Raw genomic sequence first — 72089 nt, 5'->3', positions numbered from 1 at the left:
ATAGCTTAATTCTTTTGATCTTCATGACAACCCTGTGAGGTCACTGCTGTAAATAGCCCTATTGTACATCAGAGGAAACTGAGGCTTAGAGAAGTTAAGTATTTTGTCCACAGTCACCCAGCTAGGGAGTGATAACCTGAAATTTCAATCCAAGATTCATTCTGCTGGTCAGTCTCCCCAATGACTCTATATGTTTCAAGTACATTTTCTTTTATAGGAGTTATATGTGATCTTATTTGACTCTCCTTTGTCATTTTAGTCATCTGCTATTTCTTGCTCAGATTTTTGGCACTTTTAAAAAAATGTAAACATATTAAGTATACACACTTTATATGCCACAACTAATAAATCCCAAATCTGAAATTCTCATGAATCTGATTCTAAAACCTACTTGCTTCTGCGAGTTCTCATCCATGATACCTTGTTTTTTCCATGATTTTTGAGAACAGTCTTATTTTATTTAACTTTATGTGGTAAAGGGTCCTGGTGAAACTATATTCTTCCATAAAGACTCTTCTCTAGCCAGATGATAGTGGGCTATGGAATACCATCTAAAAGTAAAGTTTTAACTTGCAGATTTTTTTTTTTTATTGAACAGGTACTATGAATTTGGCTTGAAATCTTCAAGAGAGCCAACATTCAGTTAAAAATTCTCAGGGAATAATACATTTTCCCCTCTCCCTTTGTGGCCAGGTTTAAAGCAGACAAATTCCCTTGTGAACCTTCTTTGTGTATGTGTGAGTGTGTATGTGTGTTTTCATTCTTTTAGACCCTGTACGGTTCTTTTTAATTCGAGTAGACTCCTACAACATGGGTAGAGAGATCACCAGGAATTAACTCATATCTTCAAGACATCTGGTGGTTTAAATCTTACATACCTTTTGGATCCCTGCTTTAACTGTGTTTTTATCATGTTGAAATCACTTACAAAAATAAAGGAGCAGAATGTCTTGAATGCTTGTTAGTCTTGGGTTTGAATCCAGGTCTACTATCTTAATCATTACACAATCTTAGGTAATCTATCTACTTTCCTGAATTTGTTTTGTCATTTGTAAAACATAACTAAGTATGCTGCTGCTGCTGAATCACTTCAGTCGTGGCCAACTCTGTGACCTCATAGACGGCAGCCCACAAGGCTCCTCTGTCCCTGGGATTCTCCAGGTAAGAATACTGGAGTGGGTTGCCATTTCCTTCTCCAATGCATGCATGCACGCTAAGTCGCTTCATTTGTGTCCGACTCTGACCCTATGGATAGCAGCCCACTAGGCTCCTCTGTCCACAGGATTCTCTAGGCAAGAATACTTCCCTACATAACTGATTCTCGTGAAGATTCAAGATAACCTGCAAAGTGCCTAGAACCTTAGAGACCTTGTCTGGCTATTAAACGGTGGCAGCTATTACAAATTTTGTTAGTCAACTCTATTGAGATAAATGTCCTGAAATCTTTTAAAAACTCCGAATTGACCATTTCCAGGCAGGTCTTGGCTTCCCTGATGGTTCAGTGATAAAGAAAGAACCTGCCTGTCAATGCAGGAGAGGAGAATTCAATCCCTGGGTGGGAAGATCCCCATGAGAAGGAAATGGCAACCCACTCCATTATTCTTGCCTGGAGAATCCCATGGACAGAAGAGCCTGGCAGACTACAGTTCACGGGGCTGTAAAGTCAGACACGACTCATCAACTAAACAACAGAAACAACAGGCAGTTCTGCTGCTCACTTTACCTTGAATGATGGTAACAAATGAGAGACCTGATTTGAAGTCCATGCACTTTTGTACTAAGGGTGAGGGTGGTCGTAAAGGAAGTTTATCTTTTTCTCCATCTGTGTCTCAATTAGAAAGGATCTGGCAGCATAAATGGCACATCTCTAATGTATGAATGATTGCTTCCTGAAAGAAAATAATAAACAGAGTAGGAATCTCAACCAAGAGACCAAGTTCTGTTATTTACACAGGCTCTTGAAAAGTAACAAGAAGTCTGACTTTACCAGTATTTTGGCTGTGAAACAAGCATTTTCCATCTGCCAGGGTGATGGACTTAATGATTACATATACAACATCCAAAGGGTAATTTAATTCACAAGTTCCTGATACAGTTACACTAATATAATTTGAACTTGGCCTGATAGACACCAATAGACATGAATATAAGATTGCTTTGTCTCCTTTTGATTAATTTGGCCAGATGAAAAATTAATGATAACAATGTCCATTTTAAAATTCTTAGGTGTACTGGATTGTACACGTGGCAAAACATCATTACTTTCAGAGCATATTTTTCTTTTTTTGACGAATGGCTATGTGTCTATGACCACTTCGGATTTTTGTTGTTGTTTACTGCCTGCAGCAATCTTTTAAAAGTCTTCTTTCAAAGAAATTATGACAGCAGCATTAATTGGAGGCTGTTTTGTATCTTAGGAAATGTTTCCCTATAAAATTATGGAAAAGGGCCATGGTCTCCATTCTTTCTCATCTCTTGAGAGATGTTTATATTAAATTAACTTGATTTTGCTGGCAGCTTTATCCCCTTCCAGTGTTCATTCAGCCTTCCACAAATATTATTTAAACACTACAATGAATATCTTTATGGGTTGGGCTCCCCAGGAAATAGAATTTGCTGGCAGATCTATTGACAAATGCTTTTGGCTAAGACACCTGTTGGTGGGTAAGGAAAATAGAGTTGGTTATAAGGAGAAGTTGAATCTTGATGTGGTATCAACCAAGGTAGGTAGTAGGTCAGCTGGACCTACATAGTGTTTTGGAACTGAGGATTGCCTTCAGAGTTGTCCTGAATTGAGGTAAGGGGCCCAGGTCTTTGTACCATTGTACTGACCAGCTATTGGGCTGCAATTGTAGAGGCGATAAAATCTTGGGCAAGGAATTTTCTTCTACCAGGGTCAATGCCTGAGAGGGCACTCAGCTGTGAACCAAGAGCAGTCAAAACTCCCAGCAGCTCAGGGAAGTATATGTCTCCATCCTGAAGGCAGGGCATGGGCAATGCAGGCTTAGTGATAAAGAATCTGTCTGCTGGGTTTCCCTGCTGACTCAGTGGTAAAGAATCTGCCTACAATGCAGGAGACACAGGTTCGATCCCTGGTTTGGGAAGATCCCACATGCCCCAGAGCAACTAAACCTGTGTGCCACAAACTTTGAGCCTGTGTTCTAGAGCCTGGGAACTGCAACAATTGAGTCCATATTCACAACTACTGAAGCCCATGCACCCTAGAGCCCACGCTCTGCAAAAAGAGAAACCACCACAATGAGAAGCCTGTGCACTGCAATAAAGAGTAGCCCCTGCTCTCTGCAACTAGAGAAAAGGCCCTCACAGCAACACAGACCCATCATAGCCAAAAATAAATAAATTTTTAAAAAAGAATCTACCTGCCAATGAATGATATGTGGGTTTGATCCCTGGGTCAGGAGGATCCCCGGGAGAAAGAAATGCAACCCCCTCCAGTATTCTTGCCTGGAAAATCTCATGGACAGAGGAGCCTGGTGGGCTATGGTCCATGGAGTCACAAAAAGCCCCACATGACTGAACCTGCAACCTGTGGGTATACCAGTGAGCAAAATTAAATATAGTTCCCAGCTTCATGAATATTTAAACCTTGACCTTGACCTCCAGTGGTCACACCCATCCTGCGCTTGGTGGCCCTGCCCCACTTTGCCTTCATTTACTTGTTCCAGCTTCCTTTCACCCAAGGACTGTGAAGACAGTTATGACCATCTTTAGTATTGTTTTTGAGTCAGTCTTGGGCACCTTTTGCTCGGGGAAAGAGTTCAAGTAGCACAATGGTATGTTCCCAGTGATTTAGCTTTATCCATGATCTGAAGTCACAGTTGTAACATGAAGGCATATTTAGGACTCATCCAGGGAACACACACTCTCTACCTCCTTTCTTCCAGTGTCTTTATTTATTTATATTTTCAGTGATTCCCACAATCTAATTAATTTTTTTATGTGAACCAGTTTTAATATCTTTGAATTTGTTACAATATTGCTTCTGTTTTACCGTTTTTTGGCAGCAAGGCATGTGGGATCCCAGGTCCCTGACCAGGGATCAGACCCACAAACCCTGCGCTGGAAGGTGAAGTCATGACCTCTGGACCACCAGGGAAGGCCCTCCAGTGTCTTTTAGATATGGCTCTACACTAACTGGTCTCAAACTATTGTGAACATCAGAACCTCTGGAAGTTATCTTTAGTGATGCAGAGATATCCAGCCTCAGAGGTTCTGATTTAGCAGGGCTGGGTTGGGTACCTAGAGAAAGATTCTGAATTGGTTCCTCTGCATTTCAGGCTTGAGAAGTACTGATGTACTCCTTCTGCTTTGTGATTCTGGTCTTCTCCAGAAGGGTGAGGGTCTTCTCCCCTCACTCAGAATTCCATTCCTGACTTGAATATTTTCCTCCTCTGACCAAATTCTGCTCCATTCTGAAGACTGGGCTCAAGCGTCACCACTGCCTTTAAAAGGGCAAAGTAGCACCACAAGTGAGTATGATTTCTACAATCGTGCTTTTGTGCATGTTCAGTCATGCACGACTCTATGTAACCCCATGGACCACAGCCTACCAGACTCTTCTGTCCATGGAATTTTCCAGGCAGGAATAGTGGAGTGGGTTGCCATTTTCTACTACAGGGGATCTACAATCAGATAGGGGAAATAAAATCGCAACTTATTTTATTGACAGCATACAGGACTAAATTTTCTTACATAATCTCCCTGAGCTTCAGCTTCTTCATCTGTCGTATGAGAATAATAAGGCTATTATCTCATAGGGCTCTTAGGGTTGTGATGAGGATTAAATGATACAATACATGTGAAGTGTTGAATACACAGCCAGGCGCAAACAAGGTAAGCAGTCATCACCTCCGTGTGGGAGGCAGCACAGCCCAGAGGTGCCAAGTGCCGGCTCTTTGTCTCATGTGTTTGGAAGTGGGACCTTGGACAGTGTACTTCATGTCTCTGAGCCTTCGTTTCTCCTTTTTAAAATTGGAGTAATACTAATCTCCATCTCAACAGGATGTTATGAGGATTTGAGGCAATAACACATGTAAGTGCCTTCCTTGCTGGCACGTAGGAAGGATCTTGAGGCTTCCCAGTTAGTGCTAGTGGTAAAGAACCAGCCTGCCAATGCAGGTGACATAAGAGACACGGGTTCGATCCCTGGGTCAAGAAGATCCTCTGGAGGAGGGCATGGCAGCCCACTCCAGTATTCTTGTCTGGAGAATCCCATGGACAGAGGAGGCTGGCGGGCTACGGTCCATGGGGTCGCAGAGTCAGACACGACTAAAGAGACTTAGCAGGCATGCAGGAAGGATCTCAGTAAATGTCTGTTACCAGTATTCTATGAAGATATCCTGCCCTTTCATTCATGAGGTAGAATTTACTTTTCCTCTTTGGCATTTTCATAAAGCTGTTTGTGCCTCTATGAAAATACTCATGTTACTTAACAATTATCCCCAAGTTTCTCCTTTAGGTCTTGTTATATTTTATATGTATACATGTAAAACAACTGTCACATCATAGGTGCTCAATAAATGTTAATAAATCCCTGAATGAACCCAAAATAATTTGGTAAAATTATTATTATTATTATTATTAGATCAACAAGAGGTTATTTGAATTGGCCCTTAAAATGGCCAGAAAAGCTGGTCTATTTGTGATCTGATTCATTTTTGGGTAACTAACAGCACCCCAGACTCATCATGTGTTTAATCAGAAGCAGGAAGTGCATTGCTCTCCTGGAACAGCTTAATAAAGTCCTCAGTGTGTGATGTTAAAAGGGAAGATGAGACAATGAATAAATTAATGCTTGCCAACAGGAGTAAGCTCTGGAGAAAAAAGGAAGTTGTGTAATAATATAATGGCTCTGGGTAATTGCCTGCATGGACAGAAATTTTCTCCTTTAGCCATTGAGGGATCTCAATCTTTTATAATAATCAGGTACACTGTCTTCAGCTTTTGTGAGAATGAATTAGGCAGGGGACTCAGATTATTCCCATTCTACAGATGTGGATACTGAGGCATGGCATAGGCATAGACTTTCCCTATACCACATAGTGATAAAGTGGTGAAAATAATAAAAACAGTTAGTGTCTATCAAGAATCTACTATATCCCCTCACTGTTAGGACTATTATAAACATAACTGCTAATTTTCTCACCTATCCTGCCAGGTAGACATTAGCAAACTGAGGTTCAGAGGGGTTAAGTGACTTGCCTCAGGTCACACAGTGATTGACAGAATCTGGAACCAGTCTGTCTGATTCCAGAGTCCCTGCACAACATCAAGCTCAAGCATTCTGATCTCTGGCCTAGAAGACTGCACTGTGGGGTAGGGAAACGGAGCTGGCTTTTGCAAGACTGGTGATTAAGTTTCAAGATTTTAGAGAGCAGTGCACAGGACATGGTTAAAGGTGAATTTAGCTTCAGGTGAATGCTGCTGCAAACCAGGTGTTCCTCATTTAACGAACATGATTAAATTGCAGTGGAGAGTGGGCTGGACAGGAAGAGTTTTGGGGACCTGCTCTGGCTCAGGGGAATAAATAGTGCAGGGATCCAACCCTCAGCTAGAACGAGTGGCCTCTAGCAGGGAAGGAACTGTTATCTCTCCCCTGAGCGCCCTGCAGACAGGAGCAGGAGAGGGAGGCTGTAAGTTAGTGTGGTCTCAGTCTCAAGCAAAGCGTGGGCTTCACAGCCACACGGTCTAGGTTTAAATCTCTGTTCTGACATTCTCTAGGGCAGGGGCCCCCAACGTCTGGGATCTAATGCCTGATGACCTGAGGCGGAGCTGATGTGAAAATAATAGAAATTAAGTGCACAATAATTCTAGTGTGCTTCAATCGCCCCAAACCATCCCTACCCTCACTCCACCCCAGTCAGTGGAAAAATTGTCTTCTAGGAGACCAGGCTCTGGTGACAAAGAGCCTGGGGACCACTGCTCCAGGGTGTGCCTTGGGTCTGTTCCTTCATTTAGCTGAGCCTCTGCTTCCCAATTGGGAGATCAGAGATATTCTGATCATTTCATAGCAGTGTGAGCAAGATTATGAGAACTTATGATTAAGATGCCAATTGCAGAGGGGATAGTCTGACCTTCCAGCCCTGGGATGGCTAGGACTCAGAAAGCCAAGCTGCTTCACTGGGGCATGAAGTGACCCAGGGCAGCCCAGGCTGGCTTGTGATTACTGGCATCAACCAGACCTTGCCTTTATTGCTGTGCCGGAAGAAATAGGGCCGTGGTTCTGGTTCACTAACTGGTACGAAGCAGTTTCCACCAGGTTAGTGTAGAATAATGAGGCAGTGAGTATAGGAACCGCTCAAGCTGAGATTACCTCCCCAGGGAACCAGCACCAGGCAGCCCTGCTCTGCCCAGAAAGCAGCAACCTGCAGGTTTGGGTTTACTGAGTCTAGCAGGTATGGGAAGGGGTGGGAGAGAAATTGCTTCCTTCTCAAAGTCTCTTGCAGGCCTCTGACTTTTCTCTACATCACACACACCTTTGAACAGAGTGTGAAAACAACACCCAGCCCTGCCAAATCCCATCCTTGTCTTTTGCCTGATGAGCACCAGGCTCTCAGGGGCACACCTTTAGAAGAGTGAGGGCGTTCCAAGTCCAGACTCCATGGAGCCAACAAGGCACCAGGGCCTTGGCATTTATTATTCCTCGGGAGCCTTGAGCTCTCGGGTAATTTGCAATTAATATGGTGAACTCTTTCTCACTTGTTGGCAACCTTGACTGAGTGCCTGCTTGCTCCAGAGCACAGCTCACAGACCAGGGCTTTAAGTCCTGACTTGAAAGCACATAGCATGCAATGGGGGCCTGCACCATGGCTTACTCACTAGAGGGCTTGAAGTTCAATTGGTCCATCTGTAAAATGGGGATAGTGTTAAGGTAAGCTGTTGCAAATGGATGGATGCTTTGTCAGTCACTATCCCTAATACCTGGCACTTGTCAGATGCTCCATAAATGCCACTGAGACAGTGAATAGCAGAATAGTATTCTCAGTGTGATCACACTATAAGACAAAGGAGATAATAATGGAATGAAATGTACAGATTCCATGACTAGAAAGAAACATGGGTTGTAGAATACTGGAGAATGACCCTAAAGGCATGCATTTTAGACAGACAGTCACACTGTCAATGATGAAAGACAGTCAGAGCTAAGGGGGCCTCAGCTTTAGAACTGCATTTTAATGAGAAAGATTTTTAATTTAGTTATCATATGGCTCAGGGGTGTTGGTGATAATTTCATTCATTCCACAAATATTTTTACTGCCTACCATGTGCAAAGTTTTTAAAATAAAACAGCTGCCATATCCAGCCTAGAGTGGCACACATAATTTCTTGTGAACTGATTGGAATTATTGGGGTTGAAACTGAAAAAAAGGCAGTTTGCCCTGAGCATTTTCCACTGATTGTTTCAGCTTTCCCCTTGCTCTGGGTGTCCTCTCCTTGAACACATCTCAGTACAGGAGTCCTGAGTCATCTCTTGGGGTCTCCCTCTCTTCCTGACGTCAATCAGAATTTACCTGTCCTTGCTCATTGTCTTAGGTTTTTCCATGTCCAGCCTCAGCTAACTAATTGAACTGGGAGACCACATTTCACATCACATTAAAGATTACAATCCCATTAAAGCCTTTACCATTCCAGAAATTTTTATAGCATAAACAGTGACGTACTGGATACTCAACACATCGGCTCAAGGAATCAAATCTAATAGGATTTCAGACACTTCAATAGGAAGATGAGGTGCATACAGATATTTTTGCTTCTTAATCTTTTTGCCAAATGATGTAAAGAAGAAAGAAAAGAATTTGCAAAAAGAACAATGGGCAGGATCCTGACTTGGACTTTGGAAATATGTACGTGAATAAGACAGTCTGAACAAGTTTTAAGTAAGAGAAAGGATGTGGTTTGGAAAGTGCAAACATACCTAATACATCTTCCTCCACCTGGAGATTTTAACCATGTTATGACATTTTCTCTCCATTTTTCACTCTTTTGAAATCTCCTATGCTCGTCACCTCTCACCATCACCTGATTCATCTCCCATTTGACCTGTTGAATCAACCCTTAAAATGATGCAGTTCACAAAGCAGATATTTAAAAAGGAATCTGTGATTGTATTGACACAGTGCTTTTGCAGTCAACCCTTAAGCTTGTTTTCCTAGCATTTTAAAACCAAGGTCACATCAGGGTGGTGCTTTCACTTAGGCCAATAAGGCCTCACAAGTGAATATTCAGCTCAGTTCAGTTCAGTCACTGTCATGTCCGACTCCTTGAAACCCCATGGACTGCAGCACGCCGGGCTTCCCTGTCCATCACCAACTCCTGGAGCTTACTCAAACTCATGTCCATCGAGTCTGTGATGCCATCCAACCATCTAATCCTTTGTCATCCCATTCTCCTTCTGCCTTCAATCTTTCCCAGCATCAGGGTCTTTTCAAATGAGTCGGTTCTTCGCATCAGGCGGCCAAAGTATTGGAGTTTCAGCTTCAAGATCAGTCCTTCCAATGAATATTCAGGACTGATTTCCTTTAAGAGTGACTGGTTGGATCTCCTTACAGTCTTATCGAAATGTGATTATTTGTTTATCTTTACAGTCTGGAGTCAACTTTTTTTTCTTGTGGAAATACCTTTGGAATCATAATTCAAGTAGAAAGTTTGGTTCATTAGGAAAGTTTGATTTTATTTACAAATATACAGAAAGGAAACTAAGGCTTATAATTTAAAGTTGTTTGATTAAAGTTTGATAATACTATATGGGTAGGAAATATCATATTTTTACAATTATAATCTGATACTCTCTGGAATGTTGAATTTAAAATTAGTGTTGTTGAAGGCAGAAGCAGTGCCCCTGTGGTTTATCTTCTCTTGTTAGGAATTCATGTTGTTGTTTAGTTGCTAAGTCATGTCTGACTCTTTGTAACCCCATGGACTGTAGCCTGCCAGGTTCCTCTGTCCATGGGATTTCCCAGGCAAGAATTTTGGAGTGACTTACAATTTCATTCTCCAGGAGATCTTCCTGATCTGGGATTGAACCCGAGTCTCCTGCATTGGAGACTTTACCACTGAGCCACCTGGGAAGCCCGGTACGAATTCTTAGTCATAAAATATTAGGAAAGAATCCTTTAGAGCAGGGGCTCATGGTCTGTGGTTGGATTCAAGGTGTCCATAATACCCCTGAAAATGTATGTTAAAATCTAATGTATGCACTTTCTTCTAGAAAGAAGGGTTAGTGTTCTCATCAGATTCTCAGTCTCTGATCTTCAGAATGCTAAGAATCACTGTCTTGAAGATAAACTACCCCAACCCTCTCATTTTACTAGTTGAGAAACTGCTCACTCCCTCCCAAACTTATTCAGTTAAGCAACTTCCCTGACATTCTTCATAAGAGCAAGATAAATCCCAGGCATGGATAAAAGTCTGTGGACTTCCAGGACCATAAGAATTAGAATCATCCCCAGTAACATCCCTGGAGAAGGAAATGGCAACCCACTCCAGTATTCATGCCTGGAGAATTCCATGGACAGAGGGGCCTGGTGGGCTACAGTCCAGGAGGTCGCAAAAGAGTCAAATTAGCGACCTAACACACACTAACACCAGGATCCTCTGGACCTTTCAGGCAAACGATAAATACTAAATTTAGTTTTTTAAAAATATAATTTTCCACCATAATTGTAAATGGCTCATTAACACTAGTGAGGAGCTGGAACGTACCAGTGAAACTCTGCATCATGTACTACATTTACTGGCACCCAGTTTAGCTCTCATTTAGGACAGGGGCTGCATATGTACAGGAATAAACACCTTCTCCCTCCCTTTCACCTGCACTACATTCTTCTCACTTTTGGTAGCAAGTGTTCAGTCTCCTCTGAAGGAGCCCTGGAGGTGGGGGATGCTATCTGCTTTTGCTTCATGGAAAATTACTGCCGTATCTGGCCCTGATATCTGAAACCTCATACCACCATTCTCATCCAACAGGTCTGTCAGGCGTGTGGTGTTTGCACAACAGTCTTTAGATAATAACAGAGAAGATAAAATTTCCCAGATAAGGAGGAAGTGGTGTGAGTTGAAACCTGCAGAGGTTTAATTTCCAGCTCTCCTCTCCTCACCTCATCCCAGCCCCTCTCAGAGTTAGTGAGTGCAATGACAAGCACTTTGCATAGGCGCTGCAAGCTGTACAGAGCCCATAAATAGTAGTTGTCAGTGATCCCCCAATTAATATTTATTCTACTTACCCGATGTGGAAAATACTTTGTCTTTAGCTGAGTAAGAGTAAATAAAGTTGAATTGGAAAGGTTGAACTGTCAGGAGTTGAGTGACCTTGATTCCTTTTCCTGACAAACCTGGGAAAAGCCCCATTCATAGATCTCGACACTCTCCGCATAACTTGCTTAATAACATTAACTCTAGGAGTTAAGTCCTTTGATTCCAACATATAATTTTTTTTTCTCAATGATTTTTCTTGTAAAAGAGAATTTTCACTTGTGTGTTTGAATCACTTCTCACTCTTAGGCAATTTCCTGAGCACCCATGTCAGGGTGACAGTTAAATCTGACTTGTTTCTTGCTGTTTTGATTGTTGTCAGGGAGACACAGCACCTCTTCTCCCAGTGATCATGTTTGGCAGAAGGAGTTTTCTAGGTCATCGTTTCAGTTCCATTCAACAATGGACTTTTGAGCCTTTACTGTGTACCTCCACTGGTTGTGAGGAAATCATGGCCGAATCAAGCCATGTGCTTTGTCCTCAAGAAGCACACAACTTTGTGCAGAAGTCTCATGTAAGCTGTTGGTTTTAACACATGGCAGCTTGACAATTTCATGCTGAAAAGAAATACAGGCAATGTGTTATGGCAAGTCAGAGCAATAACAATCTTAGCTGTGTGATCAGAAAACTCTTCAGGGAAAAGGATGCATGTGAGTTGAGTTGAGGGTTTTTTTTTTTTTTTTTTTTTTGCCTAATATAGTAATGGGTATCTTTTATTGAGTGCACACTATGAAGCATTTTCTCATTTCATACTCACAACAATTCTATGAAGTGGATACTATTGATATTATCCCTCCACTGCAACTGGACAAACACAAGCGTAGAGTTCAAGTAACCAACTGCCAAAGGCAGTTCTTCTTGATAACTCCAGAATCCCTTCTCTCACCACCCCACCACACACCTGCTTATTTGAGGAACTTCTCTAACCAGCAGAAGATGAAAGCATTCCAGGCTGTACCTCCATGTTTACTGGGGGACCAGTGGAAATGGAGTCTTGGAGGGCAGAACTGTAGAACCTAGAAAAGAGTATGGGAATCATCCTCAACCCTTAATGGTTCCTCTAAGTTGGGCTCTGCCTGAGGACCTCATGGACACAATTAGCCTCTCATCCTTATAACACTCTTGAGGACTAGAGATTATTATCACAATTTTTAAAATTGAGGAGACTCAAAGAGTTAAGTTTGCTTACTTGAGGCATCAAGGATTATTGAAAGGCAGGGATTTGATCTCAAGTCCTGACAACTCCTCTCTAACCTCTTTAATCTATTATGGGAAGAGGAGGCTTCACAAACCTGGTCAAAGACTCCCATGCTTTTAACCATAAACATACTTTCACCTCCTTCCTCTCTTCCAGAACCCAAATGCAAGTACAAAAACAAATATCCTAGTTCCTTTCACCAAATTGCCTTCCTATTATCATTTGGATTATAAATTGGCAATGAGGAAGAAAGGGAGTAGATTAATTCTCACCATAGTCTCCCAAGATGAATACTGTTTACTTTATTTTGCAAATGAAAGAACTTGCACTCAGAGAATGAAGAAACTTAGTCATGTGGATGGAAATTCAATTAACTACCAAGAAGAAAGAGGAAGAATTTTATCTGAGCCAGGCTGAGGATTATAACCCAGAGAACAAATTCTCAGAAAGTTCTGAGAACTGTTCTGCTTGCTAAGAGTCAAAGGCACAGTCATATACATTTTTGAGACAAGGGACCATACATCAAAATGACATAGTTATCGTTTACATAAAGTTGATCATGGATATATAGTCCAGATAAATGGGTACTAGGTGAGCAGCAAGTCACCATGACTCCGTTCAGAGTCAGGAAAGACCTCTACTTTTTAAGAAGTTACACTGCTAGGGTCACAAGAAAGAAAAAAAATATATATTGGTCTTTCTGGTTGAGCAATCACTCCCCTCTTTGAGGAGCTCTGGTTAATATGTAAAAGCACACTAGAGAGGGAGGAGGAAGCCCAAGCAAACACAGAGACTTTTACGTTTAATTTTTTCTTGCCCTGCCTTAAAATATAAATTTATTTCATCAGTCAAAATCAGATAGCAATTATGAAAGGCAGAAGGGATGAATGTATCATTGGTTGATATTTATGGAGATGATCAAGATGTAAAATGCTTTGTATTCAGATATTTGGGCTTCCCTGGTGGCTCAGCAGTAAAGAATTTGCCTGTCAGTGCAGGAGACGCGGGTTCGATCCCTGATTCAGGAAGAGCCCCTGGAGAAGGAAATAGCAACCTACTCCAGTATTCTTGCCTGGGAAAATCCCATGGACAGAGGAGTCTGGCAGGGTTAAAGTCCACGGGGTTGCAAAGAGTCAGACGGAGTGACAGAGCATGCATGTAACAGACTATGAGAGGGCAGCTTCTAATCTTTCTCAATAATTTATTCTTTTCCAGAACCAATAATGTAATAGTGGCTTTGAGGTTTCAGAAACAGAAGCTTTGACAACAAAGAGTACCTTTTTTCCAGAATAAATTTCAGGTATAGAATTACTACATGTTAGAGATGGAAAGGGCTCCTCATTTATTGTAATCTCTTTGGTTAACAGTTGAGGAAACTGAGGCTCAGAGAGGTGTGATGACTTATCCAAGGTCCCAGTGAGCTTCAATACATGCTTTTGTTTTAATAAATGCACAAGTAAATTATATTCCTGGATGGGATGAAAGTATTGTCAAAACGAATACTGTTTTTTTCCCAAATCAGGTATAGCATTCATACAACTCCACTTCAAGGGGCAAGAGGATTATTTATAAACAATCCAACAAAATCACTCTAGAAATCAGTGAACTTAAGCGCTCAAGTCATTCAGGGGAATTGTCTATTCCATAGTACAGTCTGCACAGAAAGGTAGAATGGAAGATAGGAACCCTTTCCTCCGAACACAAGGTAGTCTCATATGCTATATCCCACTTTTAGGGCTTCCCTGGTGGCTCAGGCAGTAAAGAGTCTACCTGTGATGCAAAAGACCCAGCTTGATCCCTGGGTAGGGACGATCCCCTGGAGGAGGAAATGGCACACACATCCCACTTTTAACGAGTCTGAGTCCATTTTAAGAACACACTTTCCAAGGGAAGTGTTCTGGTCCTTACTACTATCCTGCAACCTGACAGCCAGCCAACAAGCTTATGCTCAGGTAAGCCTCATGAGGACGCCTTCACTGAAAGCAGCAGTAAAGCCATCCTAATCGTCCCTGACGCAAAGCCTTCCATTTCAACCCTTAAAAACAATTACTGTGTTAGCTGTTCTTCCAACTGCAATAATAATTAACACTTATATAATGTCTCTTATCCCAGGAGCTCTAAGGGATTGGCTAACATTACAGTGCTTACATTACAGTCCTTTCTGATTAGGCATGGGAAAATGTCAGTTCTTGTTGCTCAGGAAAATGACTACTCTTCCCTGCACCCCCCACACAGCCTAATTCATCATTCGCAGGTCAGGAGAGCAGAGCGCCTGCACCGGAAGGGCAGGCCGAGACCGGAAGAAAGGAGGGGCTTGTGTCAGGAGTGGGATGCTGTTGGGGAGGGTGTTGGTGCTTACACTGGGCTCTGACTCCCTCATGTGAGCAGTGCCCTGGGAGTTTCTATTGTTTGGGGAGCCTCACCCTCCATGCTGCTGTCCTTGGCTCACTGCAGGGTGCTTCAGTACTGCGGTTTCAAACTATGCCCTTCCTGTAAGCCACCGTGAGTCTGTTTCAGACGTGTATGTGTGTGTGGTTCCTAATTAACAGGGCAAGAGTTGCAGAGCATGGTGCTCAGTTCTCCATCGCTCAGTCGTGTCCGACTTTTTGTGACCCCATGGACTGTAGCCCACCAGGCTCCTCTGTCCATGGGATTTTCCAGGCAAAACTACTGGAGTGGGTGCCATTTCCTTCTCCAAGGGATCTTCCTGACCCAGGGACTAAACCCGAGTCTCCTGCTTCTCCTGCATTGGCGGGCAGACTCATCACAGCACCACTTGGGAATGGACTACATCCTTTTTATGCAATCTCACTTGTAGGGTATCCAAGTAGTTTGAGAACACAGATTACTCCTATGGGGAAACTAGCACTATACTCCTTCAGTATTTTTCCATCCATGTAGTAACTATCTAGTTTTAGAGCTAAACACAGGCTGCCTGACACAATAGGGAAAGATGAGATGATGAACTTTGAAGTCAGAATTCTGAATTCGAATCCCAGGTACTCTGCTTTCTGGTTTTGTGACCTTGGGCGATTACATGTTTTCTTTCTATAAAACTGTTTTCTCATCTCTGAAATGTGTATAATCCCATGGCAAAGGCTGTTGTGAGGATTAAAGATGATGATAAGAATAAAGAGTTTAGCTTGATGCCCGGCACATCACCATGAGAGTGGCAGCTTTTGTTACATCTGTGAAGTGGTTGCTATTGACAAAATTGCTCATAGACTTAAGCCAAGTACCCTTTGCCTTTGTAGAAAAGAATAGAGAATTTTTTCCCTCTGTTATGGTAATCAGGTGTTTTTTTTTTTTTTTTTTTTTTAAGAAAGATTTATGAACTGACATCTGGCAAAAACAGGATTGCTTTCGGGCCCTTTTTTCCTAGTGACTCTTCCCCCACATTCTGTTTCTTTTTCTCTTTTTCTTTTCTTCTTTCTGATCACTCTAAAGTAAGATATTTACATAGTTTTTTTTTTTCATTTATTTTTATTAGTTGGAGGCTAATTAAAGTAAGATATTTACATAGTTATCAGCTTGTTCCTGAAGGATAAGGGCTTGCTAGAGATTTCTTATTAGCATTTGGTGTTAAAACCAAAATCTTCTTATCCTCTGTAGCAGTTAACATTATTTACTGCTTATTGAATACCTGTACACCTTTCAAGTGTTCTATATATGTTGCCTTATTTAATTCTCAGCATACTTGTATGAGGTAGAAACTGTCAATTTTCCCATTTTACAGAGGAAGAAACTGAGGCACAGAAATGTTAATTAATTTACTCAAGTTAACCATCCTGTCTTCCAGGATCTGAAATCAGAGCCTGAAACCAGGACTAAACTGTCAAGTTTCAATTTGGGAGATGCAGATCTGGGTGAAAGTGTGATGAGGAAAGAGGTGAAGCCTGGGCAGGCATGTTCCCTGATGAGTCTGGATTTATCTGGAATCAAGGAGACAGTATCCCTTGGAACAATCAAATGAAAGGGACATTTATCCACCCCTTTTCCGCCATGTTCTCATCCCCTTAGATGGAGGCGCCCTTCCCCTCCTCCCTGACAGCTCACTGCCTCTTACCTCTAGGGTTTGTTGTATGGCCCCTCAGCTCAGCAGCAGCTCAAGAAACCAATTCTGTGACATGGAGTGGCCACACAGAGCAGGTGGGGTGCAGTCAGAGTCAGAGAAAGAGGAGAGTGTTTGAAGGAAACTGAGAAGGCTGGCAAGGATTATGTTTCCTTCATGTGTAACTAGATGGATGACTGTATCACTCCAGTGGTAGGTAGAATCCCCAGCACCCAGATGTATTAATTTCCTAAAATATAACCTCAAATCTGGTGGCTTAGAACAGAAACTTACTCTCTCACATTTCTGGAGGCTGCTGCTGCTGCTGCTAAGTCGCTTCAGTCGTGTCCGACTCTGTGTGACCCCATAGACAGCAGCCCACCAGGCTCCTCCGTCCCTGGGATTCTCCAGGCAAGAACACTGGAGTGGGTTACCATTTCCTTCTCCAATGCATGAAAGTGAAAAGTGAAAGTGAAGTTGCTCAGTCGTGTCCGACTCTTCGCGATCCCATGGACCTACCAGGCTCCCCTGTCCATGGGATTTTCCAGGCATGGGTACTGGAGTGGGTTGCCAGTTTCTTCTCCAGTTCTGGAGGCTAGATGTCTGAGATCAAGTCATCAGGAGGACCACACTCCCTCTGAAGCCTCCAGGTGAGAATCCTTCCTTGCCTCTTCCGGGCCTCTGCAGCTTCTTACATCACTTGGGGTTTCTTTGCAGGTAGACGTATCACTCCAGTCTCCCCATTCTTCACATCACCCACTTATCTGTGTCTCTCTGCATTCCCTCTTCTTCTTCAACAACACCAGTTGTTGACCCGTTGCTGTTTAGTCATTCAGTCTTGTTCAACTCTTTGTGACCCCATGGATTGTAGCCCACCAGGCTCCTCTGTCCATGGGACTTCCCAGGCGAGAATGCTGGAGTAGGTTGCCATTGCCTTCTCCAGGGGATCTTCCTGAAACAGGGATCAAACTCAGGTCTCCTGCATTGGCAGGTGGATTTTTTTTTTTTTTTGCCACTGAGCCCTGAGGGAAGCCCATAGGCCCACACAAAATCCAACGTGATTTCATTTTGAGATTCTTAATGAATTACATCTATGAAGAGGTTTATTCCAAATAAAGTCACATTTTGAGGTTCTGGGTGGACATAGATTTAGGGAAATAATTTAACCCACTACAACAGTCCTTAGGAAACCATCAATATTGGTTGGAGCGAAATAAACAGAATAATTATGCCCCTGCCTGAGAGAGTACAAGGACCCCTGAGTGCTCTATAAGACTTGGAGTTGAATAACTAAAATCAAAATACCTCAGAATGTACTGATAATTTGGTACATTGGACTTACAGAGTAAAGTTACTTGGCAGCTATTAAGGATTTTGAACTAAAGTTTGTTTTCTTTGGGTTGCCCAACTAGAATGAGCTGATATAGCCATGCTGTTACAGAATTGGATACTTTGATGTAGAAGCCATTTAGCAAGTGATAGATACATCTGTACACACATGCACACATATACAAACAGAGAGAGAATGAGGGAGAGAGCATAGATTTTACATGCCACTAATTATGGTATTTTGTGGTTCAGAAGGTAAAGAGCCTGCCTGCAATGCAGGAGACCTGGATTTGATCCCTGGGAAGATCTCCTGGAGGAGGGCATGGCAACCCACTCCAGTATGCTTGCATGGAGAATCCCCACGGACAGAGGAGCCTGGCGGGCTACAGTCCACAGGGTTGCGAAGAGTCAGACACAACTGAGCGACTAAGCACAGCACCTAAAAAGAAAGGCCAGGACTTCCTTGCATTTTTGTACAATTGTCTTTTAGTCAACGTCACTGGTGACTTTGGTTTACAAAGGATGGCACTTTTTGCAAATTCCACATCTTCTCCCCATGAATTTGCCTCGTCTCTCCATGAATTACATTTTTTTCCTGAAGTCATCTCATTTTGGATATTGCCACATGGTATGCTCTTTATTGTTGATCGTTTTCTCTGTCATGTCACTAGCCAGAAGGGCACGTTAGCTTAAATCCTGCTTCAAGGACCCCTGGAAGCATTTCTGAGGGAGAGAAAAATGAACTGAGAAAGGAGGAGCAGAGAGAGACTTTTCTTCAATGATGTTGACTTATTTGAACTCGTTTGTGCAAGAAAACATTGATTGAGCATCTAGGATCAGTGCGCCAGTCCCTGGGATGGGTTCTAAAGATGCAGTGGTGAGCACCTAGGCATCTCCCCTACTTTCAGATGGCTCATTTCAGTTGGTGGTCACTGGACAGCAGCTGCTTGGATATACTGTGATCCTGTCAAGTGATGATAAGTCAGAAAAACCATACTTTCTCAGCTACTTCTTGTTCTAAATTTGATGTCTTAAGAGGAAGAAAACAAGTATTTATAAAGTCAGAAGGTTGAAAGGTACCCCATGGACCATTTTGTCTAGTATCCAGTTTTCACTCAACAAGCATGTGATAAATGTTTATTGAATGTACCAGGCACAGAAAAAGCAACAGTGGCTAAAATCAGGCACAGAACTTGACCTGACAGAATGTATAGTCTAGTGCTGGAAGTCAGATGTTATCAAATAATTACACAAATAAATATAAAATTGTGATTGTGATAACAGCTATGAAAAAAGTTTAGGCAGCATTGTGAGGCTGTGAGATTGGGAATTTGAGTCAAGGAGGTCCAGAAGGCTTCCCCAGGAATTAGATTTAAGCTGAGATCTAAAAGAGAAATTTTGCAGGGGGCAGGGAGGAGGGACCCAGCAAGTTCACTGTAGACTCTCTTTCCAGATCCTTCTCTGGACCTGTAGCAGGCTCTGAAGATGGGCCAGGAATCTCTCAAGAATCTCCAATTCTTTTGCAAGCTCTCCAGGTGATTTGGATGTGATCCTGAGAGATCCTTCATTTTGGGAGCTTTGTGTTCCACCAAATTTGAAAGCGGATTAGCTGTACCAGCTGAGTGACCTTGGGCAAGTTTTTCTCTCAGCATCTCCTTTGAAAAACTAGGAAGAGTTGTCCTTTGAAGTATACAAAGATGACATTCAATATTATGAGTATAAAAGTGCATGCCACGATTAGACATACTGATGTAAGTGTACAGGTCTGTGAGATGTCATTTTTTTTGCTCAGGAAGATCTCCACGAACAAAGGCTGTGTGGTCTAGTAGAGAAGGCTGACTCACACACATCATCAGGACAACTCAAACGGACTCCCAGTCTGTTTTCTGGATAAGATTTAACATTGACTTCCCAAAGGGCACAGGTTGCAAAGGTGGGCCTTTGGATAGAGTGGCATGAACACCAAGGGTAGAAGACTGGGGATAAAATTGGGGCTGGCTTCCCACTGAAGAAAGAACCACACCGACACTTCTCAACATCACATAACTGAAGAGAACATTTTTCTTGCACTGAGTAGCTAAGAGCCACAAGCTGCTGGGGATATTTCCAGTGCTGGGGGCAGTTACTGTGTTTCAGAGTTGCTCTTGTATTGAATTCAGCCAGTTATCACTTATATCAGTCAGGTCCTGGCAAGAAAAAGGTACATATTCAAAAGGGATGACTGGAGAGAATAAATGAAAGAATCATGTGCAAAGGTGTGAGCAGGATTAAGAGTGAACATCCAGGCAGGCTCCACTAAAAACAGCTGAAAAGCCACTCCCCCAGCCTACCCGCAGGGCTGAAGGGGCAGAGAAAGACTGATGCCTAGAACTCTGTCTTGGAAGAGGCAACAGCTGACAGAGGCTGAGGCCTCATGGAAAGAAATCCAGCCACTGCTTACCAGGACTTAGCAGGGAAATTAACATTTTGACCCTTTTTCTCTCCTTTTCATATTCCCCTGGTGCCTCCCACTGGCCAAGCCTGATCAGGACCCAAGGGCAGGATGGCAAACTCATTCAGTGAATTAACCTTCCCGGGGTGCAGTGCTGGAAAAAGAAGTGACCCAAAAGTGAAATGAGGATATCCAGTACTTTACTTACAAAACCATGACTTTTTTTTTTTTAATATCAGCCTCTCCTCAAGCACTTTCAACATACCTTCTTATTTAATTTCGTGTAGATTAAAAGGAAAGTATGGGGCTGTATGTATGAGTGCATGAATGTGCACACACTTGTGCGTGCACACAGACACACGCACACAACCCTGCAAAGAGGGCTGAGTGATTTGGGTAGATGTTAATACTGCAGCATTTTATAAAGCTGGGCTAGGAAATAGGAGTCATTAATGTGCAGTGTGCTTGGCTCCAGGCTGCCTACGGGGAGGGGAGGAAGGCTGGGCTGCGATTCTCCCTTCTGCTCGGTCACTGTCTGCATGGGCGGAGTGGGAGCGGGAGGGCAGAGTGGGCTCCGTGAACACAGGATTACAGGACTAAGCCCTGACCACAGCCCACGGGCCCAGGAGCCAGGGCCATACCAGGTACAGGGCAGAGGAACCTTGTCTGATTCTGCTTCAATGTAAATCAGACATGTTCTTAGGGAATGGATACACCCCTTGGCCTTTCTAGATTTGGTTATGTATGAACATCATGGTGGTGGGAATGGGGGTGTGGGAGCTCGTTAAAAAGACACATTCCAGAGCCCCCTCTCCAGAGACTGCACTCCAGTAGGGGAGATAGGACGCCAGGAATCTGCTTTTGGCACATTTGGATCCAGGTGGTCTGCGGGGACCTGAAGTTGAGAAATGCCAGTGTGCAGTGGGCTTGTGTTTTTAGACGTGGGAGAGACAGTAGGCTTCCTAGGTGACTAAGTCCAGCATCAGAAGCCCGGAGAGGTGAAGTGATTGTACAAAGCCAAAGAAGTCCAAATTCATCACTGCAGGAAAGAGAGTAAGAGCGTGAATCTTAGTGAAGGGAGCCAGGCATGATCAGAAGCAGCAGGCAGATAGTGCTGGGGAACCGACTGGCCGAGACGATGGGAATACTGTCTCCCTGGAGATGAAAGTCACTTTCAGAGAGGCTCCTTCTCTTGCTAAGACCCTGCCCCTGTCTCCTTCAGAATGGTCAGAGGAAAGGGCTCGCTAACTGTGCATGAGCTGGATCTTTCGAGATTCCCCAGGATCCGTCATCTTGCTTCCCTACGGGACACAGTCTTCGAGTCTTACCTGAGAAACCCGGCCAAGCCCTGGGGACTGTTGTATGCGTCAGGATCCTCAGATTGGAACTGGGAAACATGGATTGATATTCAGACTCTGTCACCCAATATGTCTGCAACTTTGGGCATTACCTCTCAAAGCCTCCATTTCCAAATTTGTAAAATGGAAATAATAAAGCCAGTTCAACAATGCATGGATGAACTGAATCATGTTAGAGCCCCACAAATGGAAAAGACTAAATGTTTGCTGAATGCCCACTTCCTGCTAGATCATGGGAATTATGCAGAGTTTTAAGCATTGAGGAGGCTGATTTTGAATTAGGAAATTTGACTTGGGATGACAGCCCGTAAGTGTTTTTCTGTTTGAATTATTATCTTTTTTCCTCATCTGTATCCATGTTTTCCCAATGGGGCATTTCTTTACCATGTTCTCTAGCAAATCATAAACTCCTGATGACATGTATTCTGATTTCTGTTGTTTCACTTACAAGCACATAATATACCTACTAAAGCCATATTTCCCTTAGTCTACATGCCTCTGGGCTTCCTTCATCCTCACAGATCCCTGAGCACTGATGAGACACTTAGACCTGTCACCTTCCTTCCATGAGCATTTCAGAACTAACCTGACTTGGCTCCCCCTTCAGAATCTTGGTCCCAGTGCACGTGAAGTCTTCCTTCTCCACCATAAAGGCTCCTCCTTCTGCCTGCTGCTTCCGAATCTCCTGAATTCTCATCCCTCACTCAGTCTTTATTGCCCAACCCTGTCCTTCTGACATCTCTTCCCACAAACTCACTCTCAGTGACCTCTGCCATCCACACTCATCATGTGGACTAATGCAGCCCCTGAGGGTGGGGAAACAACAGGCTCCCAGCTTTGCTCATTCCTAAATGAATTGCACCAGTCACGTGTCTATGCAAGGACACTCGGCTGACTGCGGAGCCCTTGGCTGCTCATCACACTAATTTGCTTAATGATGCCACCAATCCAGCGTCTGGAGTTTCTCTGGGGTGATAATGACAACCTCCATTTGTGTCAAGCGTTAGAATTTGCAACGGCTTTGGCAGACCACAATTTGATGAGATTCTCACAACAATCTCATGGTGGTTATTATCACTCATTTAACAGACAATGAAACAGGTTTGTCTAACTCAGTGGTTCTCAGCCAAAGATGAGTTTATCTCCCAGGGAACAGGTGGCAATGTGGAGGCATTTTGGGTTCTCACATATTGCGGAGACAAGATCTACTGACATCTACTCAATAAAGGCCAGAGGTGCTGCACAACATCCCACAACATACAGAACAGTATCCCCAACAAGGAATCATTTGGCTCAAAGTATCAATAGTTCTGAGGTCGTGAAACTCTGGTCTAGTTTCATTTACTTGCAGAACCAGGATTTTAACCCACTCGTTTAGAGTCCTTGAGCCTCTGCTCTTTTGGGGATCTTGTGCCACTGCTTTCATGTTTTATCACTACCCTGGTTAATATCATCTCCTGATTGTGAGAAAAGGATTGATGATTTCATTGAAGTCCCCTTTGTGCCTTGAACTAGCTATGAAAAATTAGGGCAAATGACTAATGCTTTCTGAACCTCATTTTCCTCCACCATAAAATGGTTATCCTAGATTAACCACTGGAAGATTAACTGGTCTGTCCAATGTGAAGCACATGTAGAGAATCCAACACACAGTAGATGCACTTTATTCTTACCTCCCAATCTTCTCTCCTTCGGCTCTCACTCTTTCTCTGCTGCCTCCAATATGAGCACTTTTTAACACTTTAGCTCTCAGAGTTAACTTCAAATGGCAAAAAGGTGGGTTCCATCACAGGAAAGCAAAGGATCACACAAAGAGAGACAAGCTTGAGGAAGAGAAGGACAGCCTGTGTGTGCCGGGGCTATTCAGACCTTCCTCAGATAAACTGGGAAGCTGGTAACACTCTTTCTAGAGGGAAAATATGAATGGTTCAGCAGACACTCACCAGCCTTCCTGAGAGTATGTATATAAGGACCCTGTGTATAGCCAGGTGCTGCTAGTGGTAAAGAACCTGTCTGCCAGTGCAGGAGACATAAGAGATACAGATTCGACCTCTGGGTCGGGAAGATCCCCTGGATGAGGGCAAGGCAACCCACTCCAGTATTCTTGCCTGGAGAATCTCATGGACTGAGAAACCTGGCGAGCTACAGTCCATAGGATGGCAAACAGTCAGACATGACTGAAGTGACTTAGCATGCATTTAGCCACAAAGAACTGCATTGTACGAAGTCATTCCAGTCAGTATAACTGTAGCCAAATCCTCATAATACACAGAGGTTAAAAGGGAAAAAAGTAAGTAGGCAAAATTAGAATTCTCCAATAATTTCCAGTCCATATTTTAGGTTAAATATCTGTTCATCTGGGACTATCACCTTCCTCTAGGCACTAAGAAGAGCCATGTCCTCTGCCCTTAATACCTTGTCCATGGAGCCAATCTACTATCTATTAATAGTAGATTTAGATCAACTCTAGAGTGACACTGTAAATAGTTACTGTTCTAACTGACAATATTCCCTCATAGCTCAGAATCCACCTGCAATTCAGGAGACCCTGGTTTGATTTCTGGGTTGGGAAGATCCACTGGAGAAGGGATAGGCTACCCACTCCAGTATTCTTGGCTTCCTTTATGGCTCAGCTGGTAAAAAAATTCTGCCTGCAATGCGGGAGGCCTGGGTTTAATCCCTGGGTTGGGAAGATCCCCTGGAGAAGGAAAAGGCTCTCCACTCCAGTATTCTGGCCTGGAGAATTCCATGGACTGTATAGTTCATGGGGTCACAAAAAGTCAGACATGACTGAGTGACTTTCACTTCACAGGGCCAGAGAATTTGAGCTACCAACAATTTTCCAAACGATGCTGATGTTTCGGGTCCTAGAACCACACTTAAACTATTAATCTAATACTTAGTTCTAAAGTTCCCCAGGGCCTACTGAGCATACTTTGCCAACAATAGCAGAAATTAATAGTGTGAATTAGTGTGTGTGTGTGTGTTTAATATTCATTTATTTGGGTGCACCAGGCCTTAGTTGCAGCAGGTGGTATCTTCTGTCTTCCTTGTAGCATACAGAATCTTTAGTTGTGCTATGTGGGATCTTATTCTATGACCAGGAATAGAACCCAGGTCCCCTGCATTGAGAGCATGGAGTCTTAGCCACTGGACCACCAGGGAAGGCTCAGTGTGTGTTTTAATATTAATAATTTTATAAATATTTTACTTGGAAATTATTGCTAAATGTTGATGTACTAGTGTAATTGGTAGACTGAAGTTTTGATAAAATGATGAAAGGAATCAGACTAGGACTCAGAAGATCTGGGGGTCATGACCTTCCAGCTCTAGGAATTTGAACCAAAAAACTTCCTGACCACAGTTTTCTTAGGTGTGGGGAAAAAAAAGTCACAATAATGTCTCACTATTATGTAAGGCTGTGAGAAAGATAATATAATAACCTAGTTGAAAATACATGGTGAGCTGTACATGCATGAAACTTATATTCCTTTTTTGCTTTTTAAAATATTAATTTTATTGGAGTGTAGTTGCTTGACAATGTTGTTAGTTTCTGCTATACAGCAAAATGAATCAATTATAAATTTCCTTCCCAGTTACATCATCACAGAGTAGAATTTCCTGTGCTATGCAGTAGGTTCTCATTAGTTATCTATTTTATACATAGCAATGTATCTATGTCAATCCCAATCTCCAAGCTTACATTCTTTCTAAAAAAAATTTATTGGAATATAGCTTCTTTACAATGTTATATTAATTTCTCCCATACAGCACGACCTTATTTACAAAGCAGAAATAAAGATACAGACGTAGAGAACAAATGTATGGATACCATGGAGGGGGTAGAGGGGGATGGGATGAATTGGGAGGTTGGGATTGACGTATATACACTATTGATACTATGTATAAGCTTACATTCTTTCAACTGGTAATATATAAGTAGTCTGTGGTACAGTCATACCAACAGTGTATAGAAATGAGCTACTGATGTTTAATGACATGGATGGATCTTGAAAACATTTCTAGTGAAAAGAATCAGACAAAAGATAGCATGGTGTGTGATTTCATCTATGGAATATCCTAGAAAAGGCAAAACTCCAGTAACAGAAAGTAGTCCAGTGGTTACCAGTGGCTGGATATTGGGAAGGATTTGACTACCAAAGCATATAAGGGAAATTGAGGGTTGATGGAAATATTCTGTTTTGATTATGGTGGTGGATGAATGACTGTATGCTGAACACAGAAGAGATGACTTTTATTATATGTAAATTATACCTCATTAAAAAGAAAACATGAAAGGGAAAACCACCACAGGATAAACTGTGACTTTATTCAGATTAAACTCATTATGTATTGAACAGCCAAGCACAGTTTCTAGGTGTAGCTGGGTCCAGTTTCAGCAGCTCAGAAGGATGCTTAAGTGTAGAGATAATGCCCAATTTATCTTTCCAGAGGCCCATAGTAAATCCATAAGTGACTTTAAAATTCTCAGAGTAGCTTGCAAATTGGTATTCCATATTTATGTGCGTGCTCAGTCATTCAGTCCCATCCAACTCTTTGCAGTTCTATGGGCTGTAGCCCTACAGACTCCTCTGTCCATGGACTTCTCTAGGCAAGAATACTGAAGTGGATTACCATGCCCTCCTCCAGGGAATCTTCCTGACCCAGGGATCACACCTGCGTCTCTTATGTCTACTGCATCAGGCGGGTTCTTTACCACTAACACTACCTGGGAAGCGCATTCCATGCTTATACTCAGGGTTAAAAGAGATTGGGCTGGGAACTTGAAAGCAGGGTTAGGATGGGAGATTGGGATTGATGTATATAAAACAGGTAACTAACAAGAACCTACTGTGTAGCACAGGGGTAAAAAGAAGGTATAATCTGTTTGTAGGACATTTATTAAATTAACCATAAATGCATTCCCATATACAGTAGGAACAGACAAAAACTGTTTGACTCCACTTATACATAGAGCAGTCAAATTCATAGAATCAGAAAGTACCTTGTTAGCTGCCAGAGACCAGGGGCTGCGGACTGATAGTGAGAGGGGGAATGGGGAGTTAGTGTTTAATGAGAACAGAGTTTCCATTTAGGAAAGTGAAAAATTTGGGAGATGGTTGTTGGTAAGATTTACACAGCAATGTGAACGTACTTGGTGCTACTGAACTGTACAGTTAAATATGGTTAAAATAGTATGTTTTATATTATGTGACTTACCACACCACACACACACAGAGAAAATCATTTAAAAAAGCAGTCCTCCAGACTTACAGAAATCTAAATGATTCTGCTCCTTCATCCTATTATTTTGGTGTTTCGAGATCTCATTCTGCATATCTGTGTGGTCTTGGAAGGGTGGTTGGTGGTTTGAAGGATAAATACAGGGGTTTGCTAGTGGTGGGTGGAGTGGGGGGCAGAGAGGGGTGAGGTGCTAAGAGAGGAGGGACAAACACTGCTTTTATTCATGTGACTGTTTCTAAGAAGTGTGAAGCCATGTGCTTTTATAATCTAACTGCTAATTTTTTCCTTCTCTGGGAGTTTCTTCCATTTGCATGTTCCTTACATTCTCTTAGAATTCCACCTTAAAACAAACTGAAAGTACTTATGGCCAATATTTCCGCGCCGAAAAGTTTTGCTTAAACGATGACACATTGCAGTTGGAGTCCGCTCACCCACATCTGGAAGCCACATGTCCGCGGCAGCTGTATAAAACCAGCAGCCCAGCAGACATAGGGTGACACTTTTTGCCAGAAGCCCAGGCGGCATGGACCTCACTCTTTTGTGGGTGCTTCTGCCACTGGTCACCGTGGCCTGGGGACAGTATGGTGACTATGGGTACTCCTATCATCAGTACCATGACTACAGTGATGATGGGTGGGTGAATCTGAACCGGCAGGGCTTCAGCTACCAATGTCCCCATGGGCAGGTGGTGGTGGCCGTGAGGAGCATCTTCAACAAGAAGGAAGGTTCCGACAGACAGTGGAACTATGCCTGCATGCCCACACCCCAGAGCCTGGGGGAGCCTTCGGAGTGCTGGTGGGAGGAGATCAACAGGGCTGGAATGGAATGGTAAGAGCCGGCGCGCTGCACACGGCTGGTGATGCAGCAGCATACCCCTCTCGCTGGGGGAGGCTTGACCCTCAGGGAACAGAGCTCACTGAAGACTGGGCAGATCCTACCAGGATCCTTTCCATTGCATGCTCTGGGTGTGGCAGGGTCGATGCTGAGCAGACCACATTACAGGACCAAAACCCACGATGGGGCAGAGGGGTGTCCAAGGCAGATGGACTTCTCTGTGGCTCTCAGTTTGGTCCAGGGACTAGTATGGCTTTGTGAAACATTTATTAGTTTGCAAAAAGATAAGTACAGAAACTGAAAGTCTTTATGAAAATTTGTAGCAATTCAATTTTGCTGTGACATCCAAATGGCATTTTAGTATGGTAGTAATTTATTCGGACTGTCTTACAAAAAACGTATTGGTACCCAACAGATTGGAGAAAATAAACAACAGAATCTTCACCACAGTTTGAGAAATATTGATTTAAGGCTAATGAGTGGGGGAGAGGGGTCAAAGAAATTTAAGCCAAGAGAAGTGAAATGAAATAGTTTGCCATCCCAATTAAATGTGCCCTCTCAGTTTTGAGTACCAAGGTCCTTGTCTGTCTGCATTTAAAATGGGTTTCACTGCTGGGAAATAGTTTACTGAAATCTTTTGGGAGAAGTCTTCTCATTCAACTAGGTTCTGCCATGGTTAATGACACAGAAACGGCCTGAGCCTGTGCCTCCACTGCGGCGTGTGACTGTCTCACACTAGTACTTGGTCAGAGCCCATCCCAGGAGCTATGCACTGTGAGGCCAGTTAGTCACAGCAGCCTGCATGGAGGCAAGGCCACTGAGTGGTTTGGGGGAGAGGGTGAAGGCAGGCTCAAGGGGAGGCTGGTCTGGGGAGGAGGAAGCCCAGCTGGCTGGTTGCTGCTATGGTAACTGTGCAGAGGAGATTCTACTGAGGGGTCTCCATGGGCATGTGGTGGATTGGGGCTTAGAGGTGGTCAAGCACAAAATTCTGAGTGTCACTCTTACCAGCACAGAGATGAGAGATCAAGAGGAAAAGACTGATGGGTGGAGGAGCCAGGCAAAAGAGGACTTCTAAGCAATAAAAACAGCTGTCATTGATTGCTTAACCCAGCCAAGCACCATGCTGAGTGCTTTATACGGATTTTCTAATTTAATGCTCAGAACAAATCTGTAAGTCACTTTATAGGTAGATAAACTGTTGTCTAGAGATCAGGGGTTTCCTCAACTGGAAAACGGTTGATCCAGGATTTGGATCCAGTGAGTCTCAGCTCCAGAGCATAAGTGCTTAGCCATGATGATGGGCTACTTGAGAATCTGCTGCACCACTGCATGGGCTCAGTCAGCATGGGTCAGGGCGGTAGGGACTGGACTCAGGGCAGTTCTTCATCCTGCAGAGGGAGGGCTCTGTAAGATGACAGCAGAAGCTAGTCCCGGAGGGATGGGGTCAGCTTCATTACTGCCAGAACTGGGCTCAGCCAGCCTGCGGAAGGGATGGGGGTAACGGTTCACAGCTGCAGGTGGGGGCCCCTTCAGGCCTTATTCATCCATCCCCACTGCCTCCAGGGAGCATATTTAATTATTTAAAACCCTTCCAGACAGATGGCTGACTCAGAGTCCAGCCTCACCTCAATGATAGTCTCCAGTGGCTTCCCGTAGGCAGGCCATTGCCTGGCACAGAGCCCAGGGATGACCTAATTACAACTGTCTGTCTAGTCCTCCAATTTAGGGGGCCAGCAGATGGGTGGGGCCCCTTTCTAATGCCCCCTTTTAGAGCCAAACAAAACAGCACTCAGATGATTTCTTGTCCAGTCCAAAGCCCTGGACTCTGAATCAGGAGGCCTGGACTTAGATCCTGCTTCTGAAGACAACTTGCCTGGTGACCCTGGACCATGGGTTCAGCTCTCTAGGCTCTCAGCTCATTTGGAAAATGAGCAGTTAGACTGCCTAATCTCATAGGGCTCCAAGGCTCCTAACCTCTGCTTGGCTCTGAAAATATAGCTGGATTGTTCTTTCATTCTGTTGATCTTTGTGTTTATCCCTGCTAGGGAGAGAAGGCAAATTGTGTTTAGTTTCAAACTTGCCAACGTGTGACTGGTTTGTCATTAACTCCCAAACTATTTGAAGAAAAGCACAAGAGGGAATGCAAATTATATGATTTTGTTTGGCCAATGGGAATCGAATGAGAAGCTGACAGACACAGTCTCTCTTCCACCTTCACTTCCTCCATGTTTTTGATTGTGCAGAGTCAAATGATTTTTTTTTCTTTCCCCCTTTTTACCCTCTGCTGTCTTTGTCTCCTCCTCCATTAATCACATAGTTTAAAAAAACAAAATGTACAAACGAAAAACAGTAGGACTCAGCTGCCCCAGGACTGATCCCGATTACCCCAGAGGCATTTTTGTTATATGATTATTGCTTTTAGTTTAGGCTCCAGTTTAAGTGAAAAAAATCAGAAGGAGAGAAATTTTTCATAAACTGGGGAGCAACTGTATCTTCCAGTTGACTGCAGATTCTTAATCTGTTCTGGGGGAAGAGTTGATAGTTTTGTGCAATATGGCTGCCTTGTATAACTACATTTGCTTGCAAGCTTAGTTTTAAAGGGGGTGGTGGAGCCTTAAACACAGATAAGAGAAAAATGCGTAAGATCTGCTAAAGACCCTTGTTAATTGGAGCTTCCATCATGGCTGAGTTGACTTGTAACATGGCTGTTTGCTAGGGCTTCTCTGGTGAAAAATCACTTCTTCAGATGCCAGATTCTGAAGTGTGCATGCTGGCTCCCACTTACAACAGCTTGGAGGCTTTACCTTGATCCCATGAGTGGCATTTTGCCATCTCAGAGCATGCCCCAGTTGTTCTCAGGGAATCTTCTCAAACTTGGGTTGACCCAAGCTGTAGGACATGTGGGTCCCATGTGGAACAAGGCTGAGCTGGAGTGTGGTGGAAGGAGCTCTGGTTTTAGAATCAGGAAACTTTGATTCACAACTCCTTTTCCTGTCATCTCTGAGCACTGTGGTCTTGGGCATTCAATTTCTCATTCTGGAAAAAAGGAAAAAAATGTGTAAAACCCATATTGCAAGCTGTTAGGGAGAGGTACTGTGATGCTCACAAGCCAAAGTGTAGGAGAACTCTAACACAAATCTAAAACAAATTCCTGGCATATCATGGGCAGTCAACAAAGATTTTGTGAATCTGTAATTTGACCAGGCTGATTAAAGAGGCAAGTCAGCTTTACATAGAGTCTGAATTCAGAAGAACATTCAGTCTCCTGGCATTTGCTTTTTTTCCCAGGTCCTCAAAGAATTCCCAAGAAGACATTTCAAAATGGCAGCTTCTTTTGGAGCTGACTATTTGAACTTATGAATTCACCAAAGATAAGCCACGTGATGGACAAAAGGAAGCCACATTACTTCCACCAAATTCCAAAATCATGAGTTACTCTAAAAGCATATCTACTATTATAAATTTTGGCAGTTTTATCCTTGGCTAAATAGTACAGGCCCACATATGAGCATATGATTCAGCCTGTTGAGCTGAAGTAGCCATAGATAAAGGTAATACCTCAAAAATATAAGAAGTTGCAATAACATACCCCACACAGTATATGCCGTTGTCATCTTTTAAATAAGAACTGTCATTGAACCAAGAGTAATCACAGTTATCCAGAGAACTTCCTAAAGATCATCACAAGGAGTCAGTAGGTCACCCCATCAGTGTTAAGCAATCATGAGGAACTTCATCCGTGCCAGAGGGAAAAGAGTAGCAGAGTCAAGATTATTACAACATAAATGAGTGGTGCGAGGAACAGTGAGCCAAAGGACTTCTTATGAGGTGAGGCAGCTGACTGAGAAATGTTCAGTGTGATGGGAATTCAGGAGAGCTTCTACTGAGGTACAAAAATGGTTAAATGGTTCTGGACAAACCTCCACTCTCAGTCCTTGAGTTTTCTCATCAGTAAAACAGGAGCATTGGGATCCCCTGCGGCTCAGATGGTAAAGAGTCTGCCTGTAAGTGGGACACCTGCGTTCGATCCCAGGTTGGGAAGATCCCCTGGAGAAGCGAATGGCTACCCACTCCAGTATTCTTGCCTGGAGAACCCCATGGACAGAGGAGCCTGGCAGACTACAGTCCATAGGGTTGCAAAGAGTTGGATATGACTGAGCAAATATAGGGACTAGTATAAGCAACAATGAGGTGTTGAGCCTTATAATCTAATACGATTTTTATGCTTTGAAGGGCTTCTTTACTTCTTAGATATTGATTAATTCTGGAAAGAAGTTTTAAGGAATCTATTTGAACCTTGATGTGCAGTGGGCTGTGAATTTTGCTGATCTCAGCTGGAGATTTTGCCACAAAGAGGGTGGTAGTTGATTCAGTAGAAGCGGATGATAAGTTATTTCCAGAATCAGCTCTAGTACCATCAAAAACAAAACAAATAAAAGATGTCAGAGTCACTTAATTCACCTGGTTGGCTGCTTTGATGACTACTCTCAAATTCTAGAATTATTTTCTCCTTTTAGGAAAAAGTCCTGCATATTTCTCTGGCTTTCCTGGTGACTCAATGGTAAAGAAACCACCTGCCAGTGAGAGAGACACAGGTTCAAGCCCTGGGTTTGGAAGATTCCCCTGGAGAAGGAAATGGCAACCCACTCCAGTATTCTTGCCTGGAAAATCCCATAGACAGAGATGCCTGGTGGGCTAGAGTCCAACAGGTTGCAGAGTCAGATATGACTTAGTGACTGAGCAGGCACTTGCACCTGTATTCTTCTCTAAGAAGTCTTCACCTAATAAATGGAAGGGAAAAGAAAATAAGGGAAAAACGTATGTGCTCTTAAAAGGCCTGAACAAAATGGAATATATTCAGAGACAGAAACCTCTTGAGGTTTATTAGAGATCCCCCGCTGTTTGAATAGTTTTAGTACTACAAGGCAAGGTCTGATTTAAGTCCTGCAGTTGAGTACCTGGAATGTGGCTCCAGTGTCAGAACTGGAAAAGATTCACCCCCAACCTGGACACATTTTCTTCAAGTCAGTTAAGAGGGATGATTGGGATGAGCTCCTTTTGTTCCCAGGAGTCCAGTCGTCGAGGACTGGGAGGATGTTGGAAAGGTTGAATAAAGGACTGAAAGCAACTGAAGTCCTTAAATTTGTAGCAAATTATTTTCCAATGTCCTGACTTTTTCCAAAAATAGCAGAAATTTGGGGGGTGGTTCACTTAGGGGCCTTCATTTGCTGAAGTTGAAGATTAAGAATTTTGGCATTCTTCCTTTTAGGTGACTCATCTAAAGTAAGAGAGTGCTGGTATATTAGGTTAACAGAGTCTGGAGTGGACAGCTTCCTATTCCATGCTAGTTCTTTTTATTAGAAGGGAGAGGTCTCAGATCAGCCTGTTACTAAACACAGAGTTTCAGTTCAGTTCAGTCGCTCAGTCGAGTCTGACTCTTTGCAACCCCATGAATTGCAGCACACCCAGGCCTCCCTGTCCATCACCAACTCCCGAGTTTACTCAAACTCATGTCCATCGAGTCAGTGATGCCATCCCGCCATCTCATTCTCTGTCATCCCCTTTTCCTCCTGCCTCCAATCCCTGCCAGCATCAGGGTCTTTTCCAATGAGTCAACTCTTCGCATGAGGTGGCCAAAGTATTGGAGTTTCAGCTTCAACATCAGTCCTTCCAATGAACACCCAGGACTGATCTCCTTTAAGATGTACTGGTTGGATCTCCTTGCAGTCCAAGGGACTCTCAAGAGTCTTCTCCAACATCACAGTTCAAAAGCATCAATTCTTTGGTGCTCAGCTTTCTTCACAGTCCAACTCTCACATCCATACATGGCCACTGGAAAAACTATAGCCTTGACTAGACGGACCTTTGTTGGCAAAGTAATGTCTCTGCTTTTTAATATGATATCTAGGTTGGTCATAACTTTCCTTCCAAGGAGTAAGCGTCTTTTAACTTCATGGCTGCAATCACCATCTGCAGTGATTTTGGAGCCCCCCAAAGTAAAGTCTGATACTGTTTCCCCATCTGTTTGCCATGAAGTGATGGGACCAGATGCCATGATCTTAGTTTTCTGAATGTTGAGCTTTAAGCCAACTTTCTCACTCTCCTCTTTCACTTTCATCAAGAGGCTTTTTAGTTCAGTTTAGAGCTACCCAAATGGAATCAACATCTGGAGAAAGATCAGAATTTGCTTTAAAAATAATCTGAAGTCAGTTGTAATAGTCATAAACACATTCATCAAATTTTTGTGTGCCAGCCTGAATTTTGTTCCAATCAACAGGCTTTAGAAAAGCCCTTGTAATAACTCAATGAATATGCCTAGTGATTGCCTGAGCCTGAACACATAATAAGTTAGTATGCTGGTCTCAGAGTTGCAATTCTAGATACCTTTCAGGATTTTCTGTATTAGTTATTTTCATTAGAATTTGGTCATTGTCTTCACTGACAGTCATATGAACTGGCTGATATATGTTGAAGAAACCAGGTTGATAAGTTTGAATGACTAAAGTACTCAGCAAATCTATGAGGATCTTCAGTTACCTTGGGAAAAATTTGACTGTGGCTTGCAGTTCAGCTTTAGTTCAGGAAATATTAGAGATTAAGTGTTGAGCCTCTGGGTCCCCAAAAGGCTTAATTTGAAAGAGACAGTTTCTGATCAGTTCAGAGGAAAAGGGAATGGGAAAACCTTCAGAGAAAAGAGGAAGTCTGGCAAGAGGATCAGTATTGGGGGGCTGGGGGTCTCTAGGAGATATAGGGGCTTCCCCAGGGCCTCAGTGGTAAAGAATCTACCTGCAATGCAGGAGTTACATGAGAGCAGGATTGACCCCTGGGTCAGGAAGATCCCTGGAGGAGGGCATGGCAACCTACTCCAGTATTCTTGCTTGGAGAATCCCATGGACAGAGGAGCCTGGCGGACTACAGTCCATGGGGTCACAGAGTCAGACATGCCTGAAGTGACTGAGCACACAAACACACAGGAGGTGTAGACGGCCAAATAGAGAAAGAGAAAGATGGCACTGAGGGTGGGCCCTGAGCAGGGGGTGCTGAGGGAGAGAGACAAGGTGGTACAGAGGTGGAGTGGGAGACAGAGAAGCCAAGGAAGAAGAACCCGAGGCTTTGGGAGCCATGTTATCTTTCTTTAAACATTTTCCTCCATTAATCTTAACATTTTACTTTGCAGAGATGCAATTTTAGTCTCTTGATAATATTTGGAAGCCTCAAAATACCCATCAGAATAGGCTTTTCACTTAGCTTTGGAAAATTTAGAGTGATGGTTATCCAATTTGGTTTTGAGAAAAGTATGCTTAGGGATTTCAAAAGTTCTCCCATAATGGTCATTGGTATTCTAAATTGCCTTTGGTTAGGTCAATCCAATTTAGTTAGACATGAACATGAAGAATAAACTTGGTGGTCAAACATAAAATGGACCAGGATCGCTGTACGGAAGGGATACCCTCAAAATATTTAAATAACCAGGATCCCATTTTCTCAGAGATGTTTTCTCTAATGTAAGAGAATTACTTTCAAACAACTTAGCTCGAATAACCCACACTGCATGCAGGTCTAGTATCAGCCAGTTCTAAGACAGTAGTCTGGCCCTGAGAGAGACAGGAAGCGACTCAGCATACATCCAATAAGACAGCCCACCCCCAACCCCCTTTCCCAAGGAATGGGCTGATGGCCAGCCAGTTCCAGCTGTATCAGTCTGATTTCAAAAACTGAGTCAAAGTGCCAAATGAATATTGTCATACGGGAACAAGGTCTTAACCGGAAAAGATAAAACCTTAAAACAGATCCTGAATAAAACCTGCAAAGCTTCAAAATGGAATGAGGGTGAAGCTCAGATCCAGGAGAAAGATTTGCTTAAAAATCTCAGGGTCAGTTAGAAAAGCAGTGAGCATCAACAAGTTCAATGTGGGTACCACATCTGTTTGCTCACAAGCCTCAAAGTAATCAAGGATCTTCACTGGATCCCCCAATGGAATACCAAAATGTTGACCTAAAATAAATAGACCGCCAGTTATATCTCCAGAAAACAACGGGTTTGGTAGGGATGAGCAAATGATTACAATTTGGGGTCTACAGTCATGGTGAGGCATGTGCAAGTCCCTACAAAATGGAGAGAATGCTTTTGTGGGGGTAAAAGGAGTTGGGAGGGCTACAGTAAATATAGAGTCCATGGCTTTTCATTGGTTCCCTTGTGACAAACTCTCATTGGCTGAGCAGCATCACAGGGTATGAGACCTCCCCCTTCTGGTCCCTCTCCTGACTCTATTTTTTTTTTCCCCAGAGAGTAGCATTTTATTTATTTATTTTTTCCATCTATTTTTATTAGTTGGAGGCTAATTACTTTACAATATTGTAGTGGTTTCCTGACTCTATTTAATTGAGATTTCTATTTAACTTTTTAACAGTAGGAACTCAGTTTTCCACAGTGTGATTCTAATTGAGACCAAGGTCCTGTCTAGTAAAGAGCAGTCCATCATGATTCGTTATGCTGGTCCTTAAGCACGCACCGCGCTCACCTGGTTTTCCCAGATTGGCTCCTCTACACCAGTGTCTTCACCCTCTGCTTCCCAATCTGCTTTATGTTTCTTGCAGTGCACTTGTCCTTACCTGGTTTGTATTTTTATAGTTCGTTCCCTTCAAAATATAAGCTTCATGAATGTAAGGATTTTGTCTCATTCACCACTGTATAGAATATTTTTCAGCACTAGAATAATACTGTCACAGTGTGGGACCCACTAAATGTGTAGTGAAAGATCAAATAAGACTAGTTAGGGGCTTCTTTGACAGTCAGTGGTTAAGAATCTACCTTCCAATGCTGGGATGTGGATTCGATCCCTAGTTGGGATCTAAGATCTCACATGCCTCATGGTCAAAAAACCAGAACATAAACAGCAAGAGCAATATTGTAACAAATTCAATAAAGACTTAAAAATGGTTCACATTAAAAAAGAGAGAGAGAGAAACCTTAAAAAAAGACTAGTTAGTTCACTGAGCAGCTCAAACCCCAGCCAGTGACCCCAACAAAGAAGCCTGCAGATCTTCCTGCACAGGGAACCACTTTGGTTACATTTTTAAATTATTTTATTTTATTTTATATTGTAGTAAAGCTTCTTGACAATGTGTTAGATTCGGGTGTACAGAAAAGTGATTCAATTACATATATATATATATATATATAGATACATTCTTTCTCAATTTTTTTTTCATGTAGGTGATTACAGGATACTGAGTAGATGTCCCTATGCTATACAGGAGATCCTTGTTGATTATCTATTTTGTTACAGTAGTGTATATATGTTAACCACAGACTCCTAATTTACCTTCTCTCCTCACTACATATATGCAATGGAATACTACTCATCCATGAAAAAGAATGAACTTATGCCATTTGCTGGAACATAGAGGAACCTAGAGATTATTATACTAAGTAAAGTAAGTCAGAGAAAGACAAATAGCATATGATATCACTGATATGTGTAATCTAAAAAAAACTGATACAAATGAACTTATTTACAAAACAGAAGCAAACTCACAGACTTCAAAAACAAAGGTGGGAGTGAAACAATTGAAAAAGCAATGAAGTAGGTATGACATATAAGTGCTGTTACCCTAATTCTAATTGATGTGGTGCTGTATAATTTATAAACTATTCCTCATGCATTTGCCTATTTATTCACTACCAAATACTTATTATCACAAACTTTGCCAGACTCCAGGAATATGAAGATGAATTACATACAGTCTATGCCCCTGAGTTACTCATGGTGTAATCTTATTTGAGCTTCACAATAATACTGCAAGGCAAAATCATTATTGGGTTGGTCAAAAAGTTCATTCAGTTTTTTCCATAAGATGTCTCTAGTAGTGCTTAGTTGTTTTTAATGTCACTTGAAACAATTTTGTTAGACTGTATTGTAATAGCTGTCATATCAGTGTGGATTAAAAAAAAATATCAAAATTGGTAAATTTTTGTTCAGTCATTTTAATATTGAAGATGGAAGAAGTAAAGCAACATTTTTGGCATATTATGCTTTATGATTTCATGAAAGGCAAAAAAAAGCAGCTGAAATGCAAAAAAAAAACCCCAAAAACGGATTTGTGTAGTGCATGGAGACGGTGCTGTGACTGATCGAACATGTCAGAAGTGATTTATGAAGTTTTGTGCTGAAGATTTCTCATAGGACATTGCTCCATGGTCAAGTGGACCTGTTGAATCTGATAGTGATCAAACTGAGACGTTAGTTGAGAACAATCAATGCTATACTGTGTGGGAAATAATCGACATGCTCAAAATATCCAAATCAAGTGTTGAGAATCATTTGCACCAGCTTGGTTATGTTAATCGCTTTGAAGTTCCATGGAAGTTAAAAAAAAAAAAAACCTTCTTGACAGTATTTCCTCATACGATTCTCTACTTAGGCATAACTAAACCATCCCATTTTTAAAACAAATTGTTACGGGAGATAAAAAGTGGGTACTATACAATAATGTAGAACAGAAGAGATAATGAGCAATTAAAATGCAAAACCACCAACCGCACCAAAGCCCAGTCTTCATCCAAAGAAGTTAATGAGGTGTATATGGTGAGGTTAGAAGGGAGTCCTCTGCTATGAGCTCCTTCTGGAAAAACAGACGACTAACTTCAACAAGTGCTGCTACCAATTAGACCAACTGAAACCACCACTTGACAGAAAGTGTCTGACTTAGTCAACAGAAAACCCATAATCTTCTATCAGGATACTGAAAGACTGCATGTTTCTTTGGTGATCAAAGTTCTGATTCATTCCTATATCCACCAGACATTGTACCTTCAGATTTCTATTTACTTCAGTCTTTACAAAATTCTCCTAATGGAAGAATTTTCAATTCCCTGGAAGACTGTAAAAGGCACCTGGAACAATTCTTGGCCCGGATGTAGCTTCTCCTTCCATTTAATTGCAAATATTTTTGATAACAGTAATAGTAACAACCACTACCTTTTCTGTCTTTTCATAACATACTTTGTACCTGGCTCTGGAGTAGACACTTGACATATAACATCTCTTTAATCTTCAGGCAATACTATCAGGCTTAAAGTTGTCATCCCCATTTTGTGGCTGTACTGTGCTATGCTTAGTTGCTCAGTCATGTCTGACTCTTTGAGATTTCATGAACTCTAGCCCACCAGGCTCCTCTGTTCATGGGGATTCTCCAGGCAAGAATACTGAGGTGTTGTCATGCCCTCTCCAGGGGATCTTCCCAACTCAGGGATTGAATCCAGGTCTCCTGCATTGCAGGCAAATTCTTTACTGTCTGAGCTACCAGGGAAGCCCACATTTTTGTGGAGGTAGGCATAAATATCAGCAGAAAGAACAAGATGGGACATGGAGTCATTCTGTTGGGGTTTGAGAGAAAAATCCAAAACTTGTAAAGCTCCTTTGAATGGTAAACTTGCTCCAAAACTGGTTTGTCTTTGTCCCTTGCCGTTTCATTGCCCCACCATCCCCAGGCAGTTTCTTGTTTCTCATCTTTGTCTTTAGTACCAATCTATTTCTTCTGTCCAACATCTGTATCATCTTTGATGTCCCTTACCAGTACAGTTGTCTGGAAAGCATTCCAGACCAAGTACAGCACTTGACATAGAGTAGATTTTAATGAATATTTGTTGATTTAACAAACATTCTGAAAATCTGTGGAGCATGTTATACATGTCTGATAGTAACTCAAAGAATATTCTGGGGAAAAGAGAATTAACAGGAGTCAAAGCTTTACTCTAAAAGAGTGAGTCTCCCTTGGTGAAATTTAAACCCTTATCAAACTGGATTGGGAGAGCAATGTTGGGGAGTAAGAGGCTGAGCCACATGGTCTTCTAGTCACAGGGAGTGGCCACCAGCCTAGACGATGGGAAAGTTGCTTGTATTCCTTCTTTTTCATGAAGTTGAAGGCTGGCTAGCAGACTTGGAAACAGTCTGTGGAGCTGGAAGAAGAGACAAGCCCAACCAGCCCATCCACTTGATAGGATTCTGAAAGCTCTTCACCAAGTTGATGTTGCTTTCCTTACGCTGTTCTCCACTCAACCCAATGCCACCTCCAACTTGCTAAGAGTCTGGGTTTTCTGTGGGTCTGGACTAAGGCCAGCAGAGACTGGAAAGAGAGACCAAAACGTCACAGAGGAGTTCACCGGCAAAACCAGACACATACACCGCTTCCCATCCTGGCCACTGTCACACAGCCTGACCAGTGGCCCTGGACCCAGGGAAGGACACAGCATCAGGGAGACAGCCTGCCTGGAGAATGGACCAGAAAGCAGAAGGACCATCACAGAGCAACGTTTTGGGCTCCCTGAGAGTTCCTGAGCAGGAGCTCTGGCCTCAGAAAAATCTGAGTTTGGATCCCTGCTCTTCCTGTTTCTATCTTGGCCAAGAGCTTTGCAGGTGTTATTTCACTTGATTCTCACAGTGACCTAGGTGAGGCTCCACACGGAATGTGAAAGTCACAGCTAGGACCAGAACTCAGTGCCTGCCAATCCCTCAACAAGGACTCTTTCCCCTGAATCCTGTTGCTTCCACATTTTGCTCTTGTGGATATAGAAGAAAGTTTTCCCAGGGTGATGACCCTGAGAAAAGAGAAACCACTCTCAGAAAGGCCATTTTCTCAGAAAATGTCCATGGCCATTGTTGTCAGAGGAGGAACAACTGCCTGGTGATTTTCCTTCTAGAAAGTTTCCAGCGTCAGGTGGAGCAGGGCTCACAGTGCTCGAGTTTGTGAATCTGAGCCTCCAGCCTTCAAAGGGTTGATGAGAAAGAATGTCTTTTCAAGGGGAGAGGAGAGAGTCCAGAAGCAAGGAACCCCAGGGCCCTCAGACTCTGAGGAAACGTTCTCAGCGGACCTGTGCCTAGGGCTCAGCTGGGTTCTATTGTCCTTTACCAGGAAATTTGCAGTCTTGGTCCCATCATCTTTTCTGCAGACCATTTAAGAACAACAGCCATGCCCCAGGCAGTGAAGTAGAACCTCAGGGTCGTCTTTTCCACAACTTAAAAAAAAAAAGAAAATTGAATTTGAATCACTTTAGTAATGCAAGCTTTCTCCAACTCCCCCTCCCTCCCCTCCTGTTGATAAGCTCCCTTCATTCCCCTTCTCACCTGCCTGGCTCCTGTGTTTGGAATCCTGCAGTTTGTGGCCAAATCTTTAGGTGGATCTTATTAAGTACATTTTGAAAAGGTGACTGAAAGGGAGAGGAGTGGAGGAGAGGAACACTCAAAGCTACATTCGTTTTGCACCCTCTTCCTGGAGCAGGCTCTATTCCTGAAGGAGAAGTTAGGAGTGGGAAGAGGTATCGCTCACCTGAGTTTCTGAGAACTGCTTGGAGAGAGTTTCAGGGTCCCTCCTGGATTTGAATGATGGACTCTTACAAGTGCATTCTGGGGGACTACCCTGATGGTCCAGTGTTAAAAGTCCACCTTGCAATGCAGGACAATGAGGCTTCAATCTCTGATTTGGGAACCTGACATTCCACATGTTATAGGACAACGGAACCAGTACACCTCAACTAGAGAGAAACCTGCATGCCGAAACAAGGATCCTGAGTGCCACAACTAAGACCCAACCAAAAACTAAGACAAAAGAAGAAGTGCATTCCACCTCTGGTAGTGGAAGTTGCCCTGATCATTCATTTGTTCATTCATTCTTCCATGATCATTCATTTGTTCATTCATTCTTCCATGATCATTCGTTCATTCATTCTTTCATGACACATTTGCTGGACTCCCGTGTCAGGCCCTGTGGGAATTAAAACTGAAGATTAAGTGATCTTTCTCCTTTAAGGACTTTACCATCTACTGGGGGCAATAAGTACTCAAGTAGCTGTGCTGCGGGGTGAATGTGTCAGCAATTAGGACAGCCAACCTCTGCGAGCTTTGCTTTAGAGAAACAGCAACTCAAGGAATGCATATGAGTCTACCAGCTTTCCACTGATGGAGACCGGGAAACCAAGAGCAGATTTCTCAGAATGTACCCACAAGTGCTGTGTGGACCCAGTGAAAGCATGATGGCAATAATAAGTAGTTTATTAAGCATTAAAATATAATATCCCCAGAGTTAGATATGAAAGTGAAAGTGTCAGTCTCTTTCAGTCTTGTCTGACTCTTTGCAACCCAATGGACTGTAGCCCTCCAGGCTCCCCTGTCCACAGGGTATTCTCCAGGCAATCATACTGGTGTGGGTAACCATTTCCTTCTCCAGGGGATCTTCCTGACCTGCATGAGTGATTAAACCCACATCTCCTCTTTTGCAGGCATATTCTTTACTATCTGAGCCACCAGGCAAGCCCTGGAGTTGCCTATGCATTGCTTCATTTGGTCTTCACAGTAACTTTAATAAGTACATACTGTTACTATGCCCATCTTACAGATGAGAAAACTGAGGCCTTTAGAGGGTATTAAGCCTGTCAAATGTGATACAGTCAGGAATGGTCGGAGTAGCAGTCCAGCAACATAGCCTATGCTCTTAACTACCCTGCTATACTGCTTCTACATGAATGTGAAAATGTCCCCTTACAAAAATCCAATTCTAGAAGGAATACTTTCATCACATTGGCCACATGCACTGCCAAGCTCTGGTACAGGCTCACTCTACCAAAATGTGAAAGCAGTGGGACAGAAACGGGTAGGTGAGCTCTGTTTGGTTGACTAGCTTTCATCATATGCCCTTGGGCCCTGGGCGAGTAGTGTCCAAATAATCTTCACAAGGCAGTGTTATTTCAGGCGGCGTTTGAGACAGTGACACACACAGACTTCCCCTACAGCACTGTGGGGTCAGCTGCCTGGTTGGCAGCCGGCAGAGAATTCATGGAACTTGGATGGGCTTCAGAACTGGTACCGAAACCTTTCAGCTTATCTTGTTACATTTATTTTTGCTTATGGGAACTTACCATCATGGGAATGCTGTCCCTGTGACAGTCTGAGTGCCCAGGACAAACCAAGACAGTGGAACAACAATTCCAGGAAAGCCTGGTTCAGTTCTGACAGGGCTGATTTAGAGGGAGGCAAACTTTTAGTGATGGAGAAAGATCACAGAGAGTTCCAGTTTGCTGTGCCATCACTCTTTGGACACATATGAGCTTTGTTTACAACTCTTAGAGTTTTCTATTAAAGTTGCATCTCACTAGCATGGCTAGAATTAGGATAGGATAAACCATTGTGGAAAATCAGCCCCCAAGGCTACGCTTCAGACCTTAGTCATCCATTCCAACTGTATGGCTTCCTGAAATGTACCAGGTGCTTTCCAAAGCTGAGATGTGAGCAATGATAGAGCAAAGAAGGCTAAGTCATCAACGGGCATAGGTCTCAATGTACATCTTAACTTGCATTATTTATATCTTATAGCTGAGCTTTCTAAGGTTTGTCAGAACTTCTTGCAAGTCCTGGGAACAGGGAGTTCGAGCCAACTTGCATGTTGACTGAGTACCAAGCCCTTTTCTTGATTTTTGTTTCAACACAGAAGCACAGTGATTGATACAGAATAGTGATGAGGTACAAGTTTGTTGGATGAAGGGATAAATAAACACCTATTTGAATATGTGCTCAGTTGTTAAGACACATCCAACTCTTTAGAGACCCTATGGGGTATAGCGCACAAACTCCTCTGTCCTTGGGATTCTCCAGGCAAGAATACTAGAGTGGGTCACCATTTCCTTCTCCAGAGGATCTTCCTGACCCAGGGATTGAACCAGGTCTCCCGCATTGTAAGCGGATTCTTTACCTTCTGAGTCACCTGGGAAGTCCCTGTTTGAATCTGATCAAACTAGATACTAAATATATTTCATGTCTGGTCAGAAAGCATCTTTTTTTTCATTCATTTATTATTCATTTATTCATTCATGCTTTTATGTATATATATTCAAATATACATATATATTTTCAAATATATATCTAAATATGATCCAGAAGATCATTTCCAATAATTAAAAAGAACAAAATGAAGTTCAGTCACTGATGGTTGTATAGTTTGTGTGTCAGCAAGGTCTCTCTCACCTATCAGCACTGGGTACTTATTCTTACTTAATCTATTATATTTTCTGGAAACTTATCTTTACTTGGAAAGCAGGGATGTGTTCCAACAACTGCCAGGTAGTGACACAGAGACAAATTCCTGCTCTGCTTCCTCAGAAGAGGGAACAGGATCAATGTCCAGGTGGGTAAAAATGCAGGAAAACAGAGGTAGCTAAGACTCACTTTGGAAGAGCTTTTGAAAGCTTTCAGGGCTTCCCTGGTGGCTCAGGGTTAGAGAATCCACCCGCTCTTAAGCAGAAGAAATGTTTATTTGAAATTCATCAATCCGTTGTGTTTTTCCTTGTCTTCATTTTATTTCAACTTAGATAAAGTGAATTATATTATCTTTTATTTTAAATGGCATGAATAATACAATCTTGCATTTGTAAAAATTCTAGATGCCTCTGTATCCATCCATTTATGCATTCTTCCATCTAACAACATATTCTCAGAGGTCTAACAAGAGCAGAGTTTCCCAATTTTCCTCCAGTTGAAAGAGTTCGAATGATTTGAATTTTAACGGTGAGTATATGTCATTCCTACCAATAAAAGAAAGTCATTATTTGCATAAAATAGAATGAATCGTAAGGAATCTAGGTCATTGAAAGAGTGGCTTGGCTTAGTAACTGGGTGCTAAGATCTTGGGGAGGGGGTGAATTTGTGCACCATTGAGATAGTTGATTTGGAGTTTCCTCTTCTCTTCAGGTACCAGACGTGCTCCAACAATGGACTGGTGGCAGGATTCCAGAGCCGCTACTTCGAGTCGGTGCTGGATCGGGAGTGGCAATTTTACTGCTGCCGCTATAGCAAGAGATGCCCATATTCCTGCTGGTGAGCCTGGCAGCCAAACACAATCCCTCACTGCTACTGGGATGGGAGGGGAGCTTGGGGGGACAGAAATGTGCTTTCGTCCACGTTTCTAGTTTCAGATAAGCATCAGCCATCACAAGTAAGTTTTAAATATAGCAGCTAGCCTATAGAAAGGGAAAGGATAGATGAAAGAAAATGTCAGAGTAATATTCACACAGGGAGGGACCTTACAGGTCATCAGCCCAGTGCTTCTATGTCCCTCTTTTGATAGAAAAGCAAACAAACAGAGCAATAGAGCAAAAATGTGACTTGCCCCAGACCAGCCAGCTCATTTCATGGTGGTTGACCTCTAGGCTGAGGTTTACAGACTCCTGTTTCAGTGCTCTTTTCTGTCTCTATCATGATAACTTCTCATCACATCCAAGGACACTGGACATATCTGGGACCCTATCTTTTCTTGCAAGACTTCTTTTGAAGATCCAGCCTTTTTCCAGGTCAGAGTGCCAAATATAGTATATAAACATAGACTTAAAAAGGACTTAGCCTTTGAGTTGATTAGCCTTATATCAGAATATAAATTCTGATAACTTTCACTGGACGTGGACAATACAACTTGTCCCAAGTTCTTCAGTCTGGAAACAAGTGAGACATTTCTACTTGAAACAAAAGAATAAGTGTCAACATTTGAAGGTTGACTCACTCAAGTGACATATCTCTCCACAGTGTGATGTGATGCTTGGAAAAACAGCCTTGTGGGTCATGGTTATTCTCTATAACCAAACAGCTCCACAGATGCTCAAGTAGGGCATGGTGTCTCTAGGGATAGGCAGCTCCAAAACCTTAGCATTTTTCTGTTTGAAGCAGTGATAAATGGTACATTCAGAGCTCAAAGCCACCCGCTATCAGTAGCTCTCTGATGGGGCAGGCCCTTCATCCAGTTGTCTGAAATGCCTTCATGTTGTTGCTGTTGTTGCTCAGTGGTTTCTGACTCTTTACGACCCCATGAACTGCAACACTCCAGCCTCCTCTGTCCTCTATTGTCTCCCAGAGTTTGCTCACATTCATACGCATTGAGTCAGCGATGTTATTTAACCAGCTCATTCTCTGTCGTCCCCTTCTCCTCCTGCTTTCAATTTTTCCCATCATCAGGGTCTTTTCCAATGAGTCGGCTCTTAGCATCAGGCAGTGAAAGTATTGGAGCTGCAGCTTCAGCCTCAGTCCTTCCAATTAACATTCAGTGTTGATTTCCTTTGCTGCTGCTGCTAAGTCACTTCAGTCATGTCCGACTCTGTGCGACCCCATAGATGGCAGCCCACCAGGCTCCCCCCATCCCTGGGATTCTCCAGGCAAGAATACTGGAGTGGATTGCCATTTCCTTCTCCAATGTGTGAAAGTGAAAAGGGACAGTGAAGTCGCTCAGTCATGTCTGACTCTTCATGATCCCATGGACTGCAGCCTACCAGGCTTCTCCATCCATGTGATTTTCCAGGCAAGAGTACTGGAGTGCCTACTCCAATACTCCATTGGCTACTCCATGATTTCCTTTAGGACTGACTTATTTGATCTCCTTGCAGTCCAAGGAACTCTCAAGAGTCTTCTCCAGCACCTCGGTTTGAAAGCATCGTTTCTTCAGCGCTCAGCCTTCTTTATGGTTCAACTCTCATATCCATGCATGACTGCTGGGAAATTCTTAGTTTTGACTTTACAGAACTTTGTCAGCAAATTGATATCTCTGCTTTTTAATATGCTGTCCGGGTTTGTCATAGCTTTCCTTCCAAGGAACAGCGTTTGTTTTTGTTTTTTGTTTTTTTTTAATTTCATGGCTACAGTCACCGTCCAAAGTGATTTTCAAGCCCAAGAAAGTAAAATCTGTCATTGCTTCCACTTTTTCCCCATCTATTTGCCATGAAATGATGGGACCAGATGGCCATAAAGCTGATCTTACTCCACATGGTTGGTGAACAGGCATGGCTAGGGTGTAGGTTATAACTGTGAAAGTTCCTGAATCCAAGACCTAAAGGTTCTTACATTCGGGGTAGAGTAGCAGGAGCTATTAAGAAACTACTAAGAAACACCAGGTTCTTAGAGGCTAAGAATTTAATGAGCATGGAGCTGTGTTTGTGGAAACAAAGTCTTGAGATCAAAGACTGACAGAGATGAGCAACTTTTCTTAAGTTGCCCAAGACATTAAAATCTCTGGTAACAAAATTTATCCTTGGCTGTGGTCTGCAATGCTCTGCCCATCTTCCCTCACCATCCCACTCTTCCCATTCCTCATCCCACTCTGTCACCCAGACACGACACTGAGAGTTGGTAGAATCAAACCGTGGAGAGAGAGAGGAGAAGACTGGAGAGAGGAGAGAGCTCCTCAGAAAGACACAGCAAGTCCACTTTGAAGTGGTCCCTCTAAGGAAGGCTTCCCTTGAATGGACCTCTTTCTGGTTGTGTGGTGTTAGAGCTGAGAACTACTATGGTTGTCAAGGAAATAGTACTGTTGCAAAGGGACCCTTGGAACAGTACAATGAGATTACAGGAGGCACTGTGGTATGCAGGGCATGACTCACTGTCCCGCCGGCACGTCTAGACATTTTAGTGGCATCTTTAAGTTTCCTGAGTCATGACGTTCTATGTTTTTCTAAATTGCATGAAACCTCTAGGGCATGAATTAGGTCTTATTTCTCTGGCATCTCAGCATATTGCCTGGCACAAAGTAGGCAATACATTTCTCAAATGAATAGTTGAACATCACAGGCCCCTCGGAACAGTAACAGTGGGGAAACCTGACATTGATATGAGGAGGTTTTATAGTGGAAAAAAGTCTTCCTTCAAGTGCATTATTTTATCCAATCCTTTTAACAGCCCTTAGGAGTGAGAACTGTTTTCCCACACCTTCCCACAGTGAAAGCTCCTGATAACCCTCTTCCTCGAAACCTTCCCTCACATCACTTTAACTAACTTGAATCACCTCCCAGGGAACTGGGCATATGTGGGTGGAAACATTTTTCTCTTCCCACTTGGAAGGCTGTTCTATAGCACTGAGCCTGACACTGAGAATTGAGCATCTATCCTCTCCAAGCTTGCAAGCTTTTAGGGATTCAGGAATAGCACCCTGTGCAAGGAAAAAAAGTAAATCATCCAAGCAACTCCCACGTAAGTGCAGGATTTATTTGTTTGGTGGCGACCAAGGCACCGCTCCCATTTCAGTCTCTGCAGTTTCTCATGAGATATTATAGCATCACTGAAGTCTGGTAAGAAAGCAAATTCCTGATAGAAGCAGACGTGGCATCACTCACGAGTCCCCACTGGGACTGGATACAGATATAAATGTTGTTACATGTATTTATTTATGTGTGAGAATATTCATTCTTAGTCCATTCATCTGCAAACCACAAACATGTGTCACTGAGGAAGCCACAACCTTTCAGAGACTGTTTGAATAATTCCCCAGTCTCCATGCAGCTCCAGCGGCGGCTTGCCATGCACCAGGCTGTCCCCATCAGCACGCTGAGGCTGTCCAGGCATAGACCGTGTCCCAGGGACTGACAGTTTTGAATTGAGCATGTGTTTCCTTTCCTAAATGTTTCTTTTCCAGATTCATGGCCTTTCATCAGGTTCACTGCATAATATGTTTTGACCAAAAAAAAAAAAGTCCTTCCTCAGAATCAGCATAGATAACGCATTAGTTTTCCTTCAGCCTTGAGTTTCTATAATGAATTTCTACTATGAGTTTCTATATGAATCTCAGATACTGCATTCTATTTTCCACTATCTGGTCTCCCTCTCCATTATGCTGAAGTCATAGGCCAGAGTTGTTTTTTTTTAATTAATTCCTAGATAGTTCTGGCTAACAGCTACAACAAAATCAGCTCATCTGAATATTCTCCTCTTTCTACCCGAAAGCACTCCATCAAAGCTTATCTTTAACTACTACTCTCATTGTCCAGATTTTAATACAAGATGGAAAATGTTTGCATTCCCGTTCCCCGTGAAACCATGACAGGGACAAGGATGACCTCATAGGCATCTCCATGTGGCATCTGCGTCCCCACCCCTGCTCAGATGCCTACTACAGCACTGCTCCCAGAAGCCTGATGGAAAGGGAAACTTCTACGATGCTTCCTCTGAGCAGGTTGGAAGCTGTTATTATAGAGATGGAGACACCACATTTTGAGAAAATAAGACTGGATGTTACATTTTTAAGCAGCTTGCATTGAGTTTAGATGCTTCTGGGCCTTAGATCAACCATCGCCTGGCACTGCATGAAGCACTAATCACTCATTTTAGGGGTCAATGGCCCCTTTGAGCTTCAGCAAAATTAATCGTATCTGTCATCAGTTGGGGTGGCATGGCTGTCGTAATCATTGTGCCATATTTCTAGTTTAGAAAAGTATTTGCTGCCTGCATGTCAGTGCTTCCTCCCTTTCTATGCTTAACCTTCAAGAGTAGAAATTTCAGAGATGTAGCTGCTTGTCTAGTAAGTAATGGGTAACCTAAGACCAGGTCCTACGTGCTGCTTAGAACAAAGTAAACGTTGCAATTCCATACCAAATTTGTGGCTCTATACTTTCTTGTCCACTCTCCTTTATGGTATTCTAGAAATAATCATTCATTCCTCTATTCATTAATTCACTTAATCAGACTGAATATAAATGGATATAAGTACAGTTCATGGACTTTGATTCAGTTCCTAATGATGATGATAATTTTTATTTATTTTATTTATTAATCTACCCTGTTAGCTCATTTACTTCTGATGCACAGAAATCATGATCTATGACCCAGATGAGAGAATCAGGGTGCAGAAGTTGTGGCTTGTTCAAAGTTCTGAACTCAATTCCAACAGGGCTATCTGCCTCCAGATCCCACATGCTTTGCACAGTACTGAGTCCTCTGAATCTCGATGAGAAAATAAGACCTGGACAGGTGGAGTATTAGGTAACAATACAGTGGACATCTCATAGTGAGAACAGAGAAGAAAGTGGTTATTTTAGCTGGAGGGGAGACACTGCAGTTTGTCCCCACCAATTGCAGGATCAGGGCAACCATGACACAGTGTGGCCAGTGAAAACTAACATGAGTCAAAACAAATATGCTTGCTGACCAGCCCTGGGCTTGGAATGGTGAGCTGGAAATTCATTTCCAAGAGAGCAATTTGGAAAATACTTAGGGATTTTCCTATTCTAATTTAAAACCACAGATATCTCTAGAACTGTGTTCCCCCTATTGTGATACATATTTGAACACTTTGATATACAGTGCTCCAAAATGCCACAAGAGGACAGACATGATCATATTGCATTCTTTCTCCTATCCCGGGAATTCAGGGCCTCTCTGCAGAGAAGGGCGCTTTGGTGACTCCAGAGTCATTTAGTCCAACTTGAACCCTTTCCCTAGCTCTTTGCAGAAGCCAGTTGACTCTGAGGTTGTTTTCCTTTATGCATAACTGCAATTGGGTTTTACTTTTCTCAGTTTTGCAAAAATAATTCAAATAGGTGCTGATCTAACACCTACTGGGGATGCCAGGTCACTGGCAAATTAGTCTCACCTAAAATTTTTTGTAGCTTACGTGGCAAAGCATGTATTAAGCAAGAGCGTTGATCACAAGCAGATTCTGTTTATTTAAGACACTTCTCAGTGATTTGCCTGTCAGAAAGGGGTGTCCTTTTTTTTGACTGGATGTAGAATGGAGGCCAGTCTCAACATATCCCAAGGCTATAAATGTTGAATTTCTCCACATCCACAGCTGAACTAGATTATAAAAGTGTATATGCTTGTCATATACACATGACCCCTCAAGGAGCTCACTGTATTGATCACCATTGTGAAACAAGATGCTATACAGTATTCTGTTTTTTAATCAAAAGCTAAATATGTGGTGTTGACAAGTAATAGGACTTTAGAATGTTGTTGTTTAGATGCTAAGTTGTGTTAGATTCTTTTGCGAACCCATGAACTGTAGTCTGGGGGGCTCCTCTGTCTATGGGATTTTCCAGGTAAGAATACTGGAGTGGGTTGCTGTTTCCTTCTCCAGGGGATCCTCCTGACCAAGGGGTTGAACCCATGTCTCCTGCATCGCAGGCAGATTTTTTACCACTGAGCCACCTGGAAGGCCCAGAATATTAAAATGGTATATTTTAAACAAGGTGTTAATTGGGAAGCAGAAAAGTGACATGTTAGTTGCTCAGTCATGTCCAACTCTTTGCGACCCCATGGACTATAGCCCACCAAGCTCCTCTGCCCATGGAATTCTCCAGGCAAGTATATTGGAGTTGGTTTCCATTTCCTTCTTCAGGGGATCTTCTTGACCCTGGGATCGAATTTGGGTCTTCTGCATTGGAGGCAGACTCTTTACCATCTGAGCCACCAGGGAATTCTGGGAGGCATAGAAAATAGAAGTAAGACGGAATTAGAGGTTTGATTGGCCAGAAGCCTCTCTAAAATGTTTGAGGAGGATGGGCTGAGCACTAAAGAATGGGATGGGAAACACTGTTTACTCTTGTTTTGAAAAAAGCTGAGGTATGGTTTCCTCAGGTACCCCCTTCTGGTTTGCTAACTTGTAGATGCTGGGTTTTCTTCCAGTTTTTAGGGTAGGACATCTGCAGTGTGTGCTTCTCTGGCATCCCACAAAGGGGGACAAGGTTGAGGATGTGATACTAACTGATGCTGGGCCATAGGGCATGGCCCCATTTGTTCTTGTGCACACCAGTGAGATGCACTGCCTAACAGTGGAGCCTCTAGGATGACCCCCAAAGAATCCAGTTGTCCTACTTGCTGACAGGTCAAACATGTAACAAATAGATGCTGGTGCTACAAGGTCTGACCTTGTGTTCAAGCCTCAGTAATCAATAATAAACAGCTTCTTGAATGGCTCAGTGGTAAAGAATCTGCCTGCAATACAGGACATGAGGGTGCAATCCCTGGGTTGGGAATATACTCTGGAGAAGAAAATGACAACTCATTCCAGTATTCTTGTCTGGGAAATCCCATGGACAGAACCTGGTAGGCTACAGTCTATGGGGTTGCAAAAGAGTCTGACATGACTTAGCAACTAAACTAAACAAATCAATAATAAAGGTGAAGTTTGATAAAATCTATATGAATCACTTTCTGTAGAGAAAGATTCAAAACCCTTTCCTTTAACTACTAAAAATTGCATAAGTTCTCAAGCAAACCTCCAACAATAAGTAAGTTGTCCTCTTTAAATTCTATCCCTATTCTCCTTTGTAAAATGAATGTGATGACATATATGTGAGTGAGCTCTGTGACATGTCCTGTTCTCATAGAAAAGGAGAAAGCCATCTGTCAGCTAGGGCTCAGTTTGTAGTAACACACTAGACAGCAATCATTTATTGATTCTAGCTGAATCCATTGATAATTTCAGAGCTTTAATAATCTTAGATGAGAAAATCCTGTATCTGTTTTAAAAATCCCCTCCATTTGCATGGGCCTTCTTCAATTCATAACCAAGACATTATTTAATTTCTTTCCATCTCCTTTAGACTTATCTAATACAAGAAATTGTACAAGTGGTTCTATGTTATCAAGTTCTCACTTAGTTTTGAAACAACCTACTGGTCCTGTCCCCTTGCCTACAGTTCAGTTCAGTCACTCAGTCGTGTCCAACTCTTGGCGACCCCATGGACTGCCGCATGCCAGGCTTCCTTGTCCATCACCAACTCCCAGAGCTTGCTCAAACTCATGTCCATCAAGTCAGTGATGCCATACCCTTGCCTAAAGATGGCATTAAAAGTAGTTTAAAGTGAGAAATTATGCTTCAATAGCCCTACTCATCCAAAAGTGATAGGGGAAACACACACACAGAGGGACAATTAGCTCTTTGTAAAGGGATATTTAAGGATCCTGATAGAAGAGCTTCAGTACTAGACTCCTTTCAGTAAATTGCATAAAAATGTCCATATAATCAAAGCGATGGTTTCTCCAGTAGTCATGTATGGATTGTCAGAGTTGGTCCATAAAAAAACTGAGCACTGAACAATTGATACTTTTGAATTGTGGTCCTGGGTAAGACTCTTGAGAGTCCCTTAGACTGCAAGGAGATCAACCAATCAATCTGAAAGGAAATCAACCCTGAATAGTCATTGGAAGGACTGATGCTGAAGACAAAACCCCAGTCCTTTGGCCACCTAATGTGAAGAGCTAAGTCATTGGGAAAGACCCTGATGCTGGGAAAGATTGAAGGCAAAAGGAGGCAGCAGAGGATGAGATGGGTAGATAGCATCACCAACTCAATGGACATGAGTGTGAGCAAACTTGAGGAGAGAGTGAAGGACAGGGAAGCCAGGCATGCTGGAGTCCATGGGGTCACAAAGAGTGAGACACAACTTAGCGACTGAACGACAGCAATGTTACCGACAGAACTTTCTCTTCTTGCAAGGGAAGGGCTGTTTGATTGTTTTAACTAGTCTGGAAACGTACGGCAGTGCTCAGTATGAAATGTACTTTGCCATAAAACTGCCTGCAGTGACCTGGTAATTCACAAGGAATCTGGAACCACACTGAACTCCTCCCCTTCTGCCCTCAGGAAGCCCATCCCCATAGTTTATGAAACCCTGATCTTGTGCTTCCTTGTAGTTTCCTTTAATTTCCTGACAAGTCCCTATGCCCTTGTCCCAGTGTCTTGTTCTGAACGTTTAAATTCTATTTTTTCCTTCTGAGGAGTTATTGCTAGGGCTTTCGCTTCTTGGAATATTTTGTGTGTGCATGACATTCTCAGAAACTAAATGGAGGCATATTTATCTTGTTCTAAAATTCAGAATCCTGGACTGTATTGAAACAGCAGTTCCCTCTATGAATGGTGTTTGGAAGGTTTATTGATTGGGGTTCTTTCTTCCTCTATATTTTTACTTTCATAAAGTAGAAGTAATTTTTACCAATACCCAAACTCTTGCCTTACCCTCTTAATCGAAGATTCTGTAAAATAATCTACACTTGACCTCATGATTTTATAACAAAGACAAGACAATAAGAAAATCCCCAATATCAAGTAAAAACAAAAAACTGGCTGGGACCAAGATGGAAATACACAAATAAGCATGTATGACACCTTCTTGAGGGTATTCTGGAAATTTACTGAACAGCAGTACTCCACAGAGAAACCTCACAGACAAACTATCAGCTGAACAGGAGACTTTTGGTCTGGTCACTAGCAAAAATGAAGCCATAGGAACTGCTAGTTGAAGAAAGCAATGGATAACTTTTGTCCCCCTTTGAAGGTTAAAATGTCATTTTTTAAAAATGCAAGCCTCTTTTCCCCATTTCATTCCAAATGTATTTAACTATCCAAATAATCTGAAAGCAGATCAGTAAAAACTTAAAAAAACAACGGTCTAGCATAATGATTTCCAATAGTTTTGGGAACTGGATTTAGCTTAATGCAGTGCTGCCTTGGGGCTCTCTTGGTGGCTCAGATGGTAAAGAATCTGCCTATAAAGCAGGAAACCCAGTTTCAATCCCTGGGTCAGAAAGACCCCCTGGGGATGGGAATGGCACCCCACTCCAGTATCCTTGCCTGGAGAGTTCCATGGACAGAGGAGCCTGGTGGGCTGGTCCATGGGGTCACAAAGAGTCAGACACGACCGAGTGACTGCCATACACTATTGCCTTAGGTAGATTTCTGCCTCAGCACATCTTAAAATGTTTGGCAATTAACTTTTATATATTGTATCTAAAGAGTGCTCTAAAAAATCTGGAAAATTTTTTGTGCTCCCTGATGTAAGAAAAAATGCCTCCTACTCCATCTCTTTTAATCCTAATTTGCATTATGAACAAATCCCCTCCTTCTTTGGGTAAACTTGAATCTAGCACTTGTTTGAATCCCCAGGAATCACAAACCAACAGAATCTAAATGAGAACATATTAGGGCCATTTATGAGTCATTTAATATTTTCATTAGGAAGAGAAAGCCCTTGTTCTGAGTCTCCTTGGAAGCACAAAATAGGGTTCAGCATTAGCCTGTTTCCTTCCATAAATATTAAGCAGAAACACATGTAACCCCCTCTAGATAGGGCTTGGTGTTCTGATGGAGCATAATTATGTCTTGAGAAGAGAACCAGAGAACAAGAACAAGTGCATAATGTGGGAAAACAAATGGTCATGAACAAAGAGAGTGAAGTTTTAGGTTCTGGTTAACTCAGGTTATCTTGTGCTAACTTGTTGCATCAAAGCTTGAGAATCTTCTGAGACCTTCCAGTTTATAAATCAGGCTTTTTAAGATTTCATGATAATCCTTGCAGTATTAAGTCTACATAGAGGGAGATCTTTTTATCTTCAACATACAATGACCTGTGACCCCAAATCAGATTAAATTATTGACATTATTTGTTTCCCAAACAGGTTGGGGGTGCAAATAAAGACTTTGGGGAATCCATATCATATCAAAAGGACTATTTTGGTCCTTAAGATCCCCAATGGTGAAGCATTATAAGAGCCAAGGAATTCTAGATTTATTCCAGGATGGACCACAATGAGCCTACCCAGGGAGAGGCCAGGGCTTGACTTAATCTTGGAGGAGAAAGAAGGAAATGTGAAGGAGGAAGAAGACACAAAATTTCTCCCAACAATTCAACTGCTACCACGTGTCATACTTATTTGTTTTAGCCCAAATGACAAAGCTATAAGGTAACCTTCATTCTTCTATAGACCAGGAAACTGAGATTAAATGACTTTCTCAAGTCTATTTATTTATTCAACAAATACTTATTATGTACCAGGAACTGCTTTAGATGCCAAAGAAACAATGGCAGACTAGGTAAAAACTACTTTTATACAGCTTATATTTTAATATTTTTCAAATACAGTAAAAAATGCATATAAAATTATCAGACAATACAAATATCATATAAATACATGCACACATATATATTTGAAACAAAGTTTTTATCTATATACATAATAACTGATCTTCAGTATGTACACAAGAACTTATCTTTAGTGTGTATAATGTAGTCTCTGATATTTTCTATTCAATCTCTTCTTTTTTAAAGCTCAGCTGGTCCTAACCAATTAAATTGATTTCATGATCTACTAGAAAGTCACAACTCACATTTTGAAAGCATGGTTCTGGTTGATGTGATTGGAATGAACTAATGCTGATATTAGTCAGTGCTTCCTCAAGGCCTGAGGAGCTCTCTATATCTTTTTTAGTGTCTACTTTAGTGGCAAGAAGGAACTTGAGACGTGAGAGAAAACTGTACATCTTTTTGCAGCCTGGAATGGTTTAGCAGAGATCATCCAGCTCTGATTTGGATCTCCCATAATGTTGAAACTGTATCTCTCTTCTATAGCATGTCTCCTGTTTGCCCCTAGCAAGAGTGTTTTATCTTTTCCCTCTAACCTTTTTTTCTTCCCACATAGGCTGACAACAGAATATCCAGGCCACTATGGTGAGGAGATGGACATGATTTCCTACAATTACGATTATTATATGCGAGGGGCAGCAACCACTTTCTCTGCAGTGGAAAGGTGAGCCTCCACCATGGGTAAGGTTAGAGTGGTCAGGGACCCGTTCCCTGCAAGGGTCATATCTGCAGGATCTTTAATCTGGGGTTTTCCCTATTTTAGTTTTCTACTTGGTTTAGGTTAACTAAAAGATTGACAGGACAATGGAAAACAATGGGAATTGAACCTATTTCATGGAGCAGCTCACCCTTGGAGATGAGAATGGGTTCCAGATTGCTCAGAGCAGGAAATGCTCAAGATGGTATTCCATGATGGTTTATGCTCTTCCCTTTACTCAGTTTCAAAAAGCACTTTTTCCTACCAAACATGTTAGAGAGGGCTGAAATGATTAAAAGAGTGCCCACTGTCAAAATGAATCCTCTCCAATACCACTTCTCTATATGGTCCTCACTTTGAGTTGTGGGAAGGGAGAGAAAAGAGAAGGAGAGGGGACTGGAGAGGAGAAACACAACAAAACTTACCAACTATATTTAGAAACAAAAAAGGAGAACTTAAGAGAAAAACAGTACTAATTTTTTTCAGTCCCCTTTCTCTCACAATCAGTTCCCAATTTTATCACAAATACATCGAAACAAAATAATAAGAGGAAAATAAAAATTCTTCTAATAAAGAAAGAGATATGAATAAATTCAGATGTTAAAAGGTTGATTTGACCTACTTATAGTTAGGTGATCATCACTTTACACAGCAAATGAATTCCTGAAAAGTTACCAATAACTGCTTAGCAAATAGAACAAAAGCTAACTCACTAATTCGTTAAATAATAGAATGACAAATTTGGGTGTGACATTTTTGTATATATTTATGTTTTTATGTTTTTAAGTGCAAGGATATCATACCTAATTGGAGTTAACTTATTTAATATGACCTTTAATTGAAAAAAAAAAATTAAACAAAAATACTAACATGAAAGACATCTGAAAAGATGCAATACAGGTTTCAGGCTCCATGAACAAAAACACTTACATTTATTCATAGGAAACCCCCTCAATTCTCACACATTAATTGTTTGCATTTTACATACCTTTTTATCTAGCTTAGTTGTTATTTTCTAGAAGGGGCAAATTAAAAAATAAACTACAGTGAGATATAACCTCATAACAGTCAGAATGACCATCATCAAAAAGCCTACAAACAATAAATTCTGGAGAGGATATGGAGAAAAGGGAACCTTCTTACACTGTTGGTGGGAATATAAATTGATACAGCCACTATGGAAGATGGTCTGGAGATTCTTTAAAAAGCTAGGAATAAAATCATCATATGACTCAGCAATCCCACTCCTAGGCATATACCCTGAGGAAACCAAAATTGAAAAAGGCACATATATTCCACTGTTCACTGCAGCACTATTTGCAACAGTTAGAACATGGAAGCAACATAGATGTCCATCGACAGATGAATGGATAAAGAAGGTGTGGTATATACATACAAAGGAATAGCTCAGCCACAAAAAGGAACACATTTGAGTCAGTTCTAATGAGGTGGATGAACCTAGAGCCTATTATAGAGAGTGAAGTAAGAGAGAGAAAGATAAATATTGTATACTAATGCATGCATATGGAATCTAGAAAAATGGTACTGGTGAATTTATTTGCAGGGTAGCAGTGGAGAAACAGACATAGAGAATAGACTTATGGACACGAGGGCAGGAAAAGAAGGGAGAGGGTGAGATGTGTGGAGTGAGTAACATGGAAACTTACATCACCATATGTAAAATAGATAGCCAATGGGAATTTGCTATATGACTCAGAAAACTCAAACAGGGACTCTGTAACAATCTAGAGGGGTGGGATGGGGAGGGAGATGGGAGGGAGGTTAAGAGGGAGGGGACATATGTATACCTATGGCTGATTCGTGTGGATATTTGACAGAAAACAACAAACTTATGCAAAGCAATTATCCTTCAATTAAAAATAATTTTAAAAATGAATAGGGAAGATGTTACTTCTCACCAGTTAGAATAAAACAGCTGAATGATGTGACACACACAAAACTAAATTTAAGAAGAAGAAAAGGAAGGACCTAAGAACTCAAAGACTGTGGACATTTATCAGTGGTGAGTAGCCCTGAGGGGCAATACTAGACAACAGTGTAGCAGGGTGCTCAATGTTCCTGGTGATGTTTCCAAGTCAATGAGAAAATTAGTTTGGCATTTTCTGTTTAAGGAGGCAGAAAGGAATGTAGTCAAGAGAGTACACCATCCAAAATTTCCTCAAAATAAATATATTTTGACAGTTAAAGTGTCCAGTGGCTATTGACTTGGACATTTTCAGTTACGTAGTTTAACCTAAAATCTTGGAAAACTGGGCTATTATATCATGCGTTTCTTTACAATTAATATACCCATGCAGTCATTGGGCAGGAGCTTTTCCTCCACAGGCAGATCATAGTGGTTTTCTCCTGGAATGGAGTTGTCCAGCCGGGGCACACATGACCTCTAGAGCCAGATAGCTCTTTGTTGCAGAAGCATTTCCTGTGCATTCCAGATGTTCAGCAGCATCCGGACCCCTCCACACTAGATGGCAATAGCAACCTCCCCTCCCCCAGAGTTGTGACAACAACAACAATAAAAAACCCTGAGGAGCAAAACTGCCGCTTCTTGAGAACCACCATCTAGGAGGGAAATCAGTGACTAAGCCTGATTCGAATAACTTGGTTCTTTTACAACCAAGTCTAAATTTTGTTTAGCATCAATTAAAGCCCTTTGAAAGAGTAGTGTGAATGCCTGGCTCAAAATCTTATTTAGTTATGTCTGTTGGCATAGAGATAAATCAGACTTGTCTACAGTAATGAAATTTATTTCATAAACTCGCATGCCACTGATTTCCTAACCTCCATCTAAAACAGGCCATGTCCTCTGTTAACAACTGCAGGAATAAATACTAATAAATAGTTGGTTACCCAGGCTCTTGAAAATTTTTATACTTGGAGATCCTATGCCTATTACTCTAAACAACCTGGAGCAGCAGACTCAAATTACAAAGCCTGCCTTCCTGTGTGAGCAGCCTGTTCCATAGCTGTTGGCAAGAGTTACCTCCCAGAACTTGAGAGAGGTTAGTCCTACCTTCCAGATTTGCAGCTTGATGAGGATCTTATCAGTGTTGGTGTCTAAGAAAAATTGATCTGGGAAGAGGTCTTTCAGACTGAAGAGGAAGAAGAATATTCTAAGGTTAAATGACCCCACTGTGCTTGGGAAGCATTTCGTGGCTATATATGGAATGACTTTTTTGCCCTTCATCAAGACTTTGCAAAAGATGTGACAGCCGTGTTCTCAATGGGGTTATAGGTGTCAAGTTACAGAGTCATTGCGGTATCAGATAAAGAGCAAGATTTGAGGTCAACAAACTTGGAACTTGAAATTGTCACCTAATTATGTTAATAAAGTTCATGTTGCTCTGAGTCCACTTCTCCACCTAAACAACGACATATTGTGAGGATTAAATGAGAAAATATGTAAAGCATCTAGTGCAATGCTAGACATATTGGAGGACTCATCAAATAGTAGTTACAGTTGTCAGTACCATTGCTGCTGTCATTGTTAAACAATATCAGACCGGAAGAGTGCTATGCAGAGCAGACTTTCAGTATATTTTTCTTAAATAGGTGAACAAATAACTTGGGCTAGTCCTTAGCAAAGAATGTTCCTTGAAATGCATCCACACTATATTTTTCAAAACTAAACAATTTTGTTTTCTCATACCTATGCCTGACCATCTAAACAAATATGCAATTTCTGTTATGCAAAAATGACAGGCACTTTCCTTTTCATAATAAGGCTTTTAGAGTTGTTTTCTCTCCATCCACTTCCCTGTAGTAGTGTTTTCTGAAGAGGGTATAGCACAGAGCCCAGCACACTGTACGTTTTCAGAAAAAGAAAGAATGAGCAGATGGATGGCCTATGTAAGAGATGACTCTTTACAATGAAATGAAGAAAATGTTAAATAAATGCTTTTATCCCAAGCTGTTAACCTGTATGTCCAAGAAGGTGCTTTTGAGACTGAGCAGTGATGAGCTGATCCCTGGTGATAAATAGGACCTAAACACACTGGCAACCTCGTTAGTCCCCTCCAAGATTATCTTGAACTGGGTGAGGAGGTGTCTAGGAGTCCTGACCTCATAGACAATTACCAATAGGTTTTCTAGAGACTTCATAGAGATGTTTCCTGAGAGGAAAGTGAGATTAGGTGTCCCTTAAGTTCCTAAATTCTCCAAAGGTTGCTCATTGCTTTATTCTTCCTAAGGTGTTTTTTCTCACTGACATCAGCTCTCTGACTCTCTCCCTACAGGGATCGCCAGTGGAAATTCATAATGTGCCGGATGACTGACTATGACTGTGAATTTGCAAATGTTTAGATCTGCAACCTACCAACCTGGGTGAAGGGAAGAGGTCTGGGAGACCTGAGGACTCCGCAGATGTTAACATCAGCAGAGACTCCTAAGTGGTTTCTGTTGCTCTCTTTTCTTCTGCTCAAGCTGGCTGGTAGCTGTAATGCCAGTTTTCTGGGCCTTCTGACTAGTATCACACTTATAATACAATCCATATTTTCTCACTTTCAACATGTTCCATAGAAACCCTTTTGTACGAGTGACAATGGCTCTGTTGCACACCACATATTCTGTGTGCACACGCACAGCCTGAAAACAAGCTAGTTGCTTGAGCACTTGTCTCAGCCTTGCTGTTGCTTTTACAACCCAGGGAGCTGCCTGGTGCTGAGCAGTACCTGTGAGGAGGTTCAGTAGTGGAATGAAGGGGCAGAAATTGAAGAAGGGGGCCAGGAATGCTCTCTGGAGCTCTGTCTGTTTGAAGGAAACCTAGGATCTTCACAGAGAACAGATCTTCTGCCTTAGGGTGACCCACTTCTACCCTCCCGCTCCACGTAAGCCATGCTTGCCTAGAAGTTCAAGGGCAGAGCTCTGTGCTCCAGGAGGGAGGAGACTTGGAGGTGAAATGGGGAGGTGAAATTGTTTGGGCCTGAAAGACTGAGGACTGGAAGAATTTCCTAAACTGGAAGAAGATTGTTAGCATGCTTAGTAATGAAAATGAGCACAGGGACCAGAGAAACCTGTGAGAATCAGTCTCAAGTAAGACAAAAACAAGGAGGATGAGAGAGGTCAGAGAATGAGACTCAAGTTAGGAACCTGGAGAAAAACTAAAAAAGGAGTTTGACTTGCCGGCCCCTGGAAAAATTGGTGTATGCCCTGTAGCTGTGTTAGCTACTGGCAAACTCACGTCAATTGGTTTCGGTTTTCTGGTTGGGAAAGTCTGCCCTGGGGGGATTTACTTCTCTTCTACGTGTAGTTTAGGGATGTCTTTTGCAGAGGTGGCACTGTCTTTCCTCTTCCTGTGATGTCTCCATCCCCAGCCCTTTGTACTCTCTTCATCATAAAAAGAATAAAAATATTAATGTTTACCACGTTGCAAATGTTAAGGGTCATTTTTCGCTCTCTGTGCTAAGCCACGTCAATCATGTCTAACTCGTTGCAATCTTATGGATTGTAGCCCTCCTCTGTCCATGGGATTCTCCAGGCAAGAATACTGGAGTGGGTTGCCACTTCCTTATCCATTTTGCTCTCTACTCCTCCCCTTTCTGATTATTTGGAAAATATAGCTTCTCATTGTGATTTGTGCCAAGCACCATGCAGGGCACCAGGAATCCAATAATGATAATGACAGAGTATGAGAAATCAAATAAATAAAACATAAAGTGCTAAGTGCTTTCATTAAGGGTTGGATAAAGGGTGAATCACATTTCTTTGCCTTTGAATCTAGCCTGATTTGTCCTCAGCATCCTACAGACCTCCTCACACCAATGTGTCACATGACTTTTGACCACAGGGAGCCTCTACTTTCTTTATCCACACAGTTTGCCTTTTCTTTTCAGATCTGTGCTGTGCTTCCCTTCTCTTCTCTCTTGGGAGACCCAGGCAGTCAGGCAAATCCACAGGGATCATCTACCTTGTTAGGCAACCCATCTAGGTGGCCAAGGCAGTGAACCTCAGCCAGTGAAGCTGGCATTTCCCAGTGAGACCTTGGTATTAGGAAGAGAAAGGTAGAGCTAAGGATGTCCGCCTTTGACTTAACGCTGAGACCCTTTTTCACATTATGTTTCTGCTTTATTTCTTCCATTTCACTGTTTCCACGTCTCTGGCAATTTACATCAGGCTTCCCTGTGTTTTTCTCACAAAGGGCACCATTAATATTTTAGCAATTGCGGCTTTGGGTCAGGATGGCAGCCAGGAAATGGACTTGGCCGGATGTGTGGAGCACAGCTGGAAGAGAGACTAGCAATGCAGACTGGCTGACTTAGCAGCCACGGTGGAAACCAAAGGCTGGGGAGGAGGTGAGGGCGGAGGGCAGCAGGGAGTTGGAGGCTTGGGCTGGAGAGGTACAGCTGGGAGGAGCAGTCCAGGAGACTGCCAGACAGCACGAGTCAAGGAAAAAAAAAATACAGCAATCCAGTATGTGTCTGTGCCAAGTAGAATAAATGGAGAGAAGAACTAACAGAAAAGCTATTTTTTGCATATAGGCCAAGGACAATAACAGGAAAGTCATCACCAACTTGGTTCAAATCTGAATTTATACTTTTTTTTTTTTGGTCAGCCTCAGTCAGAAGGATCTAAGTGCCAGACTGAGGCTTCATCCAGGATTTGCTGACTGTGAGTCCTCGCTCTGTGCTCTCATTACTCCAATCTTTCTAGTAACCTGCATGCAACCTTGGACAAACGTGTCCCCACTCTGTGAGAAATTTATCTAGGTGATATTGTGGTTTCTTGCAACCCCAGAAATTCTGTGAATGCAGAACAATCTGTCTCAGATTGTTTACAAATTCCTAAGACATTTTCTTCCAGAGAAGAGGCCTGGGATGGGATTTGAAAACCTATGTCCTGCCCCTGGCTCTGACAGCAAGTGGCTGTGTAATATTAGACAGATCCCCAAGCCCCCTCTTTCTTCATCTGCCTGGTATGAACAGGAGTCCCTTTTCTAATAACTTCACAAGAATGTGGTCACAAAAAAATGGGAAGAAAAGAGATTTGATTCCTGCCTCACAGGGCCTATAGTCTGACAGGGAGAGATGAGAAAACAGACAATGAAGACACAAGTGCAGGAAAGTTTCCTGAGGAAGCCAAGCCCATGGTTGGCCCTGAAGGCCCCGTAGAACTTGTGAAGTGAATGCAAAAGAGGGCTCTGGATTCCAACAGTCAGGGCACAAATCCTTGTTCCATCACTTATCAGTTGCATGACCAAGGCTCAGTCACCTACTTTCCCTAACACTCTATTTCCTTACCAGTGAAGACAATAATTGGAGAAGGAAATGGCAGCCCACTCCAGTGTCCTGGGAAATCCCATGGATAGAGAAGCCTAGTGGGGTACAGCCCTTGGGGTCACAAAAGAGTCAGACACTACTTTGCAACTAAACAACACAGCAAAACCCTCTTTTCTTTGGAATCCTAACTCTATAATTAAAGTCACTAAAGTCCACCTGCAAAGCGGAAGATGTGAGTTCAGTCCCTGGGCCAGGAAGACCCCCCTGGAGAATGAAATGGCAACCCACTCCAGTATTCTTGGCTAGAAAACCCCATGGGCAGAGGAGCCTGGTGGGCTACAGTCCCACCAGGGTCACAGGGAGTTGGACATGGCTTAGTGACTAAAACAACAACAATGACAATAGTGGTACCCACATTGTGGGGTTGTTGTAAGGATTAAAGAAGATCACATAGTGTCTGACACTAATAAGGACCCAATAAATGTAGTTAAGAGAAATAAAATATTATTAGCATACTTTAGAAATAATGTCCCTTGTGTAAACTGGATATTAGTATAGAAAAAGAATAGGAAAATTCATAGAAGAGGTGAGATCAATTTTGCTATCATTCACTTTTTATTCACTTACTCAAATTTGGTCACTCAACCAATAAATTATTAAAGATTTAGTATATATCAGCCACTTCACTAGGCAGAGTTGCTGCATTCCAGAGGATTATAAACTAAGGGGGTCAAACAAGCAAGCAAATCATTATAGTCCAGGTTGGTGAGTCAAGAATAGGTAGCATTGCAATAGAGAGTGGTGAGAGGTTAGGGTGGGAAAAGGGAAAGTGGCATTTCAGGCAATGGAAACATCATGGAAGGCATCAAAGGATGTAAAGGCTTAGGAAAGTTTCCCCAGAAAACACTGATGCCACCAAAGTGTCTGGGAGGCACAGTACATAGTCACAAATACCCTAAGGATGTACAGATAGCTCACATTAGCACTATAAGGTATTCTACTACTTGTGCATATTAATAATTGCAATTATGGTATCTATCTGGAACTCAGATTGCAGCTGAGGCCTCCTAGAAATCTAGGGAGAGGGAATTTATCAAATCCTCTTTCTGCTCCATGCACCCATATGTGCAATGCCATGGCCTGGGGAGTTTTCTCTCCATCCTGGGTGTTCCTCCGTATGTATTACCTTTATGGGTCAACTGCTTTGACCCAGACTAGAAGCTCAGCATTTTTTTAGTTTCTACAGAGGAATGTATTCTTGTAAAAGCATTAACAAATGTACAAACTCAAACTAAAAAGGCAAAAAACAAAAATTTAGATATTTTGGTTGAGGCAGTCTGAACACAGGTTGGATAAGAATTTCCATACACAGGGCATTTCAGAAGGAAGTAAGTTTATTAAGTACAAAGAGCAGAAATAATGTGGACACTGTGAATGCAGTAGACTGACCTCCTGACAGACCAGGGAAGGCTGACAGTTTTCATGGATTAGTAGCCAATTTTTATAGCCTCAAGACAAAAGAAAATTACTACTGGAAGGTTGGCATTAGGTGAGTGGTGGAAGCACTATAGGGAATTTACTAGAGTGGACATCTTTGCCTAATTTGGAGTCAGGAGGCTTGTTAGTGATGATCAGGGGGCTTTTGGTGTTGGTTGTAAAGGGGTTCAGTTAGCTTCAGTGGTGTCCTTGGTTCTAGGCTCCATTTCGGTGGCCTTGGGGCAGGACTCAATAATTTCCTTCTTCTGTGTTTATTTATTGTTCATCATGTAGTCAGGGTTTTTCCCTCTTTCTAGCCAGTCCCTTGTCTAGCTTCCAACCTACTTGGTTCTCTCCTTACACTTCCAGGTTCTTCTCCCCCTATTAGTGAAGGAAATTGTCATTCAGTACAGCCTGCATCCAAACAGGTATGCACATCAGGTGGCCATTACAAGCAAAGACCACTGAGTCAACAGCATCTACTGTTACAAAGAAAGTCAAAGAAAAAAAAAAAATCTTACAAAGCTCCTGTCCATTTTAACTAAAACTTCTGTTTAGTTTTGTGAAATTTAACCACTGTATTAAGAAGTACTACCAGAGCCTGGTTACCATTCTCGCAGCCAGAGTCATGAACGTAAGTGAAATCTTTTGCAAAATGGGGTCTGGATCTAACTGGGGTGTTTATCCATTACTAATGCACTCAGGCTTAGTTGCCCTGTGGCCTGTGAGATCTTAGTTCTCCGATCAGGTATCAAACCTGCATCCCCTGTATTATGAGATAGATTCACAATATCTGTGTATTTAAAAATCTACTTATTAGGTTCCTCTGTGCCTTCTTAAGCACTGGAAATGTATCATTTGCAACCTTCTCCTCTTCCCAGTGCCCCCTGAAGAAGCCCAGGTATCCATGTGAATGAATATCCATATCAGTGAAAATTGCTGAATAGAAACATCTTTTAAATAATGCAAATTATTATATCCTCTGAATTCTCTGATTGGTAGCATTCCTGTTTATTTCTTTATTTTTTAAAATACTTCTCTGCCTTTCCTGACTTTAAAAAACAATTACCATTGATTGTGTTTACAATTTTTAAAAGAGTAGTTTTAATCTTATGGGATAAGAACAGTCACCAGCTGCTAAACAGTTCAGCCCTAGGTCTCTGTTCCAGCTGAAAGGTGAGCATATGGTGACTTCATGGAAAGAGAGAGATTATAAAACCAGACTCTTTCATCTAACAGGCCGCCTAGTGGGTTATAATTTAATAGGTAGAATTACCTGCTCTTTCCAACATCTCTCACCATCCCCAGAGACAATGGAACAGATGTTCATTCTGTCATATGGCCAATGAGAAATGAATATTTAAAACTCCTCCACTCATTGAAGTGCCCTTGCTCTTGCTTGCCCTTCAGGACCAAGCATGGGACTCAGCTTCCCCAGAAAATTTGCAGTGTTTGCTAAGACTGGTTCAGGGTCCCTTCTTGTATCCTCAGTACTCCAATCTTTGTTTGCATTCCCCTAAGGGAAGAGGGCCTTTCTTATTTGTTTGTAGGTTTCTAGTGCCTGAGAGGATGTTTTCACATATAGTGCGTGTCCAAGACTTTTGCTTTAAAATTAATCTGGATTTCCAGCTGGTTTTCAGTTTTTATTGGGGAGACCTATCATAGCTCTGAGGCTTCCCCGGTGGCTCAGTGATAAAGAACCCGCCTGTCAATACAGGAGACGTGGGTTTCATCCCTGAGTCAGGGAGATCCCCTGGAGAAAGGAATAGCAACCCACTCCAGTATTCTTGCTGGGAAATCCCATGGACAGAGGAGCCTGGAAGGCTACGGTCTTTGGGGTCGCAAAAGAGTCAGACGCCACTTAACTACTAAAACAACGACAAAATCAAACTTTAAGGAATCAATAATTGGAAACATGTGTAAAGGCACTTTGAAAATTGCATGGTTGCATTAAGAAGCATAGTATTATGATAATGTGTGGCTTAGAAGGGAGTTGGTTACAGTCCATGGGGTCGCAAAGAGTCAGACACGACTGAAGCAACTCAGCATTTACACTTTCCTGCTTTCTCCTCAGTATCATTTCTAAGTCACTTCAGTCGTGTCCGACTGTGTGCGACCCCACAGATGGCAGCCACCAGGCTCCCCCGTCCCTGGGATTCTCCAGGCAAGAACACTGGAGTGGGTTGCCATTTCCTTTTCCAATGTGTGAAAGTGAAAAGTGAAAGTGAAGTCGCTCAGTTGTGTCCAACTCGTAGCGACCCGATGGACTGCAGCCTACCAGGCTCCTCCATCCGTGGGATTTTCCAGGCAAGAGTACTGGAGTGGTGTGCCATTGCCTCAGCATCATTAGGTAATCATTAATTTCATCCTTCTAAGAGCTACTCACTAATGATGAATGAGTTGGAAAACATACCAGTCAGTCACAATTGTTACATGTTCAGAAACTGTATCGCCATACTAAAAACCAGAATGTGAATTTTAGTGTTTCTATGACTTTTTCAACTATATTGAAATCAACATCTGAGCAACAAGTACAGGACTTGTTGCTGTTGTTCAGTTGCTAAGTCGTGTCCAACTCTGTGACCCCAAGAGCTGTAGCCCACCAGGCTCCTCTGTCCATGGGATTCTCCAGAAAAGAATGAGGGAGTTGGTTATCATTTCCTTCTCTAGGGGATCTTCCCAGCCCAGAGATAGAACCCAAGTCTCCTGCACTGGCAGGTGGGTTCTTTCCCACTGAGCCACCAGGGAAGAACAGGACTAGGCATTTGTAAAACATGAGGCAGAGTCTAGGTGACTAACCCTTGAAGAGACTGAGGGGCTGAGGGCAAAGGGGCACAAATTGGTAAATTGGTTGCATTTTGGTAAATTGGTAAATTTACTAATTGGTAAATTGGTTGCATAAATTTGGATGCATTTTGAGTCTTATAATAGCATATGAGTTCCAGGGGATAGGAGGACAGTGATTTTTGTTTGATGTATCCCCTATACAACAAACATTTGATGTCTAAATACAAGTAGAGCCCTGAGACAAACAGCAATACAGATTAAAATTTCATGAATATAGACTTTATGACCCTTGTTTTTCCTTGTTATTCCCACAAAGAGTTGACTTGTGAGACTAGCTGGTGACTAGCTGGACTGAAGCAGCGAAGCCAGTTTCTGAGAGTCAGGGTTTCCTGTTCATGAGGTTGCCTGGCAGGCATCCATAGACCATGCCTCTGTGCCACGTCTTCCCTCTCTGGGACTGGTGGATTTCAGCTGACCCGAGTGTCTCCCAGGTCTCTTTTGTTGGCAGACTCAAAGATGAGCTCATTAGCCATTACCCCTTGGAAAGATGTCTTTGGAAATCAAACACGCTCTGAGTCATACCTGCCTGTCCCCTACCGAGACAGTATAATGTCACTGACAGTACAATGTCATGCAAATTAGTTCTGCCCATGGCTTCCAGGAGAAAGGCGCCAAACACCTCTCACAGTGTAAAACAGCACAGCTCAAGCTGGAGAAGGACTTCACAGAAATTCAGAGCCAAGGCAAGCTTAATTCTCTACATGCATAGGTAAGCCTTGATAAAAACCTTTGCAGAGGGATAGAAAAAAATGGAAAGATGTGGACGAGTGAATTATTGGTGGTGGTGGCATCAGACTCAGCCCTTCCCAGAATGGCACCATTGCTTGTTCCAAATCCATAATTTCACACATTTGTTCTGTACATTTAACGTCGACTGCTACTTCAACAAGGTATCATTAATCACTTACTTTGTTCCTGGAACACAGGGAAGGAAGTCACAAAGCCTAAAACATACGTCTTTCCTCAGGAAGAATTTTGTTCTAGTTGGGGAGCCAAGGCCTAAAATCCAGAAAGGTTAGAAATCAAAAGAAAGCTGCTTACAATCGAGGGCCCAGTGAGTGACAATCAAGGGCATGGTGAGTGACACTCTGTGAAGGAGGGTCACTGTGTGCCTGATAGGAATAGAATAGGATAGCCACACAGGGAGGTAGAGAAGTTCCAGTAGGGGACTACAGATAGAGAGGGAAACCCAGGAAACTGAGAGACTAGTGTGAGTTAATGAGCACTCAAGAAAGCTTTTGGAATGTCATGGAAGGAACCAGTCTTACCTAACTATAAAGCCATAAATAAACGCATGCAATAGGCCCCAGGCCACTAGGGGCTAGAAAAATGTCACCATCCTTCTACTGATTTAATAAGCACTATGATAATCCTGAACTGATGATAATCCTAGTTGACCTCGTAGGGTCCAACACTCTCCTGCCTGACATAAAGGAGGAGCTAGTGATGTAAGCCCGACATCTTGAATAAGGCGGTCTTTCTCCTTCCCCCACTTTCCTTTGATTATAAAATCATAGCCCACTTAATCCTTGGGGCAGAGCTCCCTCGCCTGCCCACCTGCATCTCTTACAAGCATCCTATATTAAAAAATCTACTTCTTGACTATCACTTTGCCTCTGGCTGAATTCCTTCTGTGTTGAAACACAAAGAAGCTGAGCCTCAGTAAATCTAGATGCCAGATGAGCCATTCTAATGAAAAGATGTGGGTTTAAGTCCCAGGTCAAGTTTTGGCCAGGTTTGAGTCCCGGCACGTGGGTTCAAGTCCCTATCTGAGGTAAACAGCTTCAGGCTGATGAAACAGAAGCCATCAGAACAAGTGAAAGAAGAGTCAGAGTCAGGCCAGTAGTGGAGACTGCCTGGGCAAACCTGTGGAAGTGGGGTGCTTCTCAAGGAGCTGAGAGAAACCATGTGCCCAATTCTTACGTCTTACTAACGGAAGATGGGAGCCCACTGAAGTCAATGACTTGCTCAAGGACACCCCATGAGTAAGTGGCACAGTCAGATCTAGAATTCAAGGCTCTGGGCTATTAGCTCGGTGATGTACACTCCCAGGTCCTTGCACAGTGGTTTAGTGAGGTAACATGAAAGGGAGATTCAGGCCCTTGAACTCTCTGCTCTAACAGGCTTTCCCATTTAACACTTCCAGCTGCTCTACATAGGCTTTCTTATTGCCATTTTATAGCTCAGTTCCAAAGTTTCTGAAATAGAAGACTACTTGCCCAAGGTCACACAGCTAGTGAGAGTGGACTTTGAATCCAAGTCTGGCTGTTTGTGAAGCCCAGCTTCTCTCTGTTACATCAACCTGGAGCCAGGGGTTTCCGCTGAGAGTAAGAAGAAAATTTTTAAACTGCTTCTTATTGTTCCATAGCTAAATGCTGTACAATAGAAAAGACTTAACAGCTTTATTCCAATATTTTACACATTACCTTTAGAGAGAGAGGTACATTGTAAGGTAAGTGAGAGAACATTGTTGGAGGTCTAAAAAGTCAGACGGGTGGCCTGAAAATCATAACCTTACCACTCTACTTTTTCACATTACTATAGACCTTACCCATCCCAATAAAATCAGGAACAGATTCAACACCTCCGGTAGTTACAATGCCTCTTTGTTGTCTGCTTTCTATAGTGACTCTTACATCACAAACCCTTGATTGCATAAATTCAATCTAACCCAGGAAAGCAGAATTACTCTGACAACTGAGACATACTCGTCTTTTCTTTGTTCCCAGCCTCCACAATTATTTCAGTTCCACACAGAATCTCAGACTCATTTCTTTTTGCTGCACGTGCCCCGGGAAGATTTCTGCCTAGAGAATCATCATGCTTAATAAGCACTACTGTTCTCTTCAGTTGATTAAACCCCAGGGTACCCAGTCTGTTAGCAGAAATGTGTTAGGCTGATAACAAAGCTCTAGATCATTTCATCTCCTGAGGCTCTTCTCCAACATTGTCTTGAAGGATGAAGGTTACCTGTGTCATAAACCAAATTTATCACTGGTATTTGGTAGTCATAACCAATTCAGTAGACATATAAATTATTTTTTATTATCTTTAATTCCCAATGAAGGAATTTGGACACCTAATCTAAGGAAGTAAAATAGTGTGTCCCAGTTTCATCGGACATTATAAAGATCTCATATCTAGAAAAAAAGTAGAAAATAAGCAAATTTACAGGTAGTGGCAATTTTGAGGTCCTTCCACATGAAGTTAATCATCATTAAGGACGCTGCTGCCTTTGACTTTATGTGAAGGTTTGATCCACACAAGCCTCCATGAATTCACAGTTGATCTTCATGTACTGAAGTAACCAAGTATTTGATTTATCTTTGTCTCTAAATATAGGTATCAAATCATGATTATGATAACAATAATTTTCATACATTCTCTGAGCCACATACCTTACTTGGCCCTTAAATGAACCTCATTTGAAAACTCAGAGTAAGTCGACTTACAAGGTGGCTCTCATTAATCTCATTTTACAAATGAGAAAAATGTCTCATAGATATTGAATTAGTTTTTCAAGACCACGCATTCTACTCATCAGACCTGGCTGAGGTCAGTGCATGCGGGTTCCAGTGTAGACTGAGCTATGCTGCCTTCTGTAGGCAATGCCATGGATGGCTAATCTCATCCTTTCTCACCCCATCTGAAGCCTCAGCCAGTATGAGCACCAAATCAACTCATCAAATAAAACTATGAAGGCAGTCAGTTTCTGCCTGGTACACGTGGTCCTTTACTGTATTTCCAACACCTGGTGGAGTACCTAGTACATTGTTGGAGATAAAAATATATTTGTTGAATGATTGAATGACTGACCCTGTTGATTATTCTTTGCTGAAGGATTAAGCGGTAGCCCGTTTATATTTTCTCTCCCGTACTCTTTATTCATATTCTTCCATTCATATTGTCTCACTATTCCTTTCATTCTTACATCCCCATGCATTTATACATTTGTACTTCCTAGGCTCTTAGAACTTCTATCCCATAGCTTAAAAAAAAAAAAAAAGAAAATAAAGAACCATACACCTTCCATTGTTTTCATGGATTCGTGCCCTACCTCCTTGCTTTAAGTAAATCCTAGTTTTCCCTGAATTTCTCTTGAGTGGGGACCAGACATTCTCATATGCTCCAAGTACTATGGGATCATTAGAGTAGTTATAATTTTCACTTCCTGAATAATTCTTGGATTTGATCTATTTTACTTAATCGCAAAGTATTACTTCTTAAAACACTTATCATTGCCTCCTGGTCTCCTTAGCTACAGTCTTTACTTTGGAAATCCATCCATCAGTTGGAAGAAGATTTTTCCTAACATAAATCTAATATGTTGTGTCCTTGCTTAAAATCTTCACAAGATTCTTAAACACATTCCTTCCAATGACATATATTCCTTCACACACTGCCCACCAGGTATAACTGTGTGCTAGTCATGCAGAATAGCTCACATTTCCCTGAAGAAA

The 72089-nt window shown here is 42.2% G+C and overlaps 1 protein-coding gene across 1 annotated transcript; it reads left to right on the top strand.

Moving 5' to 3' along the window:
• Nucleotides 1-27329: 27329 nt before the first annotated feature.
• On the top strand, nucleotides 27330-61458 carry DPT (dermatopontin). The gene is made up of 4 exons (XM_065936763.1): nucleotides 27330-27710; nucleotides 44456-44581; nucleotides 55934-56041; nucleotides 60328-61458. Exons 1-4 carry the CDS (start codon nucleotides 27406-27408, stop codon nucleotides 60392-60394), a joined length of 606 nt encoding a protein of 201 aa, XP_065792835.1. The 5' UTR covers nucleotides 27330-27405; the 3' UTR covers nucleotides 60395-61458.
• Nucleotides 61459-72089: the final 10631 nt, after the last annotated feature.

Source organism: Muntiacus reevesi, chromosome 5 (assembly GCF_963930625.1).
Source record: "Muntiacus reevesi chromosome 5, mMunRee1.1, whole genome shotgun sequence".
NCBI classification, from domain to species: Eukaryota; Metazoa; Chordata; class Mammalia; order Artiodactyla; family Cervidae; genus Muntiacus; species Muntiacus reevesi.
This window is presented reverse-complemented; position numbering and strand designations above follow the sequence as displayed.

Excerpts from the sequence above, each read along its gene's own strand:
- DPT (XM_065936763.1), top strand. The coding sequence starts at position 27,406 with ATGGACCTCACTCTTTTGTGGGTGCTTCTGCCACTGGTCACCGTGGCC. Across the intron at positions 44,582-55,933 it reads AGATGCCCATATTCCTGCTG|GCTGACAACAGAATATCCAG; the intron begins GTGAGCCTGGCA and ends CTTCCCACATAG. Across the intron at positions 56,042-60,327 it reads ACTTTCTCTGCAGTGGAAAG|GGATCGCCAGTGGAAATTCA; the intron begins GTGAGCCTCCAC and ends CTCTCCCTACAG.